The sequence below is a fragment of the Haliotis rubra genome, unplaced genomic scaffold (genome assembly GCF_003918875.1).
Source record: "Haliotis rubra isolate DU_JTF1 unplaced genomic scaffold, ASM391887v1 Scf31, whole genome shotgun sequence".
In the NCBI taxonomy this organism is placed as follows: domain Eukaryota; kingdom Metazoa; phylum Mollusca; class Gastropoda; order Lepetellida; family Haliotidae; genus Haliotis; species Haliotis rubra.
In genome coordinates this window covers 3,403,763-3,475,851 of record NW_025766980.1, presented here as the reverse complement: position 1 = coordinate 3,475,851, position 72,089 = coordinate 3,403,763, and the positions used below count along the sequence as shown (strand labels likewise).

General features: G+C 39.7%; 3 protein-coding genes across 6 annotated transcripts; 2 read left to right on the top strand and 1 right to left on the bottom strand.

Moving 5' to 3' along the window:
• Window positions 1-16,700: 16,700 nt before the first annotated feature.
• LOC124283121 (alpha-(1,3)-fucosyltransferase C-like) lies at window positions 16,701-49,055 on the top strand. The gene is made up of 5 exons (XM_046719150.1): window positions 16,701-16,729; window positions 42,874-42,888; window positions 43,285-43,305; window positions 47,492-48,890; window positions 49,011-49,055. The coding sequence occupies exons 2-4, from the start codon at window positions 42,874-42,876 to the stop codon at window positions 48,878-48,880; spliced, it is 1,425 nt and encodes a 474-aa protein (XP_046575106.1). The 5' UTR covers window positions 16,701-16,729; the 3' UTR covers window positions 48,881-48,890; window positions 49,011-49,055.
• A 536-nt stretch (window positions 49,056-49,591) lies between these two features.
• Window positions 49,592-52,080, bottom strand: LOC124283151 (zinc finger protein 501-like). The gene has a single exon (XM_046719179.1). The coding sequence runs from the start codon at window positions 52,027-52,029 to the stop codon at window positions 50,554-50,556; it is 1,476 nt and encodes a 491-aa protein (XP_046575135.1). The 5' UTR covers window positions 52,030-52,080; the 3' UTR covers window positions 49,592-50,553.
• Window positions 52,081-60,296: 8,216 nt separating this feature from the next.
• LOC124283120 (zinc finger protein 235-like) lies at window positions 60,297-71,142 on the top strand. 4 transcript variants are annotated; one of them, XR_006900305.1, is made up of 3 exons: window positions 60,297-60,443; window positions 67,915-69,906; window positions 70,297-71,142. XR_006900305.1 is itself a non-coding variant. In XM_046719149.1 (2 exons), exon 2 carries the CDS (start codon window positions 68,018-68,020, stop codon window positions 69,089-69,091), a length of 1,074 nt encoding a protein of 357 aa, XP_046575105.1. In that variant the 5' UTR covers window positions 60,814-61,123; window positions 67,915-68,017; the 3' UTR covers window positions 69,092-69,775. The 4 variants fall into 4 exon arrangements, 1 of the variants encoding a protein (XP_046575105.1); XR_006900304.1 differs by having other exon boundaries at window positions 70,258-71,142; XR_006900303.1 differs by having other exon boundaries at window positions 67,915-70,194; window positions 70,234-71,142.
• The last annotated feature ends 947 nt before the right edge of the window (window positions 71,143-72,089 follow it).

The following is a 72,089-nucleotide window of genomic DNA, read 5'->3' as shown; positions in this document are numbered from 1 at the left end:
TTAAAGTACTGTATAAAGTAAAGAAAAGTTTAAAATCTTTGCGTTTGTGCATTTCATCTGATAAAGAACATGGGACTAACATCGTTAAATATAAAATGTGATTGTTTAATGTTTCAGAAATAAACAAAATCAACCTGCTCCTAATGTCCCATGCGTTTCTTTTTGGAAGAATATACTTCAAATGCTTACCAAATGTGAACATATTAAAATCACAGTTCTAGCAATTTGACGGGCGACCATTTGGGGTGGCATGGTCGTTAAAGCATTGGTTTGTGACGCCGTAGATACGGGTTCGATTTTCTATATGAGCACGTTCGAAGCCCATTTCTAGGGTCTTTCGTCTTGATATTGCAAAATTATTGCTAAAACCGGCATAAATCGTACTCACTCACTCTAGGTATTTGATAAGCTCATTGTTCCTTAAAGAAACTTCATTCGCTTTGACCAAAATCGCTGGAGAGCAGTGTGTGCTGCCTGACATTTTGGACTAAAAGATGGCACCATTCTTGTTCAGAATCACGAGTGAAGGTTAAACAGGAAAGTGATGGCTGCATTTTACCTTTTCCATAAACTAGAAGTCATAGATGCGTCATGGTCGTTTTCAGCGGACAAAATCACTCGATATACAGCATATAATACGACGCGTTTGGCAGCCGCAGATTTAGTTAGTTTAGGTTTACATCGGTTTGGGGAATATTCCAGCAATACTATAGGACGTTTATACAGCGCACATATATCCACGCAACCAATTCATGTTCAGGTCGCTGGTATTTTTCCCTCGATCATTGAATGTCAATCTCAACGGCACATCGTATCATCAATCTCAACTCCCTGGGGACCATACATCCACTGCAGCCACTACGCGCACCAAGTTATTGCGGCTTTCCCATTCTTACGAGATACCCATTCACATCTGGGTGGAGTGGGAAACATAGTCACAGTACTTTGTCTGTACGGTGGGTGTCACCATAAATGGGCTGCACACATTGTTACCATGTGGGGAATCGAACTCGGGACTTCGGCGTGACGAGCGAATGCTTTAACCACTAGGCTACCCCACCATCCCGGTCAGCATTATACATGGCGTGATTTCCACTGGAATCATTATTTGGGTTTTTTCCCGCCGATGTTCCCACTATATGATGGCAGCGTGCTATAATTGGACCAGGCAAACCAGTGACTGATATCATGAGCATCGATTAACGCATTTGGGCTACAGTGATCTCAAAAACAACCATGTCAGCGAGTTTGACTAGCCGATTCCATTAGTCACCTCATAGACACAAATCTAACCCGGATTGTCACTAGTGGGGATTAAAGGACGCACGTTCATTGAAAATCCGAGAACACGCCACATGAAACATTTGCTACAGTGTTATATTTTCAGCAGATGATCTCTGAATGAAATGCTGGAAGCCAATATGTAACCCGTTCTCTGCTGCCGGTGTGCAGTTATCTAGTCAACTAACGTCCTTGTGCTGAAACAGTGTACGAGCTGACAGGGCGAAATCAACTATTAAATTACGATCTGTTTAAGTTGTTGAATTGGGTATTTTCAGTTTTTATTATTCAGTCGTTAATAATTCCTTTAATTTTTTAACAATAATATATCATTTTGTCTATTATTTTAGCTAAAGGCAACGGAAAATAGATTTTACAGACAATGTTTACAAGTTCTCTCAATTGATCCCTCTTTGAATTGTATTTGTAAGAATTTAACGCGCTCTTCAGCTTGATATCAACTTCGAGACCATTTAATTTACTAAACCTAAAACCACTAAAAATTACTTTCAAAGTGAGTACAATGGTCTGGTTGTGATGATGTCTACGTATCAAGAATGAATGTGTTTTTACACCACGTTTCAAAACATTACAGAATAAAAATACAGCGACCGACAGTAAAATTCCTGAATATATCTACTTTATATTCAAGTAAGGGAGGTCATAGGCCCATGTATATCTCCGCTCTATAAATACAGTAGTAAACACTTCACGCACCTACATGAATAACAGTACTTTGGTATAATATTAGGTTTTTGAAGAATTTCCTTCACATACTTATGCATGTTTCTGAGTATACCATCATTTTGACCGTTTAAGATATTGCTGAAGGTATTATGGATATAAAGGACGGATATAAAGTCTAACAAGAATACACTTCTCTGTTTGCGATGTATAACACGGGCAGCTAGAAAATGGACTTTGTTCTTTTGTTGCTTACCTTCCATAGGTTCTTCTGCCCAAATTACTCCGTATAGCGAATTCGTTTTGTATTTACAGGCACATAATGCGTCTATAATTTATGTTTCTGCGAGCCGTAACAATATTGTCTATTACCGGTATACCTTAACCAGGGTATGATGCTGTAATTTACAAGACAATATAGGACAATAACGTCAACACAACTGCTTACAACAGACGAACATACATTCCTGACAACTAATTGCTGTTATAACACATACTTATGAGCTTTTATTGAATTTCAACATAAACAATGTAGACAACTACGGCACTGTTTAACAATACAATTACTCTGCCATATATAATAATAGCGTACGATTGCATTTTCCCAATTATATTGTAAGTAGAGTTCATCTAATTTCGATTCTTCAAGTTAATGTTTTTACGACGTATGTCTGCTAGAATACACTACCACCAGAATGACGTTGCCAACAGGATGCTTACAATCATGGCTAAACATCTAGACACCAGTACGAGTCCTCAACTATTTTGTCGAAGACGTGCGTCGATGCTCCATTGAAACTTAATTTGCTCAGTCAAGCCTTGCTTATACGTACGATTTTTACTTCATGACCTATCCTATTTTACCCTTGAATTCCTTCTTCTATGTGCCAATAACAAAATAAAAAACTAGATTAATGCATCACCGCTTCCTGCTATGCAAAATTACATTGAATTTCAGTAATGTTACTGACCCGTAACACATTGCTGTATGGGGGAACTGGAAGTACAATTTAACACCATCTCGTCTTTTTTTCAGGTTCTGCCTTTTGATAAGGACATACCAGGAAACATGTTTGTTGGCGCAAGCATAAACTTCACGGCTAGTATGACCACTTCCGACACGTAAGTACCTTCATATTATATAATAGAGAACTTCAGGGGACATTGTCGCCCTTACGAAATGAAGCAAAAATATGCTTTGGCGAGAGCTTGCCGTTAGGGTAATGAGACAATAGCACATTTTATCAAGTTCTCAAAATACGTCAAAATGTTAACACTTACGTGCTGTCCTATTTACGCCCTCTTACGTGCTGTCCTATTTACGCCCTCTTATGTGCTGTCCTATTTACGCCCTCTTACGTGCTGTCCTATTTACGCCCTCTTACTTGCTGTCCTATTTACGCCATCTTATGTGCCTTCCTGTTTACGCCCTCTTACGGGCTGTCCATTTACGCTCTCTTACGTGCTGTCCTATTTACGCCCTCTTATGTGCTGTCCTATTTACGCCCTCTTATGCGCTGTCCTATTTACGTCCTCTTATGTGCTCTCCTATCTACGTCCTCTGATGCGCTGTCCTTTTACCTAGGGGCAATGGGGTAGCCTAGTAGTTAAAGCGTTCGCTCGTCACGCTGAAGACTCCCTACATGGGTACAATGTGTGAAGCCCATTTCACATAAGGATTTAAACTCAGAGATTAGTGACATGTATCCAACATGCATGCACGTGCCACGTTCCGTGACGTCAGTGGGTTCGTCCTTGAGACGTGCAATACGTTGTTGCACGTGCATTCCGCGAAAGAGAAACAGAGCAAATGAATGCCACACAATACTGTCACTTTGGAAAGCTCAACCCCTGCCCTTGCGATCGTTCAAAAAATTAAACGGCTATTGAAACGCATAGCATGCCAAGGCTCACGTCTGCACAACGTCATGAGGCCATTGGGATGGTCCGTGGGGGAATGTCTCAACGACAAGTGGCTGCACATTTCCACTGCCACCGGAACACCATTTCTGCACTGGTGAGACGCTACCAGAACACAAATGACATCATGGATCGGCCACGTTCTGGACGTCCACGTGTAACAACGCCAAGACAGGACATATGGATAAGGGTGACCCATCTTCGCCACAGGTTTCAGACTGCAGTGATGACTGCCCGAACCATCCCAGGATTTGGCCGTATCCACCCCAACACAGTTTGACAACGTTTACGGCATCACGGGATCAGACCACGATGTCCCGCCATACGGCCTATCCTGACACAACGTCAACGACAAGCTCGCCGAATGTGGTGCCGAAATCATGTCCGCAGACCCTTGTTTTGGTGGAGAAATGTTGTTTTTACAGATGAGTCCAGGTTTAACATTTCCCATAGTGATGGACCTCAACGTGCCTATAGACGCGTGGGAGAACGTTATGCACATGCCTGTGTCTTGGAGAGGAATCGCTTTGGTGGTGGTTCCGTGATTTGGGGTGGAATAACAGCACGTCAAAGAACTCCTTTGGTGATTGTTCAGGGCAACTTAACTGGTGTGGGCTACAGGGATCAGATTCTACGACCTGTGGCAATTCCTTTTCTGCAACGTCATGGCCCTGGTTTAACATTCCAACAGGACAATGCCCGCCCTCATACGGCAAGGGTTGCTATGGATTTCTTGCAACACCACAACGTTGACTTACTGCCTTGGCCTGCAAATTCACCGGATCTCTTCCCGATAGAGCATGTTTGGGACGAGATGGATCGACGTCTACGCCGTCTTCCTCATCCGTCAGATAACGTCCTTGACCTTGCAACAGAACTTGAGAGAATCTGGCGTGACATCCCACAAGCCTTCCTTGCACGTTTGATAGGCTCTATGCGTCGTCGATGCACTGCTGTTCTCAATGCCGATGGTGGACATACCCGTTATTGAGCTTGTGACATGGTCGTTTGACCCCTGTCCCGCTTGTGGACTCGTGACGTCATTGTGATTGACTTTTCAATTGAAATTCTCCCGACTTGTTATGGTCTCATGATCCCTCCATTAAAGTTTATATGTTCCTTTGACATTGTTATCGTACTTATCAACTGGGATAATATTTTGACAATGCACAGTTTCTTTATGTGGCTAGTATATTTCAATTTGTCCTTCGCCCAATGTCTCGAGCCATGAGGCCAGTTCCGTCCACACTCCCTTTACAAAACTGCATTCAAACAGGAGGTGCCATACAGACTCTCGTGTCTGTTTACAAAATGTACGTAATGGTGATTCTTTAATTCACAATTCATTTGTGATATACTGGACAGTGTTAGTGTCATGTACCAAATATTTGATGTGTGAACAGAATGCCATCAGGATCATTGTGATACTGAGCTGCCACAATGTATGCCACTGTACCACCACAGTTGCTCGTTGCATCGAACGCTTCACTAGGCGCAGAAAGAACATCACAGTTGCGAAAAGGAGACAAGATGGTAATCGTAGGCACAGGGGCTTGTAACGCTAAAAACTGCCATCAAGGTATGTACTGTCACTAACGGGTCTTAGCACTACATAAAAGGAAAGGGGTGTAACGAGGTCAACACACCAAGTTCTTTTCAGGACGAATTCAACAATGCTCACTGTATTTATCCCATTAAAAGAATGCACACATTTCAAGCTAATAGATTTTCCTGCAAAATGAGACATACAACACAAAACTCGAATCAGTACTTTGGGAGCTATGGTCTTCGGAAGCAAGAAAAATCGTGATTTCTCGATTTCGAGCCAAAATCCCTGCTCAGAATTCGTAGCGGTACTTCGAGTTTTGTGCTGTATGTCTCATTTTTCCCTGACAATTAAAGAGCTTTTGATACAGTATGGCACAATGGCCTGTTTCTGAAGTTGTATCAACTTGGCATTACAGGGCAATCCTGGAGAATCCTTATCAACGCATACACCAACCTCAAGAGTTCAGTCTTTGTAAATGGCATTTAGTCTAGACTCTTCCCCGTACACCAAGGTGTAAGACAAGGAGGTGTGTTGTCCACTCTCTTATATTTCATTTTCATTGATTAACTTCTTGACGAACTTGAGGCATCAAGATGTGGTGTGAATGTTATTGATCTTAAACTTGGAAATCCAACATTGGCTGATGACATCACCCTACTTGCAAACACACCAGAGACCCTGCAGACTCTCTTGGATATTGTGTCGAAGTATTCACAGAAATGGAGGTATGAACTTAACCCCTCCAAATGCCACATAATTGTGTTTGGGTCCAAAGCTGGTTACTCCTCAACCTTTAAATGGCGCCTAACAGGCGATATTGTCTCCACAACTGCTTCTACCAAACACTTGGGAGTACAATTGAACCAAAACCTTAAACATAAAGATGCGGTAAAGGAAGCTTGTAAAAAGCCAAATCGTGTTTTCATGCTCTAATGGGGATTGGCCTAAAACCCAAAGGTGTTAATCCCCTCATATCCGCAGATACTGTCTGTAAAACAGTTCTACCCTGTATGCTGTATGGCTGCGAACTGTGGACACAGCTCTCTCAGCAGGATATACGGCAGCTCTCCACAACATGGCACTATATGGCAAAATCTCTACAAGGCTTCCAACTAAGGACAAGAACAGATATGTGTCTCAGTATGATCAACTGGATGCCTATTACAGAAGAGATCTCAAAGCGTCAACTTATGTTTTTTCATAGACTGTGTTCACTCTTCCCTGACAACCTATCAAAGACGCTCCTCCACAATATCTTCATAACCGTAACTATCAACAGACAGGCTTCATACCTCACATAATCAATGTCCTACAGAAGTACAACTTGCTGGACACGCTGAATCGGTACTTGACTATCAACGTTCTACCAAGCAAATACGAGTGGAAGAGACTAATTACCCACATAATCGCTACCAAATACAGTGCTGAATGGACAGAACGCACAAGCAATGACCCAGACTTTGCACGATTCAGAATGCTACATGATGTTCCAGGACCAGCATCAGTTTGGATCCGAGCCAGAAACAGAGAGTACATCCGACAATATACTCACCAGCTGGCTTCAGTGTGGGTAGCAGTTCCACAACAAACGGAGACACGATGTGACCTGTGCAACACTGTGTACACTGACCTACTGAGACACGTGATGCTATCATGTAACCATCTGAGGGACCATTATGACAACTTCTGGTCAGTCATCACAGACAGATTCCCACTTCAATTGACAGTGACTCTATGTAGCATTGACGACGAGTCTCTCCTTCAGCACCTGATCGGACGACCCTGTGATGCAATATCTGACTCTGATTGCAGTGACAAATTCTATCACCAAAGTGCATCATTTGTAATGAAAATCATGGCCACCTACCAAAGAGAGCTTTCAATTCACAATTATGAACAGTGACAGGCATTATGCAGATGCCACAAACATATGAACGATACTTTATCCGTGATATCAAACATGTTCCAATATGTTTTGCAATTCCTTATCAAACCCACTCTTTAATTACCAACAGCTCTTTTTGAAAACATGTAAATATCCTCACAATAATCTCCTAATGGAGGAAATAAAGATGATGATGATGATGATCTCTATCTCCATATCAGAAAGGGCACTCCCTTTCCCTGGAAGATGTCTAAATGGTAACTACTATATCAAAACTAATTATTACCAATATAAAATCATCTCTATCTCCATATCAGAAAAGGGCACTCCCATTCCCTGGAAGATGTCTAAATGGTAACTACTCTATCAAAACGGTTTAACGCTTGTCCGATGATTTAAACGTTACAAATCTTTTAATCATAAATTTGTTGATACAATATTCAGATAATCAAGAATATTTTGTGTCTAAATATGTTTGGGTTGGGCAGGTTTATCAATTTTCTTTTTATGAAATACAAATATGTGATTGGTCACTTAAATACTATGACACAACGAACCACATTTCTTTTCCGACGTACGCTTGATTTCATTGCACTGTGATTAAATTCCCCAAAAGAGATGACGTGAGTTAGAATTTGATATCACAACAGTAGATCTGCTTGTATAGCACGTGTTTCCTATTGACGCTAGATGGTACGTGGTATGTAACTATATTCCTCAGTTTTCATGAAAATGTTATGTTCAAAAGATGCTTAAATTTTGGAATGTTAGTTTAGTATTCGCGGAAGCATTGTGTTTGGAACGCACCAGGGCTCTGCGGACACACTATTCTTTCTTGTCATTGGAAAATATATTTCTCGATTATATGGGTCGACTTTCATTTTCTGGATATAGTTGTTTTTTTTGTGGTATACTCAACCACCTTCTCATACCGAAACATATGCGTCGTTTTCTTTAAGTTAGCAACATGAGTGAGTGAGTGAGTATGGTTTTACGGCGCTTTTAGCAATATTCCAGCAATATCATGGCGGGGGACACCAGAAACGGGCTTCACACATTGTACCCATGTAGGGAATCGAACCCGGGTCTTCAGCGTTACGAGCGAACGCTTTAACCACTAGGCTACTCCACCGCCCGTTAGCAACATGAACTTTGTAAATAAAGACAGTACAACACTCTGATAGATTATTCATTGTGACAGGACTTACAATGACAGGTGTTTTTGAAACTCGTTATAGTACACACAATCAACATGGGATACATTGGTAATGTAAACGTAGAATATACGTTCAGAAGACCATGTGTCGGAAACGCCACATGTTTACATAGCCCACACATTCTTAAAGTATTTCTTAATAAATATACTTGTTTCACTCTTACTTTTCCGTTGTTTTCTATACTTTGCTGAACTTACCACGCATGTGAACTGTCCATTGTTTTTCATTATTTTTACCTGTATGTGTGCAACTGTACGTACGTGAATCAGTTGAATAAATTAAAACTGTGGCGTAAGCATGCTATTTTCTTGTAATCATATTTCAATCATATTTCTTGAAGAATATAATATATCATATCTTAAATATACCTGTCAAATGTACAAGGATGATTCAGCAGGGGCCAGGTCCACCCACCCCCACAAACATCATTCAAATGGAATTATTGCTTGCACAGAAACAATCGTTTTGGGTAGTGTGTAGCTTCATATCTGTTAATACCAAAACATATCTGATGGCTATGACTGCCATACATGACACATTATTATTGGATGTGTGAATATCACGGAAATGAGCCCTAGTGAGTGAGTGAGTGAGTTATTATTTAACGTCACATCGGCAATATTGCAGCCATATCGTGACGAGAACACGTGACATTGAAATAGAATATATAGAGAGATTGAGCCCTAGTAAATACAGAAATGCAAACCAGATGGTCTACAATCACTTCTATGATTCCAGGGCTAATCCATATTAAACGTACCTCCATTGCTTCTATAAAGGGAGAGTCGAATCTGATTTTACATATCTTCTTCAGCTAATGGGAGTAAACCAGAGTAAACCAGAGTAAACCGGACAAGAAAGTTCTACCTTTGTGACTGCGTAGGGCTAGTTTCTGTGTTTGTTTTATGAGTGATCTTAACCTGAATGTTTTTTGGATATCAGGAGTACGGCATGCACGTTACAACTGTATATCAATGATACATAGATTATATATTTTTGTTCAATTTTCCAGGATTTACACGTTTAATCTGTTCAATGAAAATGGTGACATAGCACTCCATGTAAAGGCATTCAATTCGGGTGATGTATCGTGGAAGAGTAAAGTTGGTGGCGTTTGGAGTATCCCAAGTTATGACAACGACCGTGATCCCTTCAGGCCTGTCGGTAAGGTCTTCAGTTGCCTGGTGGAGACGCAAGATGACAACTTCAAGGTACAGGAACCACAGCCCTACTCCCCTTTCCAGCCATGTTGCAATGTGAAATCCCTTCCATATATTAACCGTTGTCACAATGTTCCATCGTTTAACAAAAAATCACGACTGCCTTTGTGGGACGCGGCTCTGCTCATTTTGCTATTCAGTTGATCACTCGTGCGCTGGAATCCAACTAGATTTTGCTGTTTCGCTATCTTTCTGTCGGTAGGATGCTAGTCCGCTTTTGGGGGCGGTGGGGTAGCCTAGTGGTTAAAGCGTTCGCTCGTAACGCCGAAGACCCGGGTTCGATTTCCCACATGGGTGCAATGTGTGAAGCCCATTTCTGGTGTGCCCGCCGTGATAATGCTGGAATATTGCTAAAAGCGGCGTAAAACCATACTCACTCACTCACCAGTACGCTTTAACACTACCTTTTAGACTATTAAACGTAATTATGTTTAGACTAAACCTTAATTGGTTACTATTCAATAATGACTACACGGTTATGCAACATTAAAGATTGAACGTATTTAAAACATTTAACTGAAAGACAGTTTGAAGTATGAGAAGGATGCACATTGTAATTGTTGATAACTTACAGTCCTGTTCACAATGTGTCAACTTTCGTGCTGTGGCATGTCCGATTCAACGTTTGTGCTTTTTTCGTCTAAGACGCTGTGCAGAGTTGCGTCCTTTGGAAAAGACAGTAATATTTGATCGTGGAATTGAATCCCGATTAGCCACAATTGCGTGTTCTATCCTGGCCAGCGCAATACCCGTGTTATTTCATTTAACCACAGTGGTAATTGTAAGAGACCTACATTACTTCGGGTTGTTATACCATATTAAGCTGACACGTTCTGATATAACTGGAATTCTTAGCGCCATGAGCAACCACTTGGTGATTGGATATAGGGCGCTATACAAATGGACTTATTATTATTATTAATTCTGTTCAAAGCGGATTTAGAACGAAACCACTCACTCACTCGAGCACTACGTCGTTTGTGTTACAGAAATCTGAAATACGTATGTATTTCTTCTATGTATGTATGCTTCTATGGGTACATGGGTATATGCATGCGTATCTACCTATGTACATGGATATGTGTAAGCTTGATGTTTACTTTCAATGTCTTGTGTTCCAGTTTTCTGTTGACGGGTCAGAACTCTTCACATTTGGTTACGTGCAAGAGCCAACTGCGATCAGCAGAATGGTTTTAGCGTATGCCGTTCAGATTCATGAGGTGGATATGCGGGTGCGTGAGTCCCCATGAATATAGGACCCTGTGAACCTTTGGCCCTCCAACATTGGATTCTAAGAATCTCGGACGACCTCGGACGATCATAAACCTTGTAACCAGGAACGTCGGACACCATGAAACATGGAGCCTTGAACTACGAACCAATGAATTGTGCACACCGTGAATCTTGGCCCCATGAATCTAGGACATGCCCATGAATCTGGGACACCATAAATTGTGAATCTGGGACACCGTGAATCTTGAATCGCGAATCTCGGACACCGTGAAACTTGACCCCATGAATTTCAGACACATTGAAGCTTGACCCCATGAATTTCGGACACCTTGAAACTTGGACCCATAAATCTAGGACACCGCGAATTGTGAATATCGCGATCGGACACTGTTAATCGTGCCCCATGAATCTAGGACACCGTGAATCCTGACCCATGAACCTAGGACACCGTGAATCGTGACACCATGAATCTCGGACACCGTGAATCCCGGCCCCATGAATCTAGGACACCGTGAATCCTGACACCATGAATCTCGGACACCGTAAATCGTGGATCCATGAATTTTGGACACCGTGAATCCCAGGCCCACGAATACGCCTGACACCATGAATCTTTTTATCATAAATCTATACGATCAATAACGAATTCCGTGGTTGTCTGACCCATGAAAACCGGACCCATCAATCGCGGATCCAATAACCATTTGACCCACCTCGGAGCCCGTGAAAATTGTGTATTGCACATATGAAGTCGTTGTAGGTTCAGATTGAGACATTAATGGATCGATGGAACATGAGTTATATTGAAAAATAAAAAAACATAGGGATATGCATATATTGAGGGATATAGTTTCTATTTGAAGTAAGATTGAGCACACAAGTATATAAAATAATTCACAAATGGTCACTATTTTGTTCGATGTATTTTTATGCTGATTACAGTCCTACTCTCATACAGCAAGAATTCACTTTTTCAAACTACTCGGTATATATCTTGTGTATGTATTCGTGTTCTTTTTTTTCTATTTGCACCGACACTCGTATTGTTTCAATAGCTCAGTTGTGTAGAGTGAACACTTTATTAAAATATCCCCACCATAATACGTCGTCTTCCTGTCGTTTATGGAGTACAGTGTACACGTTAGAAGTTAGGCGAAGATAAAAACGTGGGTGGCGGGGGGTAGTTGGATGGCCTTGTAAGGCGAGTGTCTTGTGCTTCGGTCCCGCCACGTAGTTTTTCTTGAGGCAGGCGTTATTTTTGCCCAGGGTTGTTTTCGCCTCAAGTAGCTGAGACTGAAATATACATGCACACAAATCCAGTAACTACCGCTAATAATAATGTGTCGCCTGGAGCATTCTAAGTGTGATACCCATAAATGGACTTGCACGCTCCCTTTGTTCGTTTCTAACTGTATATTGTGTTTATAATGTGTAGTTTCCCCGAGTTACAAAAACAACGAAATAATTTATTTGCTTGAGTGGAAACATTGCATTTACAAGGACTTCATATAGTATGTATTATCACAATAATGTAGTGTGGACGTGACCTTTGTGAATGTGAATAACATATTTTCTACGTTGCAAATGTTTATTAGCATTAGGTGTTGTGGATGCATATATCCGTACATATCGTTACATGTAATGTACATCCGTTTTGCTATATTACTCATATTAGCAAATTTCTCACAATCGAATTTCTTCATTTCCTGCAGTTGACAGTTATTTAACGTTATTCGTATTTTTGTTGATGGGAATGAGCAAAGACGTATGAAACGTTTAACTTCGGACAAATTCTTCTTCAAGACTTGGTGGACATTCGACTCTGGATTTCCAAATCAGTTTCTAATTTGCCTTGTTCGACGTGTTCCCATGTTTGGTCTACTGAACAACTGACTTCCATGTTAATGATGTGATAAATGACGCCAGTTAGGCAGAATACTGACCTTTCTGTGAAGGCCTGGCCCTTATTCTCGAAACGTTCGTAGCCCTAAGAATTCTTAACTTTGATCGTAGCCAATGTGTTAAGAATGGGCTTAAGAATAGACTCATGACTATTTGTTAGTGATTCCTAAACGACATATCCATGATAAAGAGGAATCGTATTCCGCGTTTAGGTGATTTTGTATTGGCTTTTCCAGTTTTCGTTTACAGATCCAATGTCAGTTCAGTTAATTCCAGTGTAGGATAACTTTCGAAACCAAAAGAAGTGTGTGCTTTTTTATGTCGAGTTTGTACAGAATAAGAGAATTCATAATTATACATTTTTATTTTTATGTTCGTTTGGAACTGCAGTTCATGTTGATTGGAGATTATCATTTCAGAAAGATGATCTCGCCGACCCAGTCTGGGCGATGCAGCATGTCCCACGTCTGATAGTAATTTACTTTTTTTAAAATAAACGTTTACGTTTACAAACAGAGAGACTCATGCGTTTTGCTGACAAATGTTTCGACATTACCCGAGTTACTAGTTATGATGTTAATGCTGTGTTTAACAACTTATGTCGGATAACACCGTCAAATTGATGTGTCGAACTGACTATTGTCTCGAGGTAAAAGACCTGCGTATTTCTTATTTAGTCATCATTTCCTGGTTGTGTCAAACCTCGAAATACTCGAAGTATTGCCGTTAGTCGGACAACAATGTATGGTTGTAGTATAGTAAGAAGACGTATTCAGTCAAAAATGTTTCTATCATTTCCTGGTTGTGTCAAACCTCGAAATACTCGAAGTATTGCCGTTAGTCGGACAACAATGTATGGTTGTAGTATAGTAAGAAGACGTATTCAGTCAATAATGTTTCTATCATTTCCTGGTTGTGTCAAACCTCGGATTACTCGAAGTATTGACGTTAGTATGTATGGCAACAATGTATGGTTGTAGTATAGTAAGAAGACGTATTCAGACAATACATTTTCTATATACAACCCACATTGCGGCCGTTAGCAGTGGAGACACATCACTCCACACATGTGATGTAGCGTACCTTTCACCGGTGTAAATAAGACTGCATATAACTAGATGTACACCATACATTAGGTCACTGGGCGGTGGGGTAGCCTAGTAGTTAAAGCGTTCGCTCGTCACGCCGAAGACCCGGGTTCGATTCCCCACATGGGTACAATGTGTGAATCCCATTTCTGGTGTCCCCCGCCGTGATATTGCTGGAATATTGCTAAAAGCGGCGTAAAACTAAACTCACTCACTCACACGTTAAGTCGCTGACGATTATACAAAGATAGCCACATAACCATTACTGAAAACAACAAAAATACTTTGATTAAAATGTTGATGGAGGTAGTAAACAGAAAATATTTATATTGAAAGTGGTTTATGTGATGCACATCGGCTGTTAAAATACTTTGGAAAGTGCATGTTTTGCTGTTCCGATTAAGTCGATACTGGTGCATGAGCATACAACCACCGAACGATAAACTGATTTGGTCAGAGTACAGACTGTCGGGGATGTAGGAACATCGGTAACATACATGTACAAAATATAAAACACTTGTATCGGCATACACCGATTGATTGTGTGAACTAGCAACATATGTTACAAATTGTATATCACATCGATCTGCAAACAACCATCCACAGTGTACTAGAATGAGTTTGTGAGTGAGTTTAACTTTACTCCGCACTTAGCAATATTCCAACATTATGGCGAGTCTGGGCCAGACAATCCAGTGATCAACAGCATGAGCATCGATCTACGCATTTTCGATACGATGACATGTGTCAACAAAGTCAGCGAGCCTCACCACCCGATCCCGTTAGTCGCTACTTACGGCAAGCATTGGTTACTGAAGATCAATTCTAACCCGGATGTTTATGGGTCGAAAAAGAGAATTAAAGAAGACATTGAAATTGGCATGGACAAACAGGTTTTTGGATGGCCGTGATTCTCGGTAAAGGTAAGCTGAGTTGCTCCACATTAGTGGAGCCTCACAGCGGCGAAGCTGATTGGATACTAGTGGAGCCTCACAGCGGCGAAGCTGATTGGACACTAGTGGAGCCTCACAGCGGCGAAGCTGATTGGATACTAGTGGAGCCTCACAGCGGCGAAGCTGATTGGATACTAGTGGAGCCTCACAGCGGCGAAGCTGATTGGACACTAGTGGAGCCTCACAGCGGCGAAGCTGATTGGATACTAGTGGAGCCTCACAGCGGCGAAGCTGATTGGACACTAGTGGAGCCTCACAGCGGCGAAGCTGATTGGATACTAGTGGGGCCTCACAACGGCGAAGCTGATTGGATACTAGTGGAGCCTCACAGCGGCGAAGCTGATTGGATACTAGTGGAGCCTCACAGCGGCGAAGCTGATTGGATACTAGTGGAGCCTCACAGCGGCGAAGCTGATTGGATACTAGTGGAGCCTCACAGCGGCGAAGCTGATTGGACACTAGTGGAGCCTCACAGCGGCGAAGCTGATTGGATACTAGTGGAGCCTCACAGCGGCACAGCGGCGAAGCTGATTGGACACTAGTGGAGCCTCACAGCGGCGAAGCTGATTGATACTAGTAGTGGGACGGCGAACTGAGTGGAGCCTCACAGCGGCGAAGCTGATTGGACACTAGTGGAGCCTCACAGCGGCGAAGCTGATTGGATACTAGTGGAGCCTCACAGCGGCGAAGCTGATTGGATACTAGTGGAGCCTCACAGCGGCGAAGCTGATTGGACACTAGTGGAGCCTCACAGCGGCGAAGCTGATTGGATACTAGTGGAGCCTCACAGCGGCGAAGCTGATTGGATACTAGTGGAGCCTTAGCCAATCTAGTACATTTGTGTTATAATGGTTCCTAAACTCTTTAGCGCAAGGGGGCGGTGAGGTAGCCTAATGGTTAATACGTCGGCTCCTCACACTGACGACCCGGGTTCGAATCCCAACATGGGCACAATGTGTGAAAGCCCATTTATGGTGTCCCCCGCCGTGATATTGCTGGTATATTGCTAAAAGCGGCGTAAAACCCAACTCACTCGCACACTTTTGCGCAACGCTATTAACATTTTGAATATAGAAGTCTTCGTGTGACATGACTTCATCAAATTAATGTGAATTGAATAAAGAAATTATCTGAAATTTTCAGCTGGCCAGTCGGGATAGCTTTAACAATGTATCACTGGTCCGATTCAAAATCAGCTAGCCTTTGGCTTGAAGGCCAGTAGGTATTTCGATTGCTGCTGTCACTACGTCTCAACGAAAGGTATAACGAGAAATGTTGGATGTGTATATCTTTAAACCTGTTTAGATACATTTTTCAACTTCTGAGCAATCGTTGTATCTCGTGTACAAAAAGGTAAGATTCATACATGTGACGATGGAACAGTTTGTCGCCATGGTGATGTAGGGGTTGCATGGGACTGTCAGCATCATAGGTATGCTCGGGGTCTCAGAAGTGACACGTGAGAGATGCACCACTCCACGGCCCCGTTCCACAAAGCGGACTTAGTGTTAAGAATATCATACATTGTATGTCTGTGTTAGAGTATGAGTGTACCGATTGCGTGGTTCTCTCCCAGCACACACGCAACACGCTGCCAACTACCTGAATATAGATCGGCTATATTATAAGTTCCCGGGGCATTTTAGCTTTTGTGAAATACACCATCTGTTAGTTTCCGATAACTGTTGATCTCTTAGTGCATGCAGTCACTTATTCATGTTTGTCTCGAACAGATTTTCCTGTTTCATTGCGCGACAGATTAAACAGCTCCAATGGAAGTTACAGACATTTGTAACAGTAAGTAAACATTGTATTCAAAATTGTTTTAGTGAGGGTATGATGGCCTTTTCTCACTTTGTCACAAATATCTTTTTGCTCAATCCACACTCCGTTTTAATAGGATTCTCTGAGTTTTCTGACGAGGGAGAAATCTGAATGGTTGTTTGGAGATTTCATTTGAATAGGATACGATTTCGGCTATATCTGACACTTTTCCAGTTTCATTTCATAAACAAACGTATTAATAAACAAAATATAAAATATAACAAAAAATATAATGACTCTCGACTTTCTGATCACATTAGTGGGTAAGGGGAAATACATCAACTGACGGTAACAAGCGACATTATTCCATGTGTTTGCTCGGTCGCACAGTGGATGTGGAATTGAACGATTAAGTGATGAATATGAAGCGAACTGCCTCACTCTCTCACACACATCAAAGCTAGTTATTGCTAAAGGATATTGTGGATAACCATATACTGACTTGGTGATAAAAAGAGACATATTGGACCGAAAGTTATCCCTATAAAGAGAAATAGTTTTAAAGCATAGGCGTATGGCTCATTGTTGTCTTCGCGGAATCAAAGTGCGCCTTCTGTGGACTACAATTTCGAGTGTTTGACTCAATTGGTCTTCAGTAACCCATGCTCGTCGTAAAAGGCGACTAATGGGATCGGGTGGTCAGGCTCGCTGACTTGCTTGACACATGTCATCGTATCCCAAATGCGTAGATCGATGCTTATGATGTTGATCACTGGGGTGTCTGATCCAGACTCGATTATAACAGACCGCCGCCATATAGCTGGAATATTGCCGGGTGAGGCGTTAAAAAATAAACAATAAAAACTGTTTGACTCATATCGGCGGAATATCATATGGAAGGATGTACAAGAAAGAGCTACTGCCAAACTGAAATGTGTTTGTTGTCGAATGATGCTAATAAGCCTCAAGAGCGCGAAGCTACTGATGAACATCACCTTGTTCCGGAAATGAATAGCGGACATATATTAAAATAGTAAATTATAGAAGATGTTAGCTTTCATTTATTATTTGACATAAGTATATCATAAATTCGATATATATATTTGTTTTAACCATTTCTACAGTTGCACCACAGTGTTTCTGATGTGAATTGCTTGGAAAAGGAGGAAAATGAGGGGCGAGTCTATTGAACTCAGTAACTTACGACCTGTAGGAAGTCGCAGCTCGAGAAGACGATACAGTGCCTGTAATATACCTCATGTGCAGATCGCGCTGCAGCCGTGTAATGATGCAGCAGCCTCAACGATGTGTTCGTCAGACGTTAACTTATTTTCGTGTCAGCCCGATCTGTCGACAAATGAAAAATAGGATGTTGCTAACCGTCGACAGAATAAAAAAACTCGGAGCGTCGACATCGCACGCGTGGTCAACATACCGTGACGGTGTTAATTAATTAAAGAGATTGGTGTTTGCTTAGTGATTTGCAAGTGGCTATGGTGGCTACCGCTATGCTCGTATCATGAGTAAATGAATTAAGTTAAAGGTCACATGCAAGCAAAAAATCGAACATAATTAAAACACAATTATCACTTATTCATGACATATAATATACATTGCTGGTTATGAAAAAACATATAAAGAAAATTATAAGCGTACAATCGCAAATCAAAAGTGCAATATTGTGTACTTGGGTTTACTTCCCAAGAAACGAAGCAGCCGGGATACCGAACCCAGTCAGAGCGGGTGGGTGTGCACTCAAGTGTAACGGCTGGTTCATTTGCAGATGCCCTCACGGCTCATTGTGTGTGTATATATAGAGATGTTGGGTTTTGTAAATACATGCTCATTTTTTGTGTATAACATTTTACAATCAACAGACATCATAACATGTCATGTGTTCAAGTATCACACCTGCCTGTCTGTGTAATTACATAATGTGACAGAGACCGAACTCGGGCCATAAATCAATGCATTTTGTTTATGGTGTATAGCCTGATTGGTGTTAAGTTCAAATTGCATGTGGTGAGTGATAGCAGCTGTGTATTGAATATTGTCATTAGCACACAGGCAGGCAGACACACAGGTGTCAATAAGACAAGACATTGAGTTTTGTCTGTGACAACGACATATCTATATCACAGTTCGAAATTCTGTCAACGCTAAATAATGACATTGCTTTCAAGTATCGAACTGAGAAAGTGACTCGGTAAGAAGAACGTGTGGTGAAATAAACAAATGAAATTATATAAACAGTTAATTTACTGTCATAACATATAAAAAAGCTCGCGCCTGTGAGATATCAACAAAACATTAGAAAAATAGCTCACACCAAAGCCTTCACCGAGTATTCACTTGACAACCCGCTGCGCGAACCTATTTCACTGCGCATGTGCTATGAGCGCAGCCCAGCTGTTGAAACCACTTTTCCCCCAAGCGCTGGGGGAAAATTAGTGAATCTTTTGGACTCCGATTTCGCGCGGTTTTTTTCATGGCGTTATTTTTCAACTTTATAAGCTGAATTTGCATTTTTGATGATTTGTTTCGGTAAGTCCATACCGAAAGGTATCAGAATCTGCAAAGTTGTGTTTTACGTTGCATGTGACCTTTAATTAAAGAGAATGTCTTTTTAACAATTTGAGAATTAAGGTTGCAAACAGACTATTATTTTACATTATGCGAGTGGAAAGATTACCATTTTGGAATTTAACATGCAACAACATCCAGAAAGAAACAGAGAGCTTACAAATTATTTTGTGATATTGGAGTAGAAGGATTATCGAAATGTTGTTGTAAACATTTAGCATTTGGGTATATATTATAGATCATGAATGTTTTGTTACCACTGTCAAAATGGCAAATGCTATGGTGCGGGTTACACTGATTGACAACATTCATGGAGGTCAGAATCTTTAACACAATGGATTCAAGTACAGAGTCAACAGACGCAGAGCTCAGAAACATACTGGAGATGTACAGATGCAACCTGTCCATCGTATCTGGTTACAGAAAACAACCTGCTGAATATGGTCGGTTAAGATCACAATCATCCTGGTATTCCGTTTCTTACTGAAGTTGATGCCTTCAAGTCAAAGCTCCATCATCGTGCAAAGACTGACAACACTATGCCTATCTCCCAGATCTACCATGAAGAAGTCAGCAACTTGAGAAAGAATCCAGCAGCTGCTCCGGACGCCCTTCTCCAACACATTCCTGTCTTTGACTCCATGAGAACCAGCATGTATCGACAAAGACATAAGACCGTCCCTAAGCTTCCACAGACCCTTGCAGACATCAATCTAGAGAATGAGTGGACAACGACTGAAGCTGGTGATGACTTCCTTCACCGACTAGATGATGGCAACATTTTGCTCTTCTTCACCAGAATATAGAGCTTCTCTCTGCAGCAGATGTGATCTTTGCAGATGGTACATTCTCGTCTTCACCTCGACTGTTTGACCAAATCTACTCGATCCATGCTGAATACCAAGGACACATGCTACCCCTGATATATGGACTCTTGCCAAACAGAACAGAAGCGACCTACACAAGTGTGTTTGACTATCTGAAACAGACTGCAGCGACTCAAGGACTTCAGCTTTCACCTGATGTGTTTCGGTAGGACTTTGAACGTGCATCTCATAAACGCTGCCAGTATTGTATTTCCAAATACTCAGCTTCGTGGCTGCTTCTTTCATTACACCCAGTGCATCTGGCGTCGAACACAGAAAGTAGGCCTTGCTTCAGAGCACAAGTCAGACAACAATGTGAAAACGACGAGTGCGTCGAGCTGCAGCTCTACCTTTAGTGCCACTGGATAAAGTTGAAGATGTCTGGCTTGATGCCATTGCAGACGCCCCACTAGGTGAAAAGGCGACACAGCTGATGGATTACGTTACTACCACCTGGGTAGTAGGTCCATCACAAGAAAAAAATTTGGTGATCTCCAAAAATGTCCAATTTGGAACCAACTAGGAACCAATTCTATATATTAGTTTAACTTCACTCATCTGCATTCTTCTTGTTCTATGTGTCAAAAATTGATATTGACTGTTCTATTTACCGCTAGTATGGCCAGTTACAGTTATTTTGAAGGGTTAAGTCTAGATGCTTGTGATTATCTATGTCTTGAATTATCACACCGCTCATTGTAAGGTCAGGTTGGATGCTTCTGTTAAGTTTTCTACTAAACTGTAAAATAGGTTTGTCGCTGTGGTGACAATTATATACGTTTGAAAATGTTAAAACCTGCAATGAGAACACGACGCCACGCCAATAGCAACTCCATGATAGGTATTCTTGTCGATGCATAGAGAAGGGTTCCCATATTCATTCTTGTATCATTATCGAGATAAAGGGTAGGTTAGACATTTGGGTCAAGGTAAAAATCGTTTGATGTTTGATGTTTTGACAACGGTGTTGTTTTAAGGGATTCTACAAGATGAAAAAACGTGTTCACTCAAGGAAAGAAATAAGACATGTATACCAGACTACCAGTATGAGATTGAATCCATGTTAGTGAGTTCACAGTCACTTTGATTTATAAATTAGTTCACTCAATTCATAAGTTGTGAGTTATTCATTTTCTTGCAGAAACTTGCTATAAGAATTTTGGAAATGACAGTTTTTTCACCATTATTTCCACAAATTCAGTTATGGTAAATGCACAGTTAGACTAGAAGTTTCTTCCTACTTTTCGTGGTTGAAGATATCTATGTGTAAATGGTTACCGGTATATGTTCATTCTGAACAAGAGAGAAGGAGAGAATGGATCGCATGGAGATGCAGTCAGAAAGACTGCAGAGCAACAGTCTCAACATTGAACGACATAATGTCTAAAATTCCTGGCCCGCGTTTCACAAAAGCCTCCTAAATTTAGGAGGTCGTAGACCCTACGACCTTGTTTACGACCCTTTTCCGACCTCCTTTACGACCGTTTCACAAAGACGTCATATCCATGTCGTACGACGCGGTCCTAAATCCATGTCGTACATTGTATAAGAGATACTTTGTTGCATAGCAACGCATAAAGCGAGACCGAACGGGCACCTGCTTATCTTGTTATTCCCAAAGTATTTCAAAATAGAAATACAGTTTGAATAACAATGCAAATGTTATGTTTTCAATTCAATGTACAGGTTATCTTATGTTAAAAAAAAATATCAATAAATGAATTATTTTGGATTCTCTCACTAAATTTCATTGAAAATTACAAGAAAAAATATATAAATCATTTCCATTAATATTATCAGTTTTACTTATAAGGTTTGAATTAAATCGCTGTCCATTAACTTGTTCATATGAAACTGCAATATTAGTCCCAATGTATTGAATATTGCACACTATAGGACCTAAAGTACTTATACTGACACTAATAACAAGTATTTGACTTAAAATGAAGTGACAGAATAGGTAACTTATCTTCTACATGTAGGTTTTCAGTTGTCACAACACTCAGCGTATGTAATCAGCTGTTGAAAATAAACCGGGCTCAATCTTAAAAACTACGCTGCCGCCATATTGGCTGCACTGGTCACGTGACGAGCCGAGGCAGAGCTTAGGAGCTTTCCGAGGAGTGACCACTCCCCCTTATAGAGTCTCCCTGATACAACTAACTGAAAATCGTTCCTCATATGACGTCACTGCAGTGCTCTGGCGACAGAGTTACGTAACCTGTCTGTGGTTTCGTTGGCGGGCGAGAGTGAAGCAGGCGACTTTTTGGCAACTTTTAATCGCTCGGTATTAATTAACCACAAGTTTTTTAAAGAATGAATTTGGTGTTCCGCATAAGTCTAACCACAAATCTTTCTTATGTAATAGTTAAAAGAGTACAAAAAAAACAAAGTTTACTTGTTCTTTAAAAGACACATCATTTGGAACAGCTGCAGGTGAATGGCATATCACTCGTTTTTGTGGATATTTAAGAAATACACTTCGCTCTACCACCATGTATAGTGTAATAAAACACACTTTCGCCCTGAACTATTATAACGTTAAAGCACTCGGACGCAAGCGTTTCTTTTATATTACACTGCAGTATCTTCCACGGGAGAGTAATAACCACGGGTATATGCCAAATTTAATACTTTCTAAAGATAATTACGATTAATTTAAGGCAGAAAAGAAACGACGGTGTCGGTGACCTAAATTAAGAATCCTCGCACAGGGCTAACTGGCGCGCTGTTCTATTGATGTGTCTGCCCCCTACGTTAAGACGAACGTTACCAGAAAAAAACAAATGATAACAGTTTGATGACGGTTTACTTTCGGATTAAATATCTTCTCTGAATTATTTTAATTACATCTGTCATTAACGTAAACCATATGGGGCAATATGAACGTTGCATTTCTACTACCAGCGTAAGTTTAGATCAGTACATCCAGAGGAAGTTGAGTAGTCAAGCGACATTCCACAATTGCATTATGGGAATGTAAACATTACCAACGTTACCGTGTCGCTGAAAACTTGTGAGTCGAAATGACACATTTTAACCGTCGTAAAACATAAACGTAATGTTTCCACCAGTGATGTTAGCTGCGTGAAGCAACAGCAAACCAAGAAACTGGATGCAACGGTGTAGTTTACTGTAGGAGGCCGTACGAGGCGATGACAACTGACATGCATCGTGACGTCGCTTACATTGTGACGTAATGTAAAATGGTTCGATTACGAGGGGGCACACTAGAATGGCGCAGTGACGGGATAACGTCATTCAATTGTTACGTCATCAAAAGACTATACCTTTATTGTCTGATAATGTATTTTTTTTTTCGATTGTTCTAACCGCTCGGCATCTTAGAATGATGGATACATTCCTCGAACAAAGTAATAGCCTGACATTATTCTTATAACTCTTATCTGTTTTAATTTTAATAATTGCATTTTGTTTTTTATTCATTTGTCGTAGCATTCAACAGAATCATTGTTTTCGTCGTGAAGTAATGAGACAGACAACATACACTAGGGCGTGTGTGCGAATTATGATTTACATTGGCAAACTATAAAATGTCTAGATATTCAAGTTATAAGTATAGGCAGATCGCCTGATTTTTATTTAGTTTCAAAATGCATACAAGCTATGATAATAAACTAATTAGGATTATAAGACCAAATATAAAGACGCACGTTGACTAGTATCTACATACTGGTAAGTGGACGTTAACCACGTGAATGTAACAAGAAATTTATCGCGCAGTATTGTGACTTCGACCCCCACCTCGCTTCCGAGGAAGAAATCGTTATGTTACAAGTTGTGTCATGCCAAATCCTGTTGGCCATGATTCAAATACATATTTAACTACGAGTAGAAAGTAGTCCAATAGGATTTTGCATGACATATCTTATAACATAACAATTTCTCTCGTGGAAGCGAGGTGGGTGTCAATATAACACTACTTACAATATTATTGTCACTTCCACCACAACCTCGCTTCCGAGAAAGAAATCGTTATGCTTCAAGTTGTGTCATAGAAAATCTTTTTGGTCATCAATCATATATGTATATTGTACTACAACTAGTAAGTAGTTTTGATTCTTTAACTTCCGCGAAGCGATCTGAACACATTTAAGATATCGTTCCAAGCTTCCACAACGCTCGCTTCGCACTCACAAACATAACCCATTTAGTACGAACTACGGGGTCCGGTGGAAATTAGTGCATGGTGACACCATCACTCGACCCCCCTAGGAGGGCAACGCAACGATTCGTTTTGCTTTGAGTAAGTTTCGTTGTTCAGACCATCCTTTAATGTTGGAATATGGGCCAAAAGTAAATATAAAACAACATGAGCGATTCTGCCCTCTGTGTATTGTACTTACCATTGAATCAGAGTACCAATTCTTTATTGAATGTTCATTTTACTGTTATCTGAGAAACAGCCTGCTCCCACAATACTACATAAATAATCCATGTGAAACTAAATTTATCAACTTATTATTGTCTTGCAATTCTACAACTGTTAACAATCTTGCTAAGTTTATATTTCTTGCATTGACAAAAAGAGCGAAGTTTTTGAATATAGAGTATAAGATTAAATGAGACATTGTACATGTTAGCATACAGCTTAATATTATATATGGCGCTGGATTGTATTGTCATCTTTATAATTGTATAACGGGTCGGTGGCCCTTGTACGAAATTAACTCTCACTCACTAGATATAAGCTTACGATGACACATACTTAAACTAAACGTGACAAAATTCACTTTTCACCCAAAACATTGAACATTTAATATGTGTTCACCACTGCAATTTCGACTAGTCAAGTCCAAAATTGGAAATCTCATATTTCCAAAATTGGAAATTTTTGGAAACATCATCTTTTCAAAATTGGAAATGTCTTGGAAACATCATCTTTCCAAAATTGGAAATGTCTTGGAAACATCATCTTTCCAAGACATTTCCAAGCTTGTAAATGTGGATTTTTTTCCAGTGCATGGACTCTGCCAACTTGGAATCATTTTGAAAATGATGGACACAGAACTAACAATAATTTGGAAGGTTGGCACAACAAAATCAACAAGTATGCCATGAAGACACATCCGAATGTAATTTTGATGTTGTGCGAATGCTACAAAAAGAACAGTCAACTACTGAAGTAAACATTCAGCAGATCCAAGGACAGCAGAGAGATCCCGTCTGTAGACGTCGCTACCGAATCATCGACGCTAGGATTCGATCCTTGAAGGCCGACCTTCTTGCCGACAGACTTACCGACTTGCATTACACAGACCTTGTGTCAGAGTTGCTTCATCTTGGCTGAACATTTAGATTACTTTAGTGCAGATATAAAGTAGTTTTGGCAAGAAGAAATAACTGGACTCATCTGATACTTACATGTTGTTACATTGACTAAATAAATATATTGTCTGCTATATATCACACTCTGTTTATAATTGGTATGTTAATCTCGAGAACACTGGGAGTGAAGTCACTCATGTAGAAAATCACCTCCCTTTCCCCGGACTGTCGACAAGTAATTTGGACGGATTATTTCTTGTTGTCGACAGTCCGGGTATAAACCCCTATTTTGCCGAAACTAGTGTCACGTGATCATCTACGCCCCGCCCCCCGCGCCCCTTTCGTATTAAGGGCACCCCGTGCGTCACTGAGTACATGCAATGATCTTGAACGCGCCGTTAAACCCCATTTCACCTGGCAACACCTCTATTTAATTACATTAAATCGTGCCCAACCAGTTCACTGTGCATTGTTATACCTACAGCATAATTCACGTGTATTCACCCGTGGATCAGTACTGTCTTTACTGCACGTAGAAGTACTAAAAAGGCTCCTTCAAGTCAGATCCCCCTTCGATCATAAAAGAAAACAAACTCTTGGGAACGTCTTTGTATTGTCTGGAGCGAGACAACGTCCTCGCTACATTACTTCTTTAAGTATGATTAGAAACAAGTAATGACTGTGCTGATTTTATTTGCGTCATAACACAATTCACGATCTGTATAATAATTAAAGAGTGAAGTGTACCTTTTTAACGACTATCAGCTAATGATGCACCAAGTACATGAGGTAGGTTTGTACATAATCGTGACTGATTCTGTCAATCCAGTGATCATGAGCACCAATCACGATACGATGTCTTCTAATCAATTCAGTCCATTCAGTGACCTCAGATGGTTTCTGGACCTGTATTCTTACCAGGAATATCGACAAGTTAAATCAGAATTTAATAGGCTCGGGGATCTTTGAGTCATATGTTTTCATGCTAATGTAGTTGTGTAAACTGCACATGATCAGGTGATGCACGAGTTATGATATCCCGAAACACTATGTATTTACTTCTTAATACTTCGACCATGTATGTCGATGATACTGTTGGACTATCTCCATGCTTTACATTGACATGTTAGCCAATGACAACAATGTCAAGATCACGGGATCATGTTTCAAGTCCACATACACATGCTGAAGTACACAACAGGTTCAACCTCTTTGACACCTTCCTGTACATTGACTTTTACATGCACAGTTATGAAGCTGAAGAAGCTCCACGGAAACCATTTAGTCTTAACTTATTTGCAGCTTTATCAATTTTACAAATTTAATGTAATTTTACCAAAATTATGTTTTTATAATTCAGCTATATCATTTGAAGATCATACATATCTTTGGTTGGCACTGCATGCATGAAACACAACAATTCAACTGATGTCAGAAGGAGATATGTTTTGATAAGTGTCAATATTGTTTATATATATGTGTCACTTCACGCTCCAGCTGCAATGACATGCTGTGAAACCCTTAAAGTTGATGGATAATAATATGACATCCTAATGAAAGGTTTACAAGTGACATTATGGTGTTCCATTTTCTGTTTACAATGTGAAATATTACGACTTTGGTTTTTTCTTTCTATATTTTACACCGGCAAAAGATATGACTAACTGCTCAGAAAGGCGTTATGGTATCTTACCACCAAATATACACACCCGTCATATACCTCTGAAATACACAGTATTCCCAATACATTCCTTTTGATTGTAATATAGGTGATGTAATTTCCGACTCTTTTCTAAGTTTACTTGGGTTCGAAATATGAATATTTCCTTAGGTGGGAAAACATTTGTAAATTTGCAAGTTTTCAAATGTTTGCATGGCTGAAAACCTTGTGCATCATTCCGGATATCAAGGGTATGAATTTGAACACATTGTATATGCTCATGTTACCAGTACTAAAACAAAATGGTCACAGAAAATCTGGGTTCACATTGTGTTATTCACATTGAGGTTTGATAGTTGGTTAGGCTATGCAATATGTTGTTACTCTCTCCTGGTTTATTGGGTGGTCACTGACAAAACATTACAGTTTGCAACATGTTTCGCATCCATGCATTATACAGCGCTGTTCTTGATTCATGATTCATGCATTCAATCAAAAACAAAACATCTGTAAAAATACTTGTGATCGGAACCTGCTTAAAACTGCATTGCTCACAGGTACTTTCACACAGTGTTGTTTTACTTTTCAAAGTTCTTTTAGGTAAGTTTATTTTCAAATGTATTGATTTAGTATTTGAAGCAACGCTGCAGGTTGTCTGGAGGTCTGGACGTATCAACGCATTAACGCCTTGAACAGATACCACCCATCTTTCCTCTATTTCCACTACCCCATGGATAATTGAAGAAAATAATCATCCTGATTAAGAGATCGCACAAGCAATCGTACATACAATGTACTTGGATTAACCTTTCCATATTCCATAAGATATCAAGCAAATATTCATTATCATAAATACACAACGTTTCTTGGCTACTAAGAAGCAGCCTAGAAACGTTGTGTTGGAAATAATAAAGAAGTTGTAAATCCATTCCATACGTTGTTATGTTATCTTCCAACTTCTAAATGCCCATCAAGCATCTACATGTTGATCAGTTTACAGTGTAAACATTATGAAAATTTACCCATGAATAAATATAGTGATTAGGATGTAAACACACACAGAGAGAGAGAGAGAGAGAGACACACACACACACACACACACACACACACACACACACACACACACACACACACACACACACACACTGACGTAACCAGGAAAAACCGGGAGCTTATGGTACAAACAAAAAGTAAGTCTCTTCATTCGCTACTCACTGTGTTAGTGAGAAAATAATCAATTGATCCTGCTTAGGTGGATTTCATCTTGAATAGCCCCAGCCCATACAAATGCAACAAAGATAATAATAAACAAACGCACGCACAAAACCCAATGCCATAAAAAGGCTACACAGCGTGCAAGTTTAATATTGGGTCTAACAACAGTTTTTTAATGTGGGAGAAATTCAGAAACATAGATATGGTCTTGAAGAAACAATAAGCATATCCGGAGCATGTTTGGGTCCATAATTACAGGACCCTGGCACGTTATACCAAGTGGAAGCCTCTGAAAATAGGAAATTTTGATAGCAATATATAACTCCGTATATACTGAATTAGCCCCAGTGAGTTATGAGATTCAGAACTAGACTGGCTTCATTTTGGACTATTGCATTACAGAAGGGGTTGGGCCGAAAGTTTGGAGTATGAGACGGACTACTGGCATGTGTAAGGTCCCAGCGATACAGAGCGAATGTGGTTCTTACAAGGAGGGAAACGCATTTAAAAACCTTAATCCTAGTAATATTAGTATTCGTATTTCGGAAACTAAATATATAGATCTGGGCAAGCAGGAGATGTCCTTCATTTGAAACACACTCTGCTGATCACAGCTGGTGGCTTCGTTATATCTGTTGGAACAATGCAGTTGACTACAGCTGACTTGGTAATGTTCATCTAGGTGAGGTCTGTCAATATGTTAAAGCTGACGTTGTACTGTCGACGTGCATCAGCTGATGAAGATAGTGATTGACGTGAGCCAATTCCATGATGCGATAACTAATGTCAGTTCATTCACTCCCTGCTTGAAGGACAACGTAGTCATGCGACATATGGAAATCGGGAAAGGAACGACAGTTGGCCTTTTAGTATCCATCTAGACGAGGTCACTCAATACTGTCAATATGTATAGACGATTCAAGGTTTTCCGCGCAAAATATAATTCTAAAGCGTCTGTCAACGTATATACCAACTTCTGTGCGTGTATGGAATAGCTGATATTAATTAAATGCAGCTTGACAGTTGGCTCTCTGAGGTACGACTTATGCAGAGACCAGAAAAGATATTGGCGACATACATTCTGTTGTCAGTAATAGCATTTGGAATGATCTACAATAGATATCATGAGACTGACTATGCATTTATTCATTAACCATTCTGGCAGCTTCACAAATATGTTAATTGGGTCCAAATTGATCTTCAGCAACCCATGTTGTAAGAGCGAACTAATGTGATCGGGTGATCGTTGTCACTTACTTGTTTTATGCTTGCCATCGTATCCCACTTGTGAAGATCGATGCTCATATTATAGTGTCATGACCATGCTATGTGTAACTGTTTTGTGTATATCATTACATATTACTAAAACCGAGGTATGCATATTTTTATGAACGTTACAGTAGAAGCAAGATGTTTATATGAATATTGTCTAGGAATTTATTTTTGAGTTGTCCACAAAACTAGGCACTTAACTAAAGCAGTACGTTTCTTTCGTAATAGATCTTCATCAAATATTCCTCTGTTCCTCTGTGATAAGGTTGCAAATAAGTTAAGACTAAATCGTTTCCGTGGACCTTCTTCAACATATCTGGGCATGTAAACACCAATGTACAGGAAGGTGTAGCTGCAAGAGGTTGACCCTGTTGTGTGCTTCGGCATGTGGATGTGGACATGAAACATGTTCCCGTGATCTTGACAATGTTGACATTGACTAACATGTCAACTGACAATACACTATGACTATTAAGAACAATAGACACGAATTGATATGAAGGTAATGTTGCTTGTGTTATGATGACATGACTGTGTGTATATTTGGTGGTAAAATACCATAACGCCTTTCTGATCAGTGTGTCATGTCTTTTACAATGTATCAATGATTGCCGGTGTAAAATAAAGAAAGAAAACCAAAGTCGTAATATTTCACATTGTAAACAGAAACAATGGAACACCATAATGTCAATTGTAAACCTTCCATTAGGATGTCATATTATCATCCATCAGCTTTAAGGGTTTCACGGCATGTCAGCGCAATACTGACACTTATCAAAACATATCTCCTTCTGAGATCAGCTGAATTGTTGTTTCTGCTAGAATGTCAATAAACGCACATTTGTATGATAGTTCAACAGTATCTTCGACATATTTAGTATTGTTGATACTTTGTAAAGCATGGAGCTGAAATTATCTTATGTTTTGCTGATCTCAATACAAAGTACCAACCTTTATTTCCTTGTAATGGTTTTTCATGCATACAGTGCCAACCAAAGGTATATATGATCTTCAAATGATATAGCTGAATCAGAAACACATAATTTTGGAAAAATTACCTTTAATTTGTAAAGTTCAACTCATATTTTCTCATCAAATGCCCTTTCTATTAAAACTGACCTTTGACCTTACCAAAATATTTTTGCGATGAACATATATGTAATATTATTGTCCACAATTTTACATCATGGTCTGAGCATTCCAAAACTACTATTTTGATGAAAATCGGTCAAACCAAACCAGAGTTATTAAATTAAACCATCCAGTTATCGGTTAAAATATTGCCATAACTGACATGACATGTTGCACCTTAAAAGGGCCCCTACACGGTAGTCACGCACGGTAGTTGATGACAACCGGTTTTAAATCAAAGCCAAATCATTCCTGATTGTGAAAAATCACATTCCATTTGGTCGCCAGAACTGCACCACATTTTCACCATTTGGGGGGTCTGGCTTCTAGGCCAATAACCCATTTAGCACGAACTGCGGGGTCCTGTGGTAATCCGTGCATTGTGACACCATCGCCCGAACCCAAGGAGCAATTGACGACAAAGCAACGATTCGGCATGTCGTCGTTGATGTCGAGAAATCATCAAAATGATGAGCGTGCTACGCACTTTCTATACAACTAACTGAAAATCGTTCCTCATATGACGTCACTGCAGTGCTCTGGCGACAGAGTTACGTAACCTGTCTGTGGTTTCGTTGGCGGGCGAGAGTGAAGCAGGCGACTTTTTGGCAACTTTTAATCGCTCGGTATTAATTAACCACAAGTTTTTTAAGAATGGTGTTCCGCATAAGTCTAACCACAAATCTTTCATATGTAATAGTTAAATGAGTACCAAAAAAACAAAGTTTACTTGTTCTTTAAAAGACACATCATTTGGTAACAGCTGCAGGTGAAAGGCATATCACTCGTTTTTGTGGATATTGATGGATACATTCCTCGAACAAAGTAATAGCCTGACATTGTTCTTATAACTCTTATCTGTTTTAATTTTAATAATTGCATTTTGTTTTTATTCATTTGTCGTAGCATTCAACAGAATCATTGTTTTCGTCGTGAAGTAATGAGACAGACAACATACACTAGGGCGTGTGTGCGAATTATGATTTACATTGGCAAACTATAAAATGTCTAGATATTCTAGTTATAAGTATAGGCAGATCGCCTGATTTTTATTTAGTTTCAAAATGCATACAAGCTATGATAATAAACTAATTAGGATTATAAGACCAAATATAAAGACGCACGTTGACTAGTATCTACATACTGGTAAGTGGACGTTAACCATGTGAATGTAACAAGAAATTTATCGCGCAGTATTGTGACTTCGACCCCCACCTCGCTTCCGAGGAAGAAATCGTTATGTAACAAGTTGTGTCATGCCAAATCCTGTTGGCCATGATTCAAATACATATTTAACTACGAGTAGAAAGTAGTCCAATAGGATTTTGCATGACATATCTTATAACATAACAATTTCTCTCGTGGAAGCGAGGTGGGTGTCAATATAACACTACTTACAATATTATTGTCACTTCCACCACAACCTCGCTTCCGAGAAAGAAATCGTTATGCTTCAAGTTGTGTCATGGAAAATCTTTTTGGTCATCAATCATATATGTATATTGTACTACAACTAGTAAGTAGTTTTGATTCTTTAACTTCCGCGAAGCGATCTGAACACATTTAAGATATCGTTCCAAGCTTCCACAACGCTCGCTTCGCACTCACAAACATAACCCATTTAGTACGAACTACGGGGTCCGGTGGAAATTAGTGCATGGTGACACCATCACTCGACCCCCTAGGAGGGCAACGCAACGATTCGTTTTGCTTTGAGTAAGTTTCGTTGTTCAGACCATCCTTTAATGTTGGAATATGGGCCAAAAGTAAATATAAAACAACATGAGCGATTCTGCCCTCTGTGTATTGTACTTACCATTGAATCAGAGTACCAATTCTTTATTGAATGTTCATTTTACTGTTATCTGAGAAACAGCCTGCTCCCACAATACTACATAAATAATCCATGTGAAACTAAATTTATCAACTTATTATTGTCTTGCAATTCTACAACTGTTAACAATCTTGCTAAGTTTATATTTCTTGCATTGACAAAAAGAGCGAAGTTTTTGAATATAGAGTATAAGATTAAATGAGACATTGTACATGTTAGCATACAGCTTAATATTATATATGGCGCTGGATTGTATTGTCATCTTTATAATTGTATAACGGGTCGGTGGCCCTTGTACGAAATTAACTCTCACTCACTAGATATAAGCTTACGATGACACATACTTAAACTAAACGTGACAAAATTCACTTTTCACCCAAAACATTGAACATTTAATATGTGTTCACCACTGCAATTTCGACTAGTCAAGTCCAAAATTGGAAATCTCATATTTCCAAAATTGGAAATTTTTGGAAACATCATCTTTCCAAAATTGGAAATGTCTTGGAAACATCATCTTTCCAAAATTGGAAATGTCTTGGAAACATCATCTTTCCAAGACATTTCCAAGCTTGTAAATGTGGATTTTTTTCCAGTGCATGGACTCTGCCAACTTGGAATCATTTTGAAAATGATGGACACAGAACTAACAATAATTTGGAAGGTTGGCACAACAAAATCAACAAGTATGCCATGAAGACACATCCGAATGTAATTTTGATGTTGTGCGAATGCTACAAAAAGAACAGTCAACTACTGAAGTAAACATTCAGCAGATCCAAGGACAGCAGAGAGATCCCGTCTGTAGACGTCGCTACCGAATCATCGACGCTAGGATTCGATCCTTGAAGGCCGACCTTCTTGCCGACAGACTTACCGACTTGCATTACACAGACCATGTGTCAGAGTTGCTTCATCTTGGCTGAACATTTAGATTACTTTAGTGCAGATATAAAGTAGTTTTGGCAAGAAGAAATAACTGGACTCATCTGATACATACATGTTGTTACATTGACTAAATAAATATATTGTCTGCTATATATCACACTCTGTTTTTAATTGGTATGTTAATCTCGAGAACACTGGGAGTGAAGTCACTCATGTAGAAAATCACCTCCCTTTCCCCGGACTGTCGACAAGTAATTTGGACGGATTATTTCTTGTTGTCGACAGTCCGGGTATAAACCCTTATTTTTGCCGAAACTAGTGTCACGTGATCATCTACACACCCACACACACACACCCCCTCCACCCCCACCCTCCCTTTCGTATTAAGGGCACCCCGTGCGACACTGAGTACATGCAATGATCTTGAACGCGCCGTTAAACCCCATTTCACCTGGCAACACCTCTATTTAATTACATTAAATCGTGCCCAACCAGTTCACTGTGCATTGTTATACCTACAGCATAATTCACGTGTATTCACCCGTGGATCAGTACTGTCTTTACTGCACGTAGAAGTACTAAAAAGGCTCCTCCAAGTCAGATCCCCCTTCGATCATAAAAGAAAACAAACTCTTGGGAACGTCTTTGTATTGTCTGGAGCGAGACAATGTCCTCGCTACATTACTTCCTTAAGTATGATTAGAAACAAGTAATGACTGTGCTGATTTTATTTGCGTCATAACACAATTCACGATCTGTATAATAATTAAAGAGTGAAGTGTACCTTTTTAACGACTATCAGCTAATGATGCACCAAGTACATGAGGTAGGTTTGTACATAATCGTGACTGATTCTGTCAATCCAGTGATCATGAGCACCAATCACGATACGATGTCTTCTAATCAATTCAGTCCATTCAGTGACCTCAGATGGTTTCGGACCTGTATTCTTACCAGGAATATCGACAAGTTAAATCAGAATTTAATAGGCTCGGGGATCTTTGAGTCATATGTTTTCATGCTAATGTAGTTGTGTAAACTGCACATGATCAGGTGATGCACGAGTTGTGATATCCCGAAACACTATGTATTTACTTCTTAATATTACGATAAATGGATTTTTAATTTTCGTCATTTGACGAAGCAAAACACGTAACAGGCCTCAACGCGGATAAGTCAGACGGCAACAGCAATCAGGTGTTGCAAAATGCTACTAACACTTTTGATTGTTTAACAATGCCTAACAGAGCAGACAGTATAAGTTAAATATAAGTCATATGCAGTGATAATATAACTGTAGAAATTCTTCAAAGGCATTTAGAAGTTGGTGTAGTAATACAACACAAATCTGATAACAACGTCTTGATTTATTTTTCACAACGTTTCTGGGCTAGTTGTTGCCCCTTCTTCAGGTGGATAATGGTGATAGTGTACAGTACAGTATATATATAGAAGTACAGGAAGCCAGATATATAAACTGAGTATATACAAGGGAAGAAGGAGGTATAATTAAGTATGTACGAACAATGCAGTGAGATCAAAGAGCAGAATACAATGAGGGTATGTATTTACAATAAGTTCAAGGGTGTGTTTACATAGCAGAGTAGTTAAAGCAGATAGAGTTTGAGAGTCTGTGATTTCTGGGTGATGAACCAGGGAGGTAAACCCCTTGATCTCTGTTGATCTCAGTTGTTATCCGTAAGATTTGTCTTATAATATAACTGTAGCTTCACATTTTACTGATCGCGTTAGTCTTCACCCGTTCGGGTATCTGAATTTCTTGGAGGGATCGGTGTCGGAAATAGACATCAGCCCGTAGGTCCGACCGATATCTTAAGCTGTAAACCTGGCAAATGGATCATAACAGTGAGATTATTTTGTAAGACAGCTTTAAAGTACTCGGCTCGATAATCGGTCTTATTGACCCTCAACTCAACACAGTCTACACCACACGAAGGAACAGTATTTCCCAAATTTACCTACCCAAGTAAATGAAAGTTTCATCCGGCGGCCATATGAACAACGTCGGAAATATACGTTTCATTTGACTTTGAGAATTGCACACCTTCCAGGGTGTGTTGAAATAAACGAACACTCAACTGTGTATTTTGATAGGTATGTAAATCTGGCCATTGTTTTCATGTGCTTTCTAGCATGTGTAACAAACGTAAATGCTGTGAATGTAGGACATGGATTTCAATACCCTTGATATCTCGTATGACCAGAGTTAGATAAAATATTATAGATGTCAACTTCTTGTTTATTCTATGCACAATGTTTCTGGGCTTTTCCTTGCCCCTTCGTCGGGTGAATGGTGACTAACAGGTATACATGATATATATACTAGTAATGTACATGAAACCAGAGTGAATTTAAGCATGTATATACAATAAACAGGGGATTATGAGATGAAAGAGAATAGATATACAAAAGCAGATATGATGTTGTTACAATTGGTGATAGAAGCCGATTGGGTCTAGCTGATGTACAAAGAGGGGCGGGGGGTTACAGTGGATTAAGAGGTGATAGATGAAACCATTGAGTCTAATTAATTTGCCAGACATTGGGTAGGTGAACTCCTTGATCTCTATTAATCTGTGGCGTTAATCTTTTGATGCTGACTGACTCTGAGATCTTGCGTCGTCGCCAGTCATGGATGTTTGATGCTATGATGGTTGTAGCTTGCCAGCCAATGGAGTGTGATGGGTTATTCACAATGTGTTCAGAAAGGGCTGACTTTAGGTCTGATTTCAGCACTGAGGTTTTGTGCTCTTTGAGCCTAATGTCAAAGGTGCGGGATGTCTCTCCTACATAGCTGCTACCAGAGTCACACGTTATCTTGTAGATGGAACCCCTTGGGTTGTGAGTGGTGTTAGATGAAATCCATCTTCCATTGGCCTTCAGAATGGTTTTAGAGTCTTGTTTAGTGTATATACATGCTTAAATTCACTCTGGCTTCATGTACATTACTAGTATATATATCCTGTATACCTGTTAGGTACCATTCACCTGACGAAGGGGCAAGGGAAAGCCCAGATACGTTGTGTATAGAATAAACAAGAAGTTGACATTCATATTATTTTGTCTTATACTTGAATACCAACTTCTATACGCCTCTCAAGAACCTCATCGGAGTTAGTTTTTTCATATATTTAATACACGCGTAAATAATAATTATTGGTAATGGGTAAATAGAGTGTTACAACATTGGCACTACTTTAACGTGTATTTCAATGGTGCGGTATTATAACTGTCGGTACATGATGGACTGAGATAATTACTGACTGACTGACTGACTGACTGACTGACTCACTGAGTTTGGTTTTACGCCGCTTTTAGCAATATTCCAGCAACATCACGGCGGGGGACACCAGAAATGGGCTTCACACATTGTGCCCATGTGGGGATTCGAACCCAGGTCTTCGGCGTGACGAGCCAACGCTTTAACCATTAGGCTACCCCACCGCCCCCTGAGATAATTAGAAACACATGGCAAAGTGATACTCATGACTGAGCGGTGGAGTCTACTAATGCCTACAGGGAATAACGCCTACAGTCTTAAATAAACAATCTTACGCACCAGTGGTTACAAATTGTACTGCTTCTACCCTTTTACTAAAGTGGTAGGCCCCACTGCATTGTGCACTAATGCCTACAGGGAATACAAAACATAGACTTTTAAATGAAACGTTTATAAGATTTATTCATATCATCATTTTCATGTAGGCATTAGTAGACCAAACCGACTGAGCACTTACAGTGTTCCCATTTTGCCTACATCCCAAATTGCCTACACTCTTTATCAGAACAAAGGGCTGCACTATCAGCGCGTGTGCCTTTCTTGACCCACACATGAAGTCCGTTTAAACGATTCATTTATCGGGCAGACAGACAGACAGATAATTTATTTGAGTCTCACCTCAACATCATACATATGTACATAGAAGGGAATAATAAAACGTCAGCCAATCTTTACAGACTTATGAGAGACTATATAGCATATAAAATACAAAACTAAAAGAATATAGGATATATAATACATATTTACAGTACCAAGTTAAGAGTATGAAAGGACATGTCATCGCCGTAAGATACGATAGCAGGTTTGGGCTGTATTAAAAGACACTTGTGGATTGGACAGTAAAAATTTGATCTTATCAAAGTCACTAAAGGACATAAAACTAACAATAAGCTGCTCACATTTACTAAAAAGGACATCTCTTTCAAAAGAATACAGAGGACAGTGCAGTAAAACATGACACTCATCTTCAATAAAATCTTTTCAGTAAAAACATGTACTGTACTTTCCTTTAGAGGAGTACAATTATAACGTCAAGTTTCAACTCTTAGAGGAGCAACATCACATCTAAAAATTCCTAAAGCACGTCTATAAGAGCGAGACATGTGGCTAAATAAATAAAATTCAGGATGATATTCATCTTTAAAGGTAGCATAAGTTATTACTTTTGCTAAACTTAGGGCCATTTTATTGCAAATCACTGGTCATTTGGGCCTTTTCAAGACTGAAACGAATTTAGGAGTTTGGTAGGGTAAAATGTCCAAAATCAAGACTGTGCGCACCCTCTGGAAAGTATACTTTTATTGTTACTTTCTGGGCATTAATACATTGTGAAATGAGTCATTGCATTTCAGGGTTCAAATCCCCACATGGGCACAATGTGTGAAGCCCATTTCTGGTGTCCCCCGCCGTGATATTGCTGGAATATTGCTAAAAGCGGCGTAAAACCATACTCAATCACTCACTCACTCACTCATTGCATTTCACAATAAGATATTTGAAACAATGGTAAAAGTATAATCTGCGTACATGCATTATGAAGAAGAATTAAATTGACTAATTAAAAGTTTTACTAAAAAAATCCATTTTTTTTAAAGAACAAACAAACATTATTTCTGACAAATTTCAATGAATGGAGTAGTTTGTTAGCTCCAGGTAAACGCATTAAAGAGTATCTGATGTATGCTTCATTGTATGTTATCATTACAGATTGTATAATGAGCAACTGACTTCCCATATTTCTGATTTGAGTAAAAACAAAATAAAACAGGGTGCTGTCACGTAACCTCGATTTCTAAAAAATGGGACCACTTTTGACCACCACATCATGGCACATCATAATCTGCAAACAATAAGCATTCCAAAGAGCTATAATATGTCCATACAAGAGATGCTGGCATTAAGTCGACTCTAAACCCTAGCCTACTGCTCTCCTAATGATTCAGGCAAATGTTTCAGTAGCTGATAATGGATATTATCATCACCTGCTGCAGTATCATGAGCTTGCTCAAGCGCTGTGTGAAGCTCATGTAATGAAAACAGTTCATTGTTTTCTTCACCGTTATGTGAATGAAAATTAATTTTTGGGAAGGATCTCGCCAATTTTATTTGCAATTTTACATTTAAGAAGTTGTCATCATAAACACCATAAACAGACTATAGATAAGCCGGGGGGAAATTAAGAAATATAGGTATGATCTTGACAAACACATGAGCATAAGCGGGACATGTTTCGACCCGTAATTACACGATCCTGCCACGTTACACTAACACGTGGTCTCCGAAAATAGGTAATTTGGATTGAGAAACAGATAACTCCATTCAATCTGAAAATGAGCCCCGGTGAGCTGGGGTATTCAGAACAACTGGAAATCTAGATCTGGTTCTGTGGACTTTTGGATAGCAGCTCGGGTTGGGTTGAAGGGAAAATAATGAGGTTCTGGGACTACAAGAGACACTACTGGCACCTCTAAGGGCCTGCGGTGCAGAGTGAATGTGACTCGTGCTTTATTGTTGTCTCTTGCCTTCACCGATTTTCTAAATCACAAGTCAATTTGTTTGCATCCCGTACATTCCTCAACGGAATATTGTAGATCAACAATTGCAGACCGTCTTTTTTTCTGTATATACTAGAACTCAGTTTCAATATTGTTCACACATCCAACAGAAATGAGTCATGTATGGCACTCACAGCTATCAGACATATTATGTATTACACACTGTCCAAAACGTTTGTTCTGTACAAACATCCCGTCCATTTGAATGACATTTGAGGGACCTAGAGGTCCTCTGCTTGTTCTGAATCATCTTTGAAAATTTGAATCGTATATTCATAAAAGGGTAAATAAAAAATCCCCAAGACTTATGATTGATTCTTCATGAGAATAGCATGCTTACGCCACATTTTTATTCCACTGTTTCCCGGATGCACCAATGCACACATAGAGGATACTAAACGACCTTCCGTGTAATACCATTTTTATTAAACGAGTTAATGATTTGGTATCTGATACTAAATCTTTCACGAGTTTGATAAAAATGGTATTTCACGGAAGCGAGTTTAGTATTCTGTTTATTATTCTCCAACATAAATTGATAGAAACTACCTACAGTGTGATGACTCTCAGCTTTCCGCGAATCAAGGAAGGTCTAATACCATTGTGACAGAGGTATTAGCATTGTGACGTCATAACTGTAAATTATTATGACGTCAAACGTCTAGCGGTATTATACTTGTGTAATATTGACGTTTATTACCTACGAGGGCGAACATATCGTGGGTTCATATTTTTCATACGATGCCCATTGCATGAACAATGCAATGACGTCACGTTTCTTCTGTGACGTTGCGTTCTACATGCGGCGACGGCGGGTACACAGCCTATGTTTGAAAGTAGATTTGGGTTATTTTCCTCAATTTGAAGACGAATATTATATTCGTGCCCATATCATACCATGTTTACGACACTCGTGCCAAAATATCGGTATATCCCTCGCTCTCGCTCGGGAAATACCAGCATTTAGGCACTCGTGTCGTAAACATAGTATGACATGGGCACTCATATAATATCCTCTATAAAATTCTAAGATGCTTCGGTGAAAGATCAAAGGCGCCGACAGTACTTTATCAGACGATAATGTGCACTTTTTGCATTACGTCACAATATATTGGCGTCACTGCGCCATTCTAGTCTGCCCCCTCGTCATCGAACACTTTTGCATTACGTCACAATGTAAGCGACGTCACGATGCATGTCGGGTGTCATCGCCTCGTACAACCTCCTACAGTAAACTACTCCATTGCATCCCGTTTCTTGGATGCAGTTGCTTCACGCAGCTAGCATCACTGGTGGAAACATTACGTTTATGTTTTCCGACGGTTAAAATGTCTCAATTCGACTCACAAGTTTTCAGCGAAACGGTGACGTTCGCAATGTTTACATTCCCCTAATGCAATCGTGGAAAGTCGCTTGACTACTCAGTTTCATCTGGATGTACTGATCTAAACTTTTTTGTGGTAGTAGAAATGCGAAGTTCATATTGCCCCATATGGTTTACGTTAATCACAGATGTAATTAAAATAATTTAGAGAAGATGTTTAATCCGAACGTAAACCGTCATGAAACTGTTTATCATTTGATGTTTGTGGTAACGTTCTTATTAACGATATATATAGTGTGTGTGTGTGTGTGTGCGCGCGCGCGCGCACAGACACATCAATAGATCAGTGCGTCAGTTAGCCCTGAGCGGGGATTCTTAATTAAGGTCACCGACACCGTCATTTGTTTTCAAACTTAGATTAATCGTAACTATCCTTAGAAAGTATTAAATTTGGCATCTTAGAAAAGAAATACAGTTCGCTCTACCACCATGTATAGTGTAATAAAGCACACTTTCGCCCTGAACTATTATAACGTTAAAGCACTCGGACGCAAGCGTTTCTTTTATATTACACTGCAGTATCTTCCACGGGGAGAGTAATAACCACGGGTATAAACTAATGAAGACAGTAGAAAAGTTTCATATCCCTGTTAACTTCAGCCAGACACGACAATGCTTGAAGAAACAACGGAAATGGAAAAGTGACCAGTATAACTCAGAAATACATTAAGAATATTGTGGCTTTGTAGACGTGGCGTTAGCAACAGATGTTCTTCTGAACTTCTATTCTATATCTGCATAGCAATCTGTCTCATATTTGTTATGTGTAACGTAACGATTTTCACACACACCTGGCATTGCCACTGTAAAAGCAGTGAAAATGAACAGAACTATTCCAAGCTGTGTGTGCTTAGTATGATGAGAACTGTACTGTAGTGTTGTACTGTAGTGTTGTGCTGTAGTGTAGTGTTTTACCGTAGTATTGCACTATGTAGTTGTATTGTATTGTTGGACTGTAGTGTTGGACTACAGTGTTGGACTGTAGTGTTGTACTGTAGTGCTGCACTGTAGCGTTGTATTGTACTGTTAAACTATAGTGTTCTATTGTAGTGTTGTACTGTAGTGGTACACTGTGTAGTGTTCTTCTGTATTGTTGTTCTATAGTGCTCAACTTTGTTGTTGTATTGTTGTACTGTAGTGTTGTACTGTATTGTTGGACTGTAGTGTTGTACTGTAGTGTTGTACCGTAATGTTCTAATGCATTGTTGCACTGTAGTGCCGTACTGTAGTGCTGTACTGTAGTGTAGTGTTTTACTGTAGTATTGCACTATGTAGTTGTATTGTATTGCTGGACTGTAGTGTTGGACTACAGGTGAGTTGAAATTGGGTTTAACGTCGTGCTTGAGGATATTTCGCTCATATGAAGACGTGCATGCGTGTGTATGTGTATGTGCGGCTACTTGTACTAGCCCAGATTTAAGCTGGTTTTATAGTGCCAGCCTACTGAGATACCATGCCGCAGTGAAGCATGAATACCCCACTCAGACACATTATACTGACTCCGAGCCGACTAGTCCTTGTTCTACCCATTAATACCGAGCGCCAGGCAGGGACCAACAAGTAGTTGGACTACAGTGTTGGACTGTAGTCTTGCACTGTAGTCCCTTAAAGCTAAATGCCTGAAGGCACTCGATTTGTTAAAGGTGGTCTCCAATTCAAAGTGAGGAGGGGATCAAACTACCCTCCTTCACTTATATAGATCATTGGTGCGATCTAAACTTGATTATGGCTCGATCGTATATGGCGGAGCCTGCAAAAGCAACCTTAAACTACTTGATTCTGTTCACCACCAGTGAACTTCTCCAGTTGATAATCTCTATGTCCAGGCAGATGAGCCTTCTCTTACCCAACGCCGTATAAAATTATCTTTACAATATATTACCAAAGTATATTGTAACGAGTCTAACCCTGCATTAAGCTGTGTCTTCAGTCCTCTTTATGAGGATTTGTATAACAAAAAGTCTTCTCTTGTTCCCCCTCTTGGACACAGAATTAAACCATTTATTTCTGCTGCTGGCATTGAGCTGGAGAATATATCTCCTTCTCGTCTTCTTTCTTCTCCTCCTTGGCAATTGGTGAGACCAGCAGTTGACTTAACATTAACCACATTTAAAAAATCAGAAACTAATGAGTTACAGTATAAACAAGAATTTAATCAATTGAGAAATAAATATAATACATATAAATCCTTATTTACAGATGGGTCCAAGGATGGTGGCGCAGTGTCTTGTGCCACTGTCATTGGTTCCAGAACAATATCTTCTCGATTACCAGATAATAGCTCTATTTTTACAGCAGAAGCAAACGCCATATTAACAGCCTTAAAATATATTCAAAAACACCCTAAATGCAAACAATATATAATCTATTCAGATTTTCTTTCTTGCCTTCAGGCTTTTAAAAATCTTTCTTGTGAACATCCACTTTTAATTCAAATTATTGAATTATATAGACATCGTCTTTTGTTGGTTACCCTGCCACGTTGGCATTTCTGGGAACACAATGGCTGATCTTGCTGCCAAGGCAGCACTCAATAAATCTGTGACACCACTTCTTATTCCATACTCTGATTACAAAGCTAGCATTAGAACCTACATCCGTGATCTGATGCAAAAGAAGTGGGACACCCAAGTAAGTATCAATAAATTACATGAAATAAAACCCTATATCGGTTACCGTTACTTGGGTTGTCAGTCCAGATTTAAAGAAGTCATCATACGACGATGTCGTATTGGCCACACAAGATATACTCATGCATGCCTATTGAAAGGTGAGGATCCTCCGTTTTGTATCCCTTGTGATGAAAGAACCACTGTCAAGCATGTCCTGTTTGACTGTGTTGAATTCTCCATCATAAGGGATAAATATTTCAACATCAAAACAGTAAAGGATCTTTTTAATAAAGTTTATTATCATTTAATTATTGATTTTGTAAAGAGATAGATTTGTTAAATGAATTTTGATATATGTTTTGTAAATAGCTAAAGTTTTATAATTGGTAGCTCAGATTATCAACTTAGATTGTTAGTGGCTGTATCCTCAAAGTGGGTTGAAGTACCGTAAATTTATTGTCCTCCTGAGAGGGTACGTAAGTCCCAAAACTTTCAAAGTACAATTTTCACGTACCAAGTTTTTAAACGGAGTATTTTTGTTCTTTAAATTTCGGCTAAATTATCCTACAATCGCCAGCGGCTGAAGGGATGGTGTAAATCCAGCTAGGCTCCATGCAGGTAGCAAAAGTACCTTCAGTTGTTGGCAATCTATAGCCCGTGTTTTATATTGTATTGTCTTCTTGTTTTAGCTTTGTTCGCTAGTTTTATATTATATCTGTGATTATCTAGTATTTTTACTGTCCATCGTCGACAGGTTTTAATCTTCAAAATATTTTCACTTTTTATTGTATAAATTGTTTTCGTCACGATATGGCTGCGATATTACCGATGTGACGTTAAATATCAACCCACTCACTCACTAAGGCATATAACTTGTCTTCAGTACCTGGTTTGTCAAATCCTTGTGTGTCACTGAGATCGGAAAGCACATTTTCTAAGACAATGCGTTCCAGGACATGAAGCATCCAACATTATTCTTAATAATATGCTGTGTCAAATTATTTGTTAATTTTGAAAAAAAACAAACATACTTATCTTTATAAGAGGTGGGCCTGTCGCCTTAATCATTATACCTATCTCGGACTAGTGTTTTCCCATACCATGAACTTTAAAAAGGTGAGGTGAGGTGAAATTGGGTTTTACGCCGTGCTTGAGAATATTTCGCTCATATGACGACGTGCATGCGTGTGTATGTGTATGTGCGGCTGCTTGTACTAGCCCAGACTTAAGCTGGTTTTATAGTGCTAGCCCACTGAGATACCATGCCGCAGTGAAGAATGAATACCCCACTCAGACACATTATACTGACTCCGAGCCGATCAGTCCTTGTTGTACCCATTAATGCCGAGCGCCAGGCAGGGACCAACAAGTACCATATTTTAACGTTTTTTTGGTATGACGCGGTCGGGGAACTTTAAAAAGAGTGTTATAGATCTGAAATCACGTGCTTAGCAGGCTTTTATTATGTCAGTTTCCCAGAAATTTGGAATTTTAACCCCAAAAATATATCTTAAATTGTTTGATTCACAAATCCAACCGATTATGCTTTATGGGTCTGACATTTGGGGATTTCAACGTCATGAAAGTCTAGAAAAAGAACTACACCTTTGATCATGTAAAAAAAAATTAAATGTAACGCAAGCATCACCAACTGGTATTGTTTATGGAGAATGCGGTAGATATCCGACATATATGTAAATTAACAAATCAGATGTTTAAAATAATTGTTTAAGATCCTTGGAATTCACGAACAAAGAATCCCAAAACTAGCTTATAACATTCATGTACATTTAGATGATAGGGGTAAGACAACATGGGCGTCTCATATTAGAAATCTTTTATTTTCTCATGGCTTTGGATTTGATTGGTTAAATCAAACAGCTGGTTATATTAATCTATTTCTTAAGCATTTTCGAGAACAATCTGTCAGCCTGTATTATCAAGAATGGCATTCCTGTCTAGACAATAGTTCAAGATATTAGTTGTATAGATCACATAAGAGCTTAATTCAACCAGAACTATATCTATCTGTAGTGACATCTAGAAATATCAGACGCACAATTGTCAATTTTCAATTGGGCTTGTTAGACTTATCAGTATATAAGGTCAGACTATTTTCAGCAGAGAGACGTTTAAGGATATGTCCATTATGTAACTCGGCTATAGAAGATGAAATTCACTTCGCTTTTGTATGCCCACATTATTCTGATTTAAGAAAAAAGTATATCCCAAATAATTACCTGTCAAAATATCCTTCAAATGCCTTTGTTTCCATTTTATCCACCAAAAATCAAAATGAAATACGTAATCTTGCGATTTATGTAAAGCATGCAGTTATCTTTAGAAGCAATATCTTATCTGAACTGTAATTTCTTTTGTGAAATGTCTGTAACACGTGCTGTATATTTACTTGTACTACTTGTATATGGGCCGGAGGCCTTAAGTACAATAAATATCTTTGACTTTGCCTTTGACTTAAAAAAAATATATGCACAGGTTGATGTTTAATATCTAAAAACAGACACTTTGAGTTCTGTGATCATACCCCGCGTTGACGTTTTGTACTGTAATAATGAGAAAGATTCGGTTCTACCGCTATTGTATTTTCATCTTCAACTGTAGCAGCTCTTAACAGAGAAGAAGGACTTTCGCGTTGAATATTACCTATTGTACTAAAAATCTGATCGAGATGAATGCACAGCTCTTGATAGGGAACTATATCCGGCAATTCTGATCCAGTCATTGCTGAGAGGGGTAATGATTCTTTTCCCATTAAGCCGAGCGTTCTCGCTAAGTGTTCCATTCAACTCATTTAGTTGAAGCAAGCTCCATTAGGCTTAGTGAACAACGCTATCATAACCATTTGGCATAATGTGGCGGTTTTTATTTTAAAATATCTTATCATTGTTTCTGTCATGACTTACATTAGTCCTTCGCTGGTAATACGTTTCACCACAGAGAGCGACTATGAGTTGCCCACATGTGTTATCACTAGAATGAAGTAGTTGAATAGACTGCCCATTTGTTATTCCCGGTAGGGTGACAAACATGTTACAGTGAGAGAGGGAGTGAGGGAGTGAGTTTAGTTTTACGCCGCACTCAGCAATATTCCAGCTATATGGCGGCGGTCTGTAAATAACCGAGTCTGGACCAGACAATCGAGTGATCAACAGCATGAGCATCGATCTGCGCAATTGGGAACCGATGACATGTGTCAACCAAGTCAGCGAGCCTGACCACCCGATCCCGTTAGTCGCCTCTTACAACAAGATAGTCGCCTTTTTATGGCAAGCACATGGGTTGCTGAAGACCTATTCTACCCCGGATCTTCACGGGTCCAAACATGTTAGATATACAAAGGTACTAAACCATACTTTCAACATGTACATGCTGGGAGTGATTATTGTGGTTGATGCGGGTGGTTCAAATTTCCACACTTGGTTTATAGATATATTTAAAAATTATAGGTTTTCTGCAACGAATGTTAAAAACAGTATATGTTTGGTTTTTCAAACCCAATGCAATTCTGGCTAAAATCAATTAAACTTCGCTATATGGTTCGCGACAACTGGATGTGGCGTGGCTTTCGATGAGAACCGTGATCAATTTAGTAGTCTTTTTATTTTTCTTATTTCACGGTTACTACCAGATTAGGTGCATACTTATACCCCTATCACACCAAACTCGTTCTCAGTACGTCCTTGGCAAATGTTTGGATCAGGCTCGAACTGTGTGCGAACGGACTGGACGAAGTGGCGCCTGTTTACAGTGACAACATACTTAAAAGAGATTCCCGGCCCGTTCGAACGAAATTGTCGGACTACGGACGGAATTGCCGCACTTCAATCTTACTGGGGACGTGTGCGGACGTAGTGCTTATTCACCGGCATGGAAACTCAATATACTCGTACAAATATAAGGCAGAAAAAAACATTTCACTGAGCATGCAAAATCTCTATTCAACTCAGGGTTTACCGTGCACTTCCAACTATTTCATAAGCTTGTGTTAATATATCACTAACAAATCAAAATAATTTAAACAATTTAAGGCTTAGCCGGTAAAAGTATATTTGTGTAATTACCTTCTTGGTCTAAAAAGCATCCACATACCACATGCTTAATGAATATGTGATACTTAACGCTTTTCTTACTGGATGGAGCATTACCATATTCATTTTAAAGATACGGTTTATGTATAATTTCAGATGAATCATCTAAACCATCGAATCTGCATCTTCTTAATACTATGCGGGGCATCCATACTCCCATACATCGTCTACCTTTGTGCATTACCATCACATACCAGTAGTGACGTGTTTCCACTCTTCGATGAAATAGGAGTGCGTCAATTGTCAGCTCTGAAGGAACACAAGACAGTAGATAACAGATCTCCTAAAAGGTTGAAACGTTCAGGACAAGGCAAGGTTAAGAGTAACAATGTGTCCAATATCCATCAGAAAGCTAAAAGTGATCAGACTAACCATGCGTCCAACGAGAGGTCTGTCGAGAAAGCCGCCCAATCCTATCCAGTCTTACAACATACTGCATCTCGGCTTGTCTTTAAAGAAGCCATCACAAAGTACTGGACTCCAATAGATGTGGTCAATATGGATCTCCCTTTCACAAACAAGTCTTTGACACATTACACTGGAAATGGAACTAAGCTTATTGTAATTGATCGACTTCCAGTCTGGATGGAATGGGCACTAAAAGGTTATATGCAAATGTGCAGATACAGCAACTGTTTGTTGTCGACGAATGGCTCATTGAGGACAGACGCAGACGCTGTGCTCTTTAATGGACAATCAATGTCCCCCAAACCTCCACCCCGAACACCGGGGCAAGTGTGGGTGATTTATGCCTGGGAAAGTCCTTGTCATCTTCCAAAAACAATGTACAAACCAGAATGGAAAAGAGAATTAAATTGGACATTGACATACCAAACAGACTCTGACCTCTTCTCGCCCGTGGGAATGTTTGTACCAGTTCTGAAACCGCACTCCTATCATCATCTTCTAAATATCGTGCAGCACAAGACGAAGGCAGTTGCATGGTTTGTTAGCCATTGTAGAACAGAATCTAGACGAATGGCATATGTCAAAAGGATTCAGAAGATAATTGACGTTGACATTTTTGGAAACTGTGGACCAATGAAATGTCCAAGATCTGATCCAAAATGCTTAGGTATGTTGCAGGATACCTACTGGTTTTATTTGTCATTTGAAAACTCCTTCTGTAAAGACTACATTACGGAAAAGTTGTACAAGGTTTTCAACGACGCCTGTGTCCCTGTAGTCCGGGGAGGTGCTGACTACAAACACCTTGTACCAAATGGGACATATATCGATGCAGCCGACTTTGCCAGCCCGGAGGCACTGGGGAGGCATCTTAAGTGGCTCATGTCCAACACGTCAGCTTACATGGACATCCTCATGCACAAGGAACAGTACCGGGTCCTCGGCTCAAATCATGGTAAACACATGGCGTTGTGTGAACTTTGTTATCGACTTAATAACCTGGAAACACGAAGGAGCACACAGGCAGGTGTAGAGGAATGGACTGAAGAATGCCATGCACCAACAGACCTTGGGTAGATGAGACCAGGGCCCTTATTCTCGAAACGTTCGTAGCCCTAAGAATTCTTAACTTTGATCGTAGCCAATGTGTTAAGAATGGGTTTAAGAAGTTCGTAGGGCTTCGAACGTTTCGAGAATAGCTAGCCAGATGGTTGGAAGATTAATGTTAGGAAATAAAGGAGTACTATATATTTTTCAGGTTTTAGAATCATGTTCTCGGATTTACAGGTATTATTGATTATTCTAGCACGACAATGTGTGATACTCGATTCTGATTGGCTGAGAGCTCATCAAACCCGTACTTAAATGACAGTTAAAGTGATTCACCGCGTATGAATACAACGGACTCGTTGACCCTATTGTTTGTAAACAAACATGTCGGACATCGGCAATTTCTATCTCGGCGGCATCTTTGGTGTTTTTGAACGCGTTCGGTTTTTAAATTACATTTAGCGGTCTTAAATCAACGATAAAGGACCGCAAAATTGAAAACAGGGTAGCTTTTTTTCATTCTAGCACAACTGATAAGCGTTTTAAAACCAAACTGTTTGGCGCGCAAGAACACAAGACCGCTAAATGTTTAATTTAAAACCTCACACTAATGCGTTCGGTTTTTAAATTACATTTAGCGGTCTTACATCAACGATAAAGGACCGCAAAATTGAAAACAGAGTAGCTTCATCTTCTAATTTGGGGACTGACAAGGAGGCGATATGAAGAGGGGAAAATAGTAACATGATAGAGTATAAAAATCATCCTTTGGTTAGAATAACAGATAACAAACATATTGAGCATCATACTCCCAGAAAGAAAGAACCTTTGGAACTGACTCTAGAGGCTTCAGAACAGATCACAAAGTATGCAAGCTAGAGATGTGACAGTGAAGAGGATGAAAAGGGGTGCGCTCATCAACATACTTGCAGTGCTTCCACAACTATGTTGAACAACAGTGATATAATTCATTAATAATCATGAGGAACATGTCATCATGCAGTATTAGAAATTAGAAATCAGGGCTTCAATTTTCAAATAGGTTAAACTGGACTTTGTCACTGAAAAAGTCCAGAAATTTCTTTCCAACTTTGTAATGCTATAGAAGAAGGTCCCATCAAAAGTGGAAAAATCATGAAAATGTTTTGTTGAAATTTGTCTCGAGCAAAATCCTGATCATGAATACTTTATGCTCTCTTACTTTGTAACTGCATCAATATCATATCTACCACTGCTGCTGACTTGTGTACAAAAAAACGCCTTGCAACCGACAGGACAACCTACACTGTCTCACCTCTAGCACATCACAGGAAGGATCGATGTGCGTTTTGTGATAAATTTAAAATATTTTATCAACAGTGTGCACTGATACATCATAGAAAGTTGACACATTATGATAAATACGAAGGCCACAAACAGTACTGAGACTATATCAATGTAAGAATAGCAACCAACAGAATGTCATAGAGACTTGAAGATGGGGAAATCTCTGATCTCCAAAACATGTAGAACCATGGACTTAACTCCAAAACATTAGTATCCAATTTCAATTTTCTCATATGTAGTACAATCCATGTGTACATATCCATGTAATAAAGTTAATAATGAACTCAATAATATTCACTGACAGAGGTGGACATACTTCAGTCCACTCTCGGCTGCATGGCTTTACAAAGATGTATATCCTATTTCTGAGACACTTACAAATCCTGAGTCTGGTCGAAAGAGTTGCTGATTGATCCCAGCTCATGAAAGAGGTCCAAGATGGAGGATGCTTCTTCATAATCTTTCTCTGTGTCCTCATTCTCCAGGAGGTCATAGACAGAATCCTGGACAGACACCTCTGTTTCCGTGTTGGTCTGTGGCACATCCTGGACATTCTCTTTAGCAGTTGTCACCTGATTGCCGCCATGATGGACACGTACATGTTTGCGGAGGTTGCTAGTGCTGCTGTATCTTTTGCCACAGAGCTGACATGGAAAGCCTTCCGTGTTGTGGATTCTCATGTGATCCTTGAGATTTTTCTTGCCAATGAAACACTTCGAACATACATCACATCGGAATGGCTTCTCTCCTGTATGGACTCTCTTATGTTTCTCCAGAGCTTCAGGCAAAGAAAAGGTTTTGTCGCACTGTGAGCAGGGGAATTTCTTTTCTCCATGGAAAACCCTCATGTGCTTCTTGCAAGCACTGGAGCTGCTGTAATACTTCTCGCATACATCACACTTGAACAAACGCTCCCCTGTGTGAGATCTCATGTGTTCTTTGAGGTGAGATTTTCCGACAAAGCCTTTGTTGCATACTTTACACTGAAATGGTGTCTCGCCAGTGTGCTTTCTAACATGCTGCCTGTAAAATTCGGCCTGGATGAATGCCTTTCCGCAGAGCTCACACTTGTATGGTCGATCTCCAGTGTGGATCTTCACATGCCGCATCAAATGGGAAGATGTGTAAAAGCTTTTCTCGCAAACATCGCACTGATATGGTCTCTCCCCTGTGTGTTTTCTCATATGGTATTTGAGAGATGAGTGATGCGTGAAGGCCTTCTCACAAAGCTCACATTCATAGGGCTTCTCTCCCACGTGGATAAGAACATGCTCCTTTAGTTTGGTGGTTGTGGTGAAGCTTGCGTCACAGACGGAACATTCGTATGGATTGAGCCCAGTGTGGATCCTTGTATGCCGATACAAGCTCCCAGAATGAGAGAATTCTCTATCACAAACCTGGCACTGGAATGGTTTTTCTCCAGTATGAACTCTCATATGTTCCACAAGGTTGATGTTCTGTTTGAATGTCTTCTCACATGTGTCACATTTATACGTCTGCTTGTCTTTGTGCTGTCGGATGACATGTTTCTTTAAAGAGGAAGGGTTAGGAAATACTTTCTCGCATCTAAGACATGTGTGTAGCTTACTCTTAACTTCAGCACTGATCTCCTCTGGTTCATCTGGGCCCTGTAAAGCTTCTTCATTGTCGGAGGATCCGTCTAACATCTCAGTCAGGTTTTCCAGGAATTCTGCAGCTGCCAAGTCCTCTTCCATGCTGGTTAATTGGAATTGTCGTTCCAATTCCAGGGACTCATCGTCTTCCTCCACACGCCATGCCTGGTCATCCTCTTCCATGTTGGTCAGCTGGAAGTGCTGGGCCAGCTCCAGGGTGTGGAGGTCGTCCACCATCCCCTCACACCAAACTTGAACCTCCTCCCCCCATCATGTTGGCTGATGGCTGCACCTACAACACAACACCACAGTTGTACGCAGTGATTGAGCTTCTTGAGCTCATTACAGGGTTGTGTTAAACAGTCCTCCATCAACAATGATTAGGCCAAATAAAAAAAGGCTGTGGTTCCAATTACACCTCTTTCAAATTTAGGATAGGTAGATAGGAATTTTTTTTAGAAGTAAAGTACAAACTAATAACACATTTATCAATGTGTAATTGTTTATTTAATCAAGCTTGCGGCCATCATGTCGACTTTCTGTATCCGAATGACCAATTTCTGTCGGTGCCAGGAAAATACAATGGTATCTGCAAGTTTATTTTATGCATACCGCTTAAAAAAAATAGGGTCGGCACCAGAATTCAAGGGTTGGTCGGGTAATCGGAACCACAACATTTTTTTTAGGCCTTAGGCAAATACAGTTTGTGGAGCAGTTGTTCCTTAATCCAACAAATCAGGTTTGATTCCAGCCAGTGCTCAAATCAAGCACCGCACAAACAGAAATCGTTCATTCTGCCACTTAATCTGTGCATTCTTTCAAAATTTCGCTGTTGTGGAGTTCACATGAAATTTTACCTGCAGTAACCTTTTGTCTGATGTGTAGCTTCAAAAAGCAAAATGCTGTTCCACAGTGTTTTCCTGATGAATCCAAATAGGAACATACATTGTACTTCACTAACATCCATGCTATTAGTTACATGATTTGATCCCACGAAATATGCAACACAATAAGCTTTCACAAAACATTCGACTTACAAAATTGTGTACTTCTATTTTCAATTTATGCAACTTAATATGAACTTACTGGGTTGAAATCACGAAAAAAATTGCACCTGTTTCCAACTCACCAGGTAATATGTTGTTGTATGACCAAAGATACTAATATTTGAATTCAGTTGTTTTAGGCAGTAAACATTTTGCATTTGTCAATACATCATGATGAATGTACTGAGAATCTGTTAGCACTGTAGCAACAAGACCCAATAAAAAATGATTTATTACGACCACCAAAATATGGTTACTGCAGCTAAGATAATTCATTCCATTCATTTCAATAATATTTTCATTATTTATAGATACATGGTAGTGTTGGCTAATACCAGTTTCACTCGTCATGCTTAAGACCCGGGTTCGATTCCTCACATGGGTACAAGGAGTGAAGCCCATTTTTGGTGTCCCCCGCCGTGATATTGCTGTTTTTTTGCTAAAAGCGGCATAAAACCACACTCTCACTATCACCAGTGTACCTACAGGGAAAGAAACCTTTCAGAATTTCCAACTTGACCACAGGACCAGTGAGTGGACAATAATTAGTGGTCCTGTGTGTACTTCACTGGTCCAAAATAACAATTGTACATTTACTTAAAAAATTCAGTGACAACCAGGACCACTGCAAACTTATCATTTAGTGGTCCTGATGAATATTTACTAGCCAAGGACCACAGGACCAGCGTACCTTTTGCACTGTACCTGCCATTGACAGAAATAAAGAAGATAGATTTAATGTAACTATTAGTTTGACATAAATACATAAAAAAATATGGGGGATATCGAACGATGGTCAATGCTGGTTTTCCTAGTTTTCGACCATCGGTGGGGCACTATTTGAATACTACTTCAATCCATCTAAATTATGCTATTTGTACAGTCAGGGTTTTACATAGCTCTTTGAAACTAGGAGTCCAGGGGACTCAGGGCATACTTTTTTGAGAGTCCATGTCCAAAATTTGGAGTCAATCAATTTGCATGAAATCAATGATAATGGATGCTTCCCATTTGATAATGATTACGTTATTATATGTGTTACTTTCAATGTCATTAGAATAATGACTGTAAATAAAATGTTTACACATTAATATGGGATGTCATTACAAACTCCACTGTGTCCACAAGGACTCACAGGATTTTAGTTTGGGGGTACTTCACCAAAATTCTGCGTCCAATACGCAGGAATCTTGCGTCCTGTAAAACCCTGTACAGTGTGCATGGTATTGGCAGTGCATACTGCAATATGGGTTAATATTCATACGATAATGACCACAGTCCGTTTGATTTCATTTAAGACCGATGAATTGCTCACTTACTCAAAATCTAATAATTGCAACAAAATAGTGCAAAATTTGGTTTTGTTGCAATTATTAGATTTTGTGTTGGTGAGCAATATATCGGTCTCAAATGAAATCAAACGGACTGTATTTATGAATATATTTGTAGTAACAATCATAGATTTCATCAATTCCCAAAACACAAATTATTCTGATATTTATAACTTGTTATTATCTAATTATACAGATCATTTCTACATCATGTAACCTTAATACAAATTTGCAAAACATCTAAATTCATAATTAATAAGCCTGAACAGATTATCAGATCACGATTCATGTGAGCAGGTAGCATATAATGGTGACATTGTCCTTGATGTGTGAAGAGCGTGACCTATTGTTAAAGTCCAATGGCAATGAATGCAGGCTATGGGAACATCAATCAATAATCAACACAAACCTTTAATGTTCAGAGAGCAGAAACACACTTGAATCAATCCGAGCAGAATACTTGCATGGTCTTCAAAAAGAACAATGATACAAACCTCAACTAAACATGTAAATTTAAACAGTTAACATGGTCAATACACACAGCTCAATTGCAAACTGAGAGAGATTTAAAAAATTAACATGAACCACGGCAATTTTCCAGGCTTAGTGTGTGATATATGGCTGCCTGAAGAAGAAAACATTCTGTTAATCACGAATATAAATATCTGACAATGCGACAACAGGTGTAAATGGCTACCGTTTCCGAACTGCAACAGACTCCACTAACGGTCAAACCTGTGCTGCAGAGGTGAAAATGAAACATATGATTATCTTTCTGCAGTGTCGATGTCTGCGACAATTTCCATTTCGTTCAGTCGCTAAATAACTGTAAATTGTGTTGTCTCTGCTAACTCTTACATGTAACGCTGAAATGCATAAATAGCATTCGGTCACACACATTTCACCATTTCTGCAAAGACAGTTCCAGTCCCCGTAATTTAACAGCTGCTGATGGACAATGATCTAACGGATACATTGAAAGTGTATATAAGCTTGTCGCAGCATCGCTGTTCACGTAAACACCAACATTTCTTCGAGAAAGTGTTGTATGGTTGCAGTTCTTCCAAAAATCATACAGTGTGATTTGATGCACTGAAAACAAAGAAACAAATTACATTTTACCGCTGCCAATTTTACCTGATTAACATCATTTTGACACTTGCTTCGAAACAATTATGCGATGAGAGTTATCTTCTCTTTGGTAAATGAACCACCGCCAGGGATATATCGTCAAGGAAGATTCCCAGGGGAACATGTTTTATGTATATCTGATTATAATTTACTCCGCACCAATTTAAAACAAAACATGTAAAATACTTTATGCATAACAGTGTCATTTACAAAAGAGTAATTGTATATCCAAATACAGTTATGTATTCCAAATTTAATTTGGCATGGAAATATGTATATGAATGTTTGGGAATTTTAATAATCTACATATATTATATATTTTTTGTTGTTGCGATAAGTGGTTTATGTTGATTGTTGTCTTGAAAAAAATCTTAGACTGTGGTCTAAATTGTGTGTGTGCAGCTAGGGTAAGACTCGGATTTGTGGCATATCTGAACGAAAACGGCATCAGAACTGAATCGCGGTGAAGTGTCATTTTTATAAATATGTATTAGCGAAACTATTTGATAAGATAATATGAAGTAATAATCTGATTTGAACTTGTAATGTGTAATCTATCCAAGCAACAATTAAGTGATCAGACTCGATCACTGTTTATTTTGTTTATGTACAGATCTATATTCTATGTAATAGGCCTAGGCTCTCTGCCCAGTGACAGTTGAATTTGGCTTGTGTATGATATTATAGGACCTTGCGTTGTGTACATTTTCTTCATTAATGATGATGGTAAAGTACCCAACTTCAAGTGTATAGGTTCTATGAATCAGATCTTATTGCTTGTAAAAACTTAACAAAGGGAACAGAGAAACTCAATTTATACTCGGCGTCATTAATGAAGGGTCAAGCTATTGGTAACACTATTTCTTAACAGTTGTAAAATCTTCGTTTTTGTTTGAAATATATACAACTGAATGTTTAACAAACTTTCTGGATAGTATGGAAAAACACACCAGGCCGTTGGAATGTCATTAATACGTTCTTTAACGTAAAGTGGAGTGGAGGACAATATACATGCATTGATGCTTTTTCACTGTCGTTCACTGTTCAGGTACCTGTATGAAAGTGCTAAGATAAGACATATATATATAATAAAATATATTGTTAAACATTTACATTTACATTTTAAGTGTACAGATTATTTATGTATACTTTGCTGAAAACAGAAGAATAATTTTTATTCAAGTGTCTATTCAATATGTCACCATTTTAACATGTATACTTTGCTGAAGACAGATCATTAAAGTTCACTGATGTGAAGCTGTATTTTTGTTTCTTGGATCATTCCATTTTATTACAAAGGTAGTTGTTGGTGCAGTCAACCGTACCATATGTTGTTTTAACCCGTATGACTAGTGGGACGTATGACTAATGGGAGGACACCGTATGAAATTGCAGCTTAAAATGAGACGTTTTCTTACACTTGCTGAAAGGGGTCAAACTCAGCGGCAGGTTAAGTCAAGAGGGCTACTGGTAGACTGTGGCCGAGATTTCAAGCCAATGGGTCAGTGGAACATGCACGTCGACCAGGTCACCCCAGAGACAACAGTCCGAGATGATAGGCACATGATTAACACTGTGTTACGTAGCAGATCTTCAGACAGAGCACTTCAATGTTACAATGTAAGGATATCCAGGAGCACCGTTCGTCGACGTTTAAGGACAGCTGGACACCGCTGTAGGCGACCTGCAGTTCGTCCACCACTAACACTATGTCACAGGCAGGCGCGATTGAGATGGGGTAGACATCATGGCTGCTGGAATCAACGTCAATGGTCTCGTGTGGTCTTCACGGATGAAAGCAGATTCAATTTGTCCTTCCATGATGGTGTCCAGAGGGTTTAATTATCGTCGCAATGGAGAGCGAATCGCAGATGCAACTGTGGCCACGCATAACCGATTTGGCGGTTGGTTGGGATGAACTCGGTCGACGTGTGTACGCGAGGAGGGTACACTAGATATTGAATGATCGAGTGAATGAGTGAGTATGGTTTTGCGCCGCTTTTAGCAATATTCCAGCAATATCACGGCGGGGGACACCAGAAATGGGCTTCGCACATTGTACCCATGTGGGGAATCGAACCCGGGTCATTGGCGTGACGAGTGGACTCAAAACTTGGGGGGTTGGTTTATACAGCTAATGTTTGCTAGTGCTGTTTGACGTTTTTGACTGTAATATACTACTCACACTTTGATAAGGATCACAAAAATTCACAACTTTACTTAAACGTAGATTTATGATTTGAAATTGTATCCATTTAAAACTGGATAAATAATGATATGGTAACCCCTCTTTAGGCAAACAGCCACTTTATTCTAACCTTACGCACATGACACACGAGAAACCATAAAAATGGTTTTCATAGCACCAATCAACCATTTTGCAAAACATGGAACGAGTCATTGACAGATAAACAACACCTGTCAATAGCAGATATGGGATCCATAAAGTGCAATGGCATACTGAAACCTAGGATCCATACTTACAATAAGCTTAGATATTTAAACCAAATTTGACCCCACATCATAGTTTACTGTTGAATCCATGATTTGATCCTTAGCAAAGTGTGAATAGTATACTATGTCACCATGTGTCACGCTTGTCAACGCATTAAATATTATGATTACACTCTTAGTTCTATTATTTCTGAGAAACCTTTCTTTACATGTGCTATATATCATTTGACCCTATATAAAGACGTCTAGAATATTTACAAAACGTCAACTTAACACAGTGAAATTCTCACATTTCAAGACATTCATAATCTTACAGACCATAAACCCTAAATATAAATAATAAACTCTAACGTTTAATCTTCTTAATTAACCAATTAACCCATTAGCAATTAACCCATTAACATACCCTAAAATTCTAACACCCTAACTCCCCAATATACATTGCAGCCTAGCCCCTAACCCCAAACGAGACATAACTCTGATTTCAGAGTCTATGTCCAAAAATAAATGTATTAATTCCCCATATAAAAGGCATAGGCCAGGATTTGAGTTCAATGAATGTAAAAAAGTAACCACCAAATGCCTATGTACTTGGTCTGCGTTGCCAGTACTCAAGTACCCGAAGTAAGTGTCCTCAGCCCTGGCCAACCAGTGGGCTAAAGACTAGGAGTACTGTGAAGCGCAGTGCATGCCAGGCAGTGCATACCACCATAGCCGGGAACACACTACAAACCCATGTTATGTTAACCCAACCCCAATAGAACTAGAACTTTACCCAAAATATCCAAAACTACCACATACAATTTGGTAGGATAGAATACTAATTTTCTGTACATATTTTTATGAATGCTTTTGTATATAAAATGGTTTGTTAATCTTAAGGTAGATAACATTAAATGCCTTTTTTTCAAAATAGACACAGTTTTACAGGTGGTTAGTTAAATTGAACAGTTTATTAGTTTTATCACGGCCATTCTGCTGGCTGTTGAAGAAAAGCCACAAGCAATGAAGCACCCAGACTTATGCAGCTTTATATATGTCACCAGGTTATCTTGATAAACTGCGTGGAACAGATGGATGTCGGAAATTGTTATCGATTTGGGTGAGGGAGTGAGTTTAGTTTTACACCGCTTTTAGCAATATTCCAGAAATGGGCTTCACACAATGTAACTATGTGGGGAATCGATCCCGGGTCTTCGGCGTGACGAGCGAACGCTTTAACCACAAGGCTACCCCGCCGCCCCTATCGATTTTGGGAAGCTTGGCAGTTTGACGTTAGATCCTTCAAAAGATTGAGGGTCGTCAAGATGAGCTGCCGAAGTAGAGGGTTAAGTACCGATTGGTCAAAGTGGCGAGGTTGCGTGCCTCACTAGAACGTGTGTATCTGTCTGATTTCCTTCGGTATGAGAGCAACTATAAATAGAAATAAACTCTTCCTTCAAATCTATCTAAAGGTTGCATGAACATACATTTACAATGTTGCGCGAAATATTGACAGTTCTGTAACTCTCAGTTCATGTAGGCATGGTGACCCGCTACTATACTACTATCAGTATCACGTCGTATTGATCACTGGCTTGTCTGATCCAGGCTGGATTATTTACAGACCGCGCCGCCATATAACATATTTCTGAGTGCGGTGTAAAACAACAACCAAACAATAACGTCATACAGCTATTATAATTAATTGGCATGATCCGTAGGGGAGTGTCGGCGTATCCGCCCCATCTCAGTGAGGGATACGACCACGTCGTCCTGCCATTCAGACGTATCCTGTAGAAACGTCTACAAGAAAACCGTCAAAGATGATGTCGATGACTGAGATTGTTGTTGACTGTCTATTCAAGATGTTGATCCAGATGTCGGCCTTCATGCAACAGCACAATGCTCAAATCAGATGTACAGATAAGCTGCGTATATGCGTAAATTACTCAAATATTTATATGAAAACACAATTCCTTAAGTCTAATGTGTACAAGTAAATACTCAATAAATTTCATCTTACATGCGAACACACAAAAAAGTCAAATCTTAGCTTGAGTACCGATGGACAAATAAAATAACTGAGGCATATTGAACACATGAACTTGGCAACTTGCTGTCTTTCTTATCGTTTCTCATATTACATATCAATTATAAATATCAAACACGTAAACCAACATTTAAACTTTATTATATTTTTACAATTATTGGAAAATGGTGAAATACCCAACTGAGTATGAGTGAAGTGGGTACATTTTATTTGGTTACTCAAAGGAAAAAATGGATACCCAATTGAGATGAACACAAGCGAGTATAGAACTCAATCACCCAGAAAGATATCTATATGTAAGTCTATATGTATACTGTAACAAACAGGAATAATTCATCTTCCAGACTTTCACGTTGTCTAATTTTGAGTTATCACGAGACAGAGCCATGGAGCTTGTAAGCTGGGCTCCGTCTCTCATAGTTAACGACGCGCAGCCGAGAGCCAGTGATAGCAGCCGGTAACAGACTGGCGGTGAATTTTAGAACAAGGGGGAGTTAATTCTCATTTTGTTATCCGCTGTCAAGATTTGAAGATCGTAAACGAAGAAGACTTGTATTATGACTGTCTCTCGGATCCGTCACAGTCTTGTGTAAGACAGCTGTTTGTGACATCGAATCCTTAGTTAACAAGACAACACTATGGCATCTACTTGCGCTGGTAAATGTTTTATTCTTCACATCTGGTTCTAGAATCATCGGGTTGGAAAAAATGGTGGTTACTATTTTGGGTGTTATTTATTTATATCTGAGCCATTAGTTAGTAAAATCCAGTCCTTCAGTCAACATAGTCTCCCTTCAAGGCTTGTCGATGAATTTCGGGAAAGATCTCCGCCCGTAACCCCCGTATTATTTAAATCATTATATCCTAAGAATATACGCCTTTGCTTTTTTTTATAAACAGCCTATACCTAACCCTAAACCCTAAACCCTAACCCTAAAACCTAACCCTAAACCATCGAAATGATCCTAATAAATACATTTTAAGCGGGGGTTATGGGCGGAACTCTTACCTAATTTCATATCTTCATTGTCTTGTTGTAAGACGAAGCTAATGGGATTAGGTGGTCCACCTCACCGACTTATTTGACATGTCGTCATATCCCAACTGCATAGTTCGATGCTCATGATGTTAATCACTAGATTGTCTGGTCCAGACTGGATTTTTTACAGACTGCCGCCATACAACTTGAATATTGCTTAGTGCAGCGTGAAACAACTAACACACAATAACGACACATTGGGATGATCCGTAGGGAATGTCGGCATATTCGCCCCAACGCAGTCAGGGATAGAACCACGTCATCCTGCATGGTCTAATGAAGAGATAGCAGTAGGATGGTAGGTCAGTCCTCTGTGCACATATCTCAAAAGATGTCAAAAGTCTCACATGTTGTTACCCTTCCTTGGGGGGTGCTTTAATTGGATTAATTTGTTGGCTCCATTTTATAACTGCATTAGGGTATCGCAGTGCGCTAGCTTTGTAATAGTGAGTGAATGGCAATATCCTGCCTGGAGGGGGCGGTGGGGTAGCCTAGTGGTTAAAGCGTTGGCTTGTCACGCCGAAGACCCGGGTTCGAATCCCCACATGGGTACAATGTGTGAAGCCCATTTCTGGTGTCCCCTGCCGTGACATGCCTGCATCACCTACCTACATGCCTGCATCACCTACGTACATGCTTGCATCACCTACCTCCATGCCTGCATCACCTAGCCACATGCCTGCATCACCTACCTACATGCCTGCATCACCTAGCCACACCAGGGCTTGATTTAGTGCTGTTACTTGCTCTGGTGCAACCCATTATTACAAAGGGCAACATAGTTATTAGTCTAACTTGCACCAGGTGCAATCACCTACCTCCATGCCTGCATCACCTACCTACATACCAGCATCACCTTCCCACATGCCTGCATCACCTACTCACATGCCTGCATCATCTACTTACATTGTTTTTGATTTCTGCCACCATGATATTGCATTATTATTCATTTTATATTTAAATATTTACCACATATTTACCTGGAATATTGCTGGAATATTGCTAAAAGCGGCGTAAAACCAAACTCAGTCAGTCAGTCCTGCCTGGAGACCCCAGAAATGGGCTTTGCACATTGTACCCATGTGAAGCATCAAGGCTGGGTCTTCAAAAGGAAAATTAAAGCCGCCTGGCAACCCTACTGCCCCAGTACTATATCACCTGCTTTTCGCCACTTTGTACAAGCAGCACCCTCTTACATGCCTGCATCACCTAGCCACATGCCTGCATCACCTACCTACATGCCTGCATCACCTACCTACATGCCTTCATCACCTACCCACATGCCTGCATCACCCACCTACATGCCTGCATCACCTACCTACATGCCTGCATCACCTACCCACATGCCTGCATCACCTACCCACATGCCTGCATCACTACCTACATGCCTGCATCACCTAGCCACATGCCTGCATCACCTACCCCATGCCTGCATCACCTACCTACATGCTTGCATCACCTACCCACATGCCTGCATCACCTACCTACATGCCTGCATCACCTACCTACATGCCTGCATCACCTAGCGACATGCCTGCATCACCTACCTACATGCCTGCATCACCTACCTACATGCCTGCATCACCTACCTCCATGCCTGCATCACCTAGCCACATGCCTGCATCACCTACCTACATGGCTGCATCACCTAGCCACACCAGGGCTTGATTTAGTGCTGTTACTTGCTCTGGTGCAACCCATTATTACAAAGGGCAACATAGTTATTAGTCTAACTTGCACCAGGTGCAATCACCTACCTCCATGCCTGCATCACCTACCTACATACCAGCATCACCTTCCCACATGCCTGCATCACCTACCTACATGCCTGCATCACCTAGCCACACCAGGGCTTGATTTAGTGCTGTTACTTGCTCTGGTGCAACCCATTATTACAAAGGGCAACATAGTTATTAGTCTAACTTGCACCAGGTGCAATCACCTACCTCCATGCCTGCATCACCTACCTACATACCAGCATCACCTTCCCACATGCCTGCATCATCTACTTACATTGTTTTTGATTTCTGCCACCATGATATTGCATTATTATTCATTTTATATTTAAATATTTACCACATATTTACCTGGGTCATTCCTTATGAGTTCTCGGGACTCAAGGATTACTTGTGTTTCAGTTCTGTAAAAGAGTATTTAAGATATGATTAAACATTCCCAAATAATCCTGGAATTTGTTACATTTACAAATAATAAACTCCAGAATTAATGTTCACTGCCAAGATTTCAAAACTACATATATAATCGGCACTAGAATTTGGTCCCGTCAGAAACTGGTTAATTTATGATCATACACACGCCTTCTAATCCGGTGTCAGTCTATTGTGTATTTTGGCACAACAAAGACCGCCTAATTGACTGTTTGTACAGTAATTTATACTCTCTAAACCGGAATTCGGTATCTCAGCAATCCTGTGAACTGACGGCAAGAAATACTCACACACCACCGTGGATGACAACAATTGCTGTCAACGGAGTTAATCAAACTTTCAAAATAGATTGCAGAGCAGATGTCACTTTGATTTCTGAGGAGGATTTAAGAAGTTTAAAGAAACTCTGATAAAGCCGAAAACTCGAATCCTTGGGCCGAAAAGAATGAATCTTTGAGCAACAGGATATTTCTCAGGTACCATGAAGAGAGGTGGTCAATCAACAGTACAGAAAGTTTTTATTGTTCCAGGCTTAGATACCCCTCTTTTAGGCCGACCAGCAATCAAAGCCTTAGAACTTCTTCAATGTGTAGGCAGTGTAACTGTTGACGATGTTCAACAACAGTACCCAAAGCTGTTCCAAGGACTGGGAACATTTGATGGTGAATACAAGATACATCTTGAAGAAAACCATGAACCAGTTGCTCTTACAGCGCCAAGACGAGTTCCAATTCCTCTTCTTGAAAAGGTGAAAGAAGAATTGAAAAGAATAGAAAATATGGATGTCATAACACCAGTCATAGAACCAACTGATTGGTGCTCAGGACTTGAAGAAAACCATGAACCAGTTGCTCTTACAGCGCCAAGACGAGTTCCAATTCCTCTTCTTGAAAAGGTGAAAGAAGAATTGAAAAGAATAGAAAATATGGATGTCATAACACCAGTCATAGAGCCAACTGATTGGTGCTCAGGACTTGTGGTCGTTCCAAAAGGAAATGATAAAGTCAGACTGTGTGTTGACCTGACTAAACTCAATGCCAGTGTTAAAAGAGAACTCCACATCATGCTTTCAATAGATCATATTCTTGGACAGCTAGCGGGAGCAAAGGTGTTTAGTCGATTAGATGCAAACTCTGGATTTTATCAAATAAAACTAGCTGAAGAATCATCAAAGCTGACAACGTTTATAACACCATTTGGAAGGTTCCGCTTCAAGAGGTTACCCTTTGGAATTACAAGCGCGCCAGAAGTATTTCAGAGAAAGATGACAGAAATTCTAGAAGGTATCCAAGGGGTCATCTGTTTGATGGACGATGTTCTCAAGTTCATTGTCTGAAAAATCCAAGCCACTAAGAGACTTGCTGAGCAAGAAGAATGTTTTCGTCTGGTCTAAAACCCAGCAAGCTGCCTTTGACGAAATGAAGCATGAAATCAGCAGTACACCAGTGTTAGCGCTGTATGATCAAATAGGAAAACTGTATTGTCTGCAGATGCATCCTCCTATGGACTAGGTTCTGTGCTGAAACAGCTGGATGACAGTGGTAATTGGCGCCCAGTTATGTTTGCTTCGAGATCGATGATGCAAACTGAGTGTCGTTTTGCTCAAATAGAAAACGAAGCTTTGGGGATTACTTGGTCAGCAGAGAGATTCCATGACCTCTTGTTTGGGAAAGAATTCATGACTGAGACAGATCACAAACCCCTCGTAGCAATCCTGAGACAGAAGGGTTTTGAACAGCTTTCAGAAAGAGGTTTGGTATTGGACTGATGAGGTATAACTACACAATACTCAACACACTGCATTTAGCTGTACAAAATTATAACATTTGACATGACAGAAACCTATGATCATGGGTTCAGATCCCATGCTTTGTTGTTTAGTACTGCTCTCAGCAATGTGATACACATTGAACCATGCGATTGGGATGTGATGACATGCATGGGGTGAAATCCCCTTCTCCCCAGTTATGTTTCTAGTTTTTTAGCCCTAAACACATGCTGGTGGTAAACATCTAGAACCTGCATCACTTTGTGCTTTTCTGTTAGGGCTGGGACGGGTAGGAAATATTGGACTCGAGTACCCGCATGTACTTACCCGAATTGGAATCGAGTACCCGGAAATGTAAGGAATACATAGCTTCAGTCAACTTTCTGAATATTCAATCACGATTTGACAGATATTATAACAGAAAACCTCAAAGGATGGCAATGAGACATTGAAACTGATCTTAGGCTATTTGATTATAACTAATATAAAGAGTAACACCATTACTTACATTGTTTCTTAAAACACAGAACATTTGTTAAAACACAGAACTTTTCATTCCTGCTGTTACTGTGATTTGACTACTCACTGCTCATGCGCAGAAAAATTACCGTTGTTGATAATAACCTCCATTAACTGGACAATGCCAAAAATGTGTGTTACGTTAATAATGAAAAAGACCAGTTATTCATTCAGCCAGTAGACAACTACGTTCATGTGTAATATTCTAACTGAACCTATAATGTTTTACATGCAGATTTTATGTAAACTTGCATAGAATACAATTTGATTGATGTATTTACTGACTGGAGAATTCTGTACGAGATATACAGACAGGCAAACTGTAATGCAACTGAGTTAAGCAATATAGCAAAATGCTTGGCTCGCATCTGGGAAGACTGGTCATTTTGCTCTGTTGCGCAACTCAGTTGCATTACAGTTTCCCTATTAAATGAAAAACAAACTATTGTTAAATCGATATTCTAAAATTGAATCTATCTTCATTGGAATAACTGTATGCTGATTCTTATTTGTTAAACTATAAAATGTATATGTTACGTGAGTTCTGCTTCTATATCTGATCATCTTTCTTCTTATTGTAATGATAACCAGTCGAACATTGTATTTGCAAATCAGAATGTTAATTCCTTAGTTTTAATTGATATTCCCAACACATACAATCATTTAATTGCAATCTCTTTAATAGTCAGTGTATTCATGTTAAACGCAAATGTAAAAGCTGTGTTTCATGAAATTGAAATAAAAGAGAAACTAAAGACCTAATTCAATGTACATGTAGTCTTAAAAGCTTGATAAGCAATGAACACAAATACACAATGTAATGAACACGTTTATTGTTTAGGTTGTGTTTTAGTGCAAGATGTTTTTGCATTGACCTTGTACAGCTTCCGCAGTAGATTGACATATTAGATTGAAAAACCATATGGGTCTTCAAATTTGTAACTGTGTTAAATTATGAGATTAAGTATATCCTGATCTTGGCGTGTCAGCTTCATAAGGGATGAAGCTCAGGAGTGCGCAAGTCCCACACCTTCACCACTTCAGTAGAATTCACCAGCAGGGTCTAACACTGATAAATCTCAAAACCATAAGCAGACTGTACTATCAATTTCAGACATGATACCACAGAGTCGGCAGTTGGTTCTCTTGCCATTTGCATCAAGCTCAAAATGAGCCCAAACACTCAACTTAGCATGCGTGTCGTCCATATTGCTCTAGGTTAGAGTTACCTGCCCTTGTCATTACTGAGTTCTCTCCCTTTCCGGGTACTCGATTCCTTGAAATAGGACTCGATTCCAGCTGTACCCGACCCGGATTCGAGTACCTGAGTATCCGTCCCAGCCCTATTTTCTGTTAGCCATGAGCTGATACCCTGTGATGTAAAATGGTTTATCTGCTTCCTCTCTATATATACTCCTCACAAAAAAAATAAGCAACAAGTATTTTCAGTGTAATATCTTTATCAATGTCGACAGAGATTTTTGCCGACATGTTACTGAAAGGTAAATATTCTAAGAATACATAACCTTTAATGACTGTCAAATTGATTTATATTGACAGCATCACCCGAACACAACCACCCTCAGAAACAACATGCAAAATGCTCCACTCTTCACACATGCACCCTGATGGGTGTAAACCTACCAATCATCAGTCCTCTGGCACAACAAGCGGGTCCTAACTTCATCTTTATGGATGATAATGCCCGTTCATGGATGATAATGGCCGAGAAAGAGGTACTAACAATGTTGTTTAGATCAACAACATTACGCATATGGACTGGCCTGCAAGGTCACTTGATCTTAATCCCATTGAACATTCTTGGGACATTATTGGAGGTAGTGTTTACGGTCTCCATGTTCACCCCCAGACTCTGGATGGCCTTGAGCAGGCGTTACAGAGAGAATGGCAGAACATTCCACAACAGCAACTTTAAAGGCTCATTTAGTCAATACAAAGATGTATAGAAGCTTGCATTTGTGCTCATGGTGGTCATACGCGCTACTGAACACTGCTTCACTGTCCCAAACTACTGTCCAAAATTGACTTGAACCTTAATGTTAACATTTTGCTCTATCAATGCAGCACATTTTGCACAACTGTTTCGCGTGTACATGCTTTTGATGATTTGTAAGTCTGTTATTGCTCAATACCATTTCATTTTGTTATTCATATGTACACATGTTTCACCTTTCTATTGTACCATTCAATGATTTGCAATTTTAACAAATGAAAATGTAATGAGACTACAAATTTGTGTTGCTTAACTTTTTGTGAGGAGTATATTTTATCTTGTTTGAGTGGCATTTTAGAAGTTGAGACGTACAATATAGAACAATTTTTTATGGATAACAACTTCTTTATTTCATGAGTGCGATGTTTCGATACAGATTCTTGTACTGTTGTCAAGCAAGAGTATATTTTAGATTATATCTAACTCTGGGTTCAAGACTAGCAGGAATCGGTCACACAAAGTTTGACACTTCAACTTCTATATAGTGATAAGTGTACTAAGAGTGGCCCAGGAATGATCAATGAAATAATCATATGTATGTTTGTCATATCTGAGTTTAAGCAGGTGGGATTGCTCTGTACTTGTAAACAGTTTTCCATTTTTTTACTTTGTCTTTGCAGAAAATGTCCATGGTCAGTGCTGGATTGAGGGATGATCTTCTCCAGCAACTGTGATCGGCATGGCAACACTGCTGTTAGCATCACTAGCTGAGTAAAATCACCGATGTTTTCAGGGGGCAATGCATGTTTTCCTGTTGTCAGAAATGAATCTTCAGGGCATCAAAAAATACACTGTTCACAGATAAATCACAGCAAGCCTAACAGACAAGATCTACAAGCACTCCCCACCCAGACTGACTACCTTAGAGGTGGTTTTGGCCTTGTCCCGTGCATTTTTGGCAATAACAGGGAAACTAGCATGTCACAGAAGGCAACTGGCATCAGGCAAGTGACTATCAACACACATGGGGACCAGCAGCAAGCCCTCTTCCCGACCGTGATGCCCGTGGAGTATTTTGGTCCTCCCAACTATGCTACCTTCAAGGCCCAACTTACACAAAGCAGCTATGGAAGAAGTGGAGCCAGCCAAGCGGGAGCTTCGGAATGTGAGAAGTCAGTGGAGAATCAGCACAGTCAGGCAGTGGTCAATAAAACAGTTCAGTGTGATATCTGTGGAGACGTCATAAAAGACTTGTATGAATTTAGAACTATAAAGTGTGATGCTTGCAAGAAGATGTCCACCCACACAAATGCTGACCTCACTCGACCCCACAATAAAGTGTACCCTTGCGACATGTGTGACAAGACTTATGTGTCTCAAACAACCTTGAAAACTCACATGAGAGTCCACAGCGGAGAGAAGTCGTTCAGCTGCCCTTTCTGTGACAAGATGTTTCTGTACGAAGGGAATATGAAGACGCATGTGAGAACCCACACGGGGGAGAAACCGTTTAACTGTGAGGTGTGTGGGAAGAGTTTCTCACAGTCCGGAACATTGAAGAAACATCTTAGAATGCATTCTGGAGAGAAACCCTTTAAGTGTGAGTTTTGTGACAAGACATTTGCATATTCTGAAAATCTTATCCCACATCGACGTGTCCATTCCCGTGAAAGACCATTCCAGTGTCATTTGTGTGAGAAAGTGTTTTCTCAACCAGGATCCCTTAAAACCCATTTGAAATCACAGCATGGTAGTGATAATGGTTTACCAAACACGAAACCGATGACAAATGGGATTAAGAGTGAATATTTCAAGGCTCCTGTTTTGGATGGAGATGAGGAAATAAATTTGATTTAGTTAGATCTTTGTAACACTGTCCCACATTAATAGAACTTCTTGACTTTTGATGAGGCTGTCTTCACAGCATGTTGCTCATGTTAAACACAAACTCAAATGAGCATCAATTCACCGTGGTATCTCACCAATGTCTTAGTCCAATGATGGATTTCAAACCACAGACCTTGTGATCCGAGGTCTGATGCCATGTGCACATGAAAAGAACAAGTTTAGCATACCAGCAAAGATGATCATGTCATTGATAACATGACTCTATGTCTGCTGCATACTCCTGTCACTGAAGGTGGGTAGGGTACTGAGACGTATTTTACTCAATCAAACTTAAATCTGCTCAGACCCAAAGGCACCGGTGTAGCAGCAAAAACAATCCTGTAATGGGATTCAAACTATGTACCTTCAGATTTTAGGTCAGACACGTTTTTCTCATGACCAAAATGGTCAGCAAGGTGACAAGATAATGGTATCATCGGTGGGATGCCCACACCAAGCTGCATTTAGATTGGCAAATGTTTCATCGATTTTGAGTGAGTGAGTATGGTTTTACGCTGCTTTAGCAATATTCCAGCAATATCACGGCGTGGGACACCAGCAGTGGATAATTGATTTTGAAGCCTCCTTACTATTACCATGCTGTGATGGTTTAAGTGTGTAAGTTTCAGTTACCAATAAAGCAGGTGGTCTCTCTGTGTAATTTTCAGTTACCAGTAAAACAGATGGTCTATATGTGTAAGATGCAGTTACCAGTAAAACAGATGGTCTCAGTGTGTAAGTTTGAGTTACCAATAAAACAGATGGTCTCAGTGTGTAAGTTTCAGGTACCAATAAAACAGATGGTCTCAGTGTGTAAGTTTCAGGTACCAATAAAACAGATGGTCTCAGTGTGTAAGTTTCAGTTACCAGTAAGACAGATGGTCTCAGTGTGTAAGTTTCAGTTGCCAATAAAACTTATGGTCTAGGTGTGTACGTTTTAGTTACCAGTAAAACAGATGGTCTAGCTTTGTAAGTTTCAGTTACCAGTAAAACTGATGGTCTCAGTGTGTACGTTTCTGTTGCCAATGAAACAGATGGTCTAAGTGTGTAAGTTGCAGTTACCAGTAAAACAGGTGGTCTAAGTGTGTAAGTTTCTGTTGCCAATGAAACAGATGGTCTAAATGTGTAAGTTGCAGTTACCAATAAAACAGATGGTATCAGTGTGTAAGTTTGAGTTACCAGTAAAACAAATGGTCTCTGTGTGTAAGTACCTGTGAAGGTCCGGGTTAGAATGAACCTTCACTAACCCATGCTTGTCGTATGAGGCGACTGACGGGATCCGGTGGTCAGGCTTGCTGGGTTGATTGACACATGTCATCGGTTCCCAATTGCGCAGGTCGATGCTCATGATGTTGATCACTGGATTGTAAGTTGATTCAGTTTCAGGCTCTTCACACCAAAGACCCGAGAACAATTCCCCACATTGGTACAATATGTAAAGCCCATTTCTGGTGTCCCCTGCTGCGACATTGCAGGAATGCTGATAAGCTGCATTAAACTTTACTCACTCACTCACTGTTTTTCTGCGATGCATTCATATGCTTTCCATAGCTGTTTTGCGTTTTAAACCCAATGCGGTGTAAAACCATACTAACTCACTCACTCAATCTTCTGTTACATTTTCTCTGTGGGCTCCTGTACCCGTGGTCCTCTGTTGAAGCATCAAACAAACAGACACATAGAGTAGATGGAGTGTATCGTACAGCAAGAGCGGAACCATTTGACCAAAAGAATATTTAGATGTTATTGTGCCACGTTGGCACCCCTGAATTTTTGTTGTTGTAATGTTGTTTTATTTGTGAAAGCTTGTGAAGTAGGTAATGAAAAACTGTGGCCTTGATTTAAATCTCTTCTGTGGGCCAACTTGATCATCAGTAGTATGAATCTCATGGAAATGTTATCTGTGAACAATGTTTTGTGTCTGTTCATCCCGTTTGTTATCCACTGATTCTATGATTCTGTATCCTAGACATATATAATTCTTAGTCTATCTATGAATTAAAACATCTGTCCAGAATTGATATATTGTATTGGTTGTATTGTGTGCGTGTGTGCGTGTGCACATGCATGTAGGTTCATAGAGGCAGGTGCTTTGTCATTGTGTTCCTGTGCATTAATCAGCATTGTTAAATGAACTACACACAATCAGAGTTACACTCCTCAGCTTGCAGAATCTCAGAATAGCGTGCTCAAAGGCACCACCAAGGAAATACACGTGTACTTTCCTCTGACAGTAACCACTGTTGAATCCCGAAAGTGGAGTATGAAAAGTTCAAGAGTGAATGAAAGTTGTGTTCTGTCTATAATAGATTATTAAGTTTGGGTCAGTGTATCTATTTATGTTGTCCCTCTTGACAGTAATGTGATTGACACAATTCAGGATAACTGAATTGTCTTGCTTGCACCCCAAGTACAATTTAGTCAGGCTACTCATTGTTCTCGGTGACTTCTCATCTCATCTCATCTTTATTCGCAAAAACCCACCAACGGTGGTACATGTGACAAATGAATGCAAATGAATAAAATAAATGCCAAGATAGCATGGATGTACATCGACGTTTATTATACATATACATGTACAAAGATATATTATTACTGATTGAGAAAGCGTAAATGTTACAAATTAGATTATATTTGGAGCCTTTTGGAAACAATTCTAATATGTTTTGCGAAGTTACGCAAAGCGTTTGTTCTTTTGGATTTGAGAAGGTTCGCCATTTTTGAGAGATTCAGCCATTGTAGAAATTGATTTGGGATAAAAATGGATCTCTCGGAAATGAAGGTTTCACATTTAAAAAGATAACTGAACTCATCTGCAACTGCTGATGAGCTGCAGAGAGGGAAGAGTCGGTCTTCTCTGGGTACGCGAGTCTCAACCGGTAGGTTATGGTTTGATGTTCGGAATATCAAAAGTTGCTGTGATATAGCTTTAGGGAGGAGAAAATATATCAAAATCTGGGGAGTGTTT

Bases quoted from the DNA above. Each gene is read 5' to 3' on its own strand.
- LOC124283151 (XM_046719179.1), bottom strand. From the start codon at position 52,029: ATGGTGGACGACCTCCACACCCTGGAGCTGGCCCAGCACTTCCAGCTG.
- LOC124283120 (XM_046719149.1), top strand. From the start codon at position 68,018: ATGTTTTCAGGGGGCAATGCATGTTTTCCTGTTGTCAGAAATGAATCT.
- LOC124283121 (XM_046719150.1), top strand. The intron at 43,306-47,491 runs GTAAGTATCAAT...GTATAATTTCAG, and splicing joins AAAAGAAGTGGGACACCCAA to ATGAATCATCTAAACCATCG.